At 32.8% G+C, this 72,089-nt stretch overlaps 1 protein-coding gene and 1 long non-coding RNA gene across 6 annotated transcripts; one reads left to right on the top strand and one right to left on the bottom strand.

The window, feature by feature from the left end:
- Positions 1–211: 211 nt before the first annotated feature.
- LOC127711246 (uncharacterized) lies at positions 212–7,519 on the bottom strand. Of its 4 annotated transcripts, XR_007986614.1 has the most exons (5): positions 7,171–7,519; positions 6,150–6,287; positions 5,229–5,443; positions 4,938–5,052; positions 2,619–3,163 (listed from the first exon to the last, which is right to left on the bottom strand). It is a non-coding gene; the product is annotated as an uncharacterized LOC127711246 (long non-coding RNA). The 4 variants fall into 4 exon arrangements; XR_007986615.1 differs by lacking the exons at positions 6,150–6,287; positions 7,171–7,519 and adding an exon at positions 212–264 and having other exon boundaries at positions 2,926–3,163; positions 5,229–5,498; XR_007986613.1 differs by lacking the exons at positions 6,150–6,287; positions 7,171–7,519 and adding an exon at positions 907–1,030 and having other exon boundaries at positions 2,812–3,163; positions 5,229–5,498.
- A 6,181-nt stretch (positions 7,520–13,700) lies between these two features.
- On the top strand, positions 13,701–71,060 carry LOC127712673 (ubiquitin carboxyl-terminal hydrolase 32-like). 2 transcript variants are annotated; one of them, XM_052219263.1, is made up of 34 exons: positions 13,701–13,848; positions 15,715–15,842; positions 16,482–16,587; positions 18,510–18,628; positions 18,955–19,114; positions 23,260–23,391; positions 24,675–24,782; positions 25,273–25,388; positions 26,022–26,096; positions 27,905–27,988; positions 30,288–30,349; positions 31,881–31,986; positions 34,463–34,870; positions 36,148–36,288; positions 36,843–36,972; positions 38,337–38,506; positions 39,809–39,887; positions 40,345–40,425; positions 41,026–41,164; positions 41,721–41,826; positions 43,061–43,164; positions 44,014–44,083; positions 45,485–45,659; positions 46,528–46,679; positions 58,885–59,047; positions 60,081–60,283; positions 60,846–61,036; positions 62,214–62,300; positions 63,336–63,456; positions 63,978–64,169; positions 65,271–65,511; positions 67,000–67,100; positions 69,074–69,166; positions 70,170–71,060. In XM_052219263.1, exons 1-34 carry the CDS (start codon positions 13,791–13,793, stop codon positions 70,338–70,340), a joined length of 4,572 nt encoding a protein of 1,523 aa, XP_052075223.1. In that variant the 5' UTR covers positions 13,701–13,790; the 3' UTR covers positions 70,341–71,060. The 2 variants fall into 2 exon arrangements, with proteins under 2 accessions (XP_052075223.1, XP_052075222.1); XM_052219262.1 differs by having other exon boundaries at positions 36,843–36,993.
- The last annotated feature ends 1,029 nt before the right edge of the window (positions 71,061–72,089 follow it).

Here is a 72,089-nt window from a genome sequence, read left to right as displayed (position 1 = left end):
GAATAGGCCATTCCCCCTGTTTTTAACAAGTATTTTTCAAATTTTGAGCTCTAGTTTCAGATTTTTGGACATAGCGCCCTTCGATACCTTACGCAAGAGATGCGCCTGTTTCTCCTCTACAAGACCTATATAGTTATACCCCGTGACACCCCTCATTTTTTTTCCCTAGAAGCCATGGAATAGGCCAACCCCTGTTTTTAACTAATTTTTCTTTCAAATTTTGAGCTCTAGTTTCAGATTTTTGAACATAGCGCCCTTCGATACCTTGCGCAAAAGATGCGCCTGTTTCTCCTCTACAAGACCTATATAGTCATACACCGTGACACCCCTCATTATTTTTCTGTAGAAGCCATGGAATAGGCCAAACCCCTGTTTATAATATTTTTTTTCAAATTTTGAGCTCTAGTTTCAGATTTTTGAACATAGCGCCCTTCGTTACCTTGCGGAAAAGATGCGCTTGTTTCTCTTCTACAAGACCTATATAGTCATACCCCGTGACACCCCTCATTATTTTTCTCTAGAAGCCATGGAATAGGCCATTCCCCCTGTTTTTAACAATTTTTTTCAAATTTTGAGCTCTTGTTTCATATTTTTGATCATAGCGCCCTTCGATACCTTGCGCAAAAGATGCGCCTGTTTCTCCTCTACAAGACCTATATAGTCAAACCACGTGACACCCCTCATTATTTTTCTCTAGAAGCCATGGAATAGGCCAACCCCCCTGTTTTTAACAATTTTTTTTCAAATTTTAAGCTCTAGTTTCAGATTTTCGAACATAGCGCCCTTCGATACCTTACGCAAAAGATGCGCCTGTTTCTCCTCTACAAGACCTATATAGTCATACCCCGTGACACCCCTCATCATTTTTATCTAGAAGCCATGGAATAGGCCAACCCCCGGTTTTTCACTATTTTTTTTCAAATTTTGAGCTCTAGTTTCAGATTTTTGAACATAGCTCCTTTCGATACCTTGCGCAAAAGATGGGCCTGTTTCTCTTCTACAAGACCTATATAGTCATACCCCGTGACACCTCTCATTATTTTTCTCTAGAAGCCATGAAATAGGCCAACCCCCTGTTTTTAACAATTTTTTTTCAAATTTTGAGCTCTAGTTTCAGATTTTTGAACATATTGCCTTTCGATACCTTGCGCAAAAGATGCGCCTGTTTCTCTTCTTTAAGACCTATATAGTCATACCCCGTGACACTCCTCATTATTTTTCTCTAGAAGCCATGGAATAGGCCAACCCCCCTGTTTTTAACATTTTTTTTTCAAATTTTGAGCTCTAGTTTCAGATTTTTGGACATAGCGCCCTTCGATACCTTGCGCAAAAGATGCGCCTTTTTCTCCTCTACAAGACCCATATAGTCATACCCCGTGACACCCCTCATTATTTTTCTCTAGAAGCCATGGAATAAGCCAACCCCCCCCCCCCCCCCTGATTTTAACAATTTTTTTTTCAAATTTTGAGCTCTAGTTTCAGATTTTTGAACATAGCGCCCTTCGATACCTTACGCAAAAGATGCGTCTGTTTCTGCTCTACAAGACCTATATAGTCATACCCCGTGACACCCCTCATTATTTTTCTCTAGAAGCCATGGAATAGGCCATTCCCCCTGTTTTTAACATTTTTTTTTCAAATTTTGAGCTCTAGTTTCAGATTTTTGGACATAGCGCCCTTCGATGCCTTGCGCAAGAGATGCGCCTGTTTCTCCTCTACAAGACCTATATAGTCATACCCCGTGACACCCCTCATTATTTTTCCCTAGAAGCCATGGAATAGGCCAACCCCCTGTTTTTAACTATTTTTTTTTTCAAATTTTGAGCTCTAGTTTCAGATTTTTGAACATAGCGCCCCTCGATACCTTGCGCATAAGATGTGCCTGTTTCTGCTCTACAAGACCTATATAGTCATACACCGTGACACCCCTCTTTATTTTTCTGTAGAAGCCATGGAATAGGCCAACCCCCCTGTTTTTAACACTTTTTTTTTCAAATTTTGCGCTCTAGTTTCAGATTTTTGAACATAGGGCTCTTCGATACCTTACGCAAAAGATGCGCCTGTTTCTCCTCTACAAGACCTATATAGTCATACCCCGTGACACCCCTCATTATTTTTCTCTAGAAGCCATGGAATAGGCCATTCCCCCTGTTTTTAACAAGTATTTTTCAAATTTTGAGCTCTAGTTTCAGATTTTTGGACATAGCGCCCTTCGATACCTTACGCAAGAGATGCGCCTGTTTCTCCTCTACAAGACCTATATAGTTATACCCCGTGACACCCCTCATTTTTTTCCCCCTAGAAGCCATGGAATAGGCCAACCCCTGTTTTTAACTAATTTTTCTTTCAAATTTTGAGCTCTAGTTTCAGATTTTTGAACATAGCGCCCCTCGATACCTTGCGCAAAAGATGCGCCTGTTTCTCCTCTACAAGACCTATATAGTCATACACCGTGACACCCCTCATTATTTTTCTGTAGAAGCCATGGAATAGGCCAAACCCCTGTTTATAATATTTTTTTTTCAAATTTTGAGCTCTACTTTCAGATTTTTGAACATAGCGCCCTTCGTTACCTTGCGGAAAAGATGCGCTTGTTTCTCTTCTACAAGACCTATATAGTTATACCCCGTGACATCCCTCATTATTTTTCTCTAGAAGCCATGGAATAGGCCATTCCCCCTGTTTTTAACAATTTTTTTCAAATTTTGAGCTCTTGTTTCATATTTTTTATCATAGCGCCCTTCGATACTTTGCGCAAAAGATGCGCCTGTTTCTCCTCTACAAGACCTATATAGTCATACCACGTGACACCCCTCATTATTTTTCTCTAGAAGCCATGGAATAGGCCAACCCCCCTGTTTTAACAATTTTTTTTCAAATTTTAAGCTCTAGTTTCAGATTTTCGAACATAGCGCCCTTCGATACCTTACGCAAAAGATGCGCCTGTTTCTCCTCTACAAGACCTATATAGTCATACCCCGTGACACCCCTCATTATTTTTCTCTAGAAGCCATGGAATAGGCCAACCCCCTGTTTTTAACTATTTTTTTTCAAATTTTGAGCTCTAGTTTCAGATTTTTGAACATAGCTCCTTTCGATACCTTGCGCAAAAGATGGGCCTGTTTCTCTTCTACAAGACCTATATAGTCATACCCCGTGACACCTCTCATTATTTTTCTCTAGAAGCCATGAAATAGGCCAACCCCCTGTTTTTAACAATTTTTTTTCAAATTTTGAGCTCTAGTTTCAGATTTTTGAACATAGCGCCTTTCGATACCTTGCGCAAAAAATGCGCCTGTTTCTCTTCTTTAAGACCTATATAGTCATACCCCGTGACACTCCTCATTATTTTTCTCTAGAAGCCATGGAATAGGCCAACCCCCCTGTTTTTAACATTTTTTTTTCAAATTTTGAGCTCTAGTTTCAGATTTTTGGACATAGCGCCCTTCGATACCTTGCGCAAAAGATGCGCCTTTTTCTCCTCTACAAGACCCATATAGTCATACCCCGTGAGACCCCTCATTATTTTTCTCTAGAAGCCATGGAATAAGCCAACCCCCCCCCCCTGATTTTAACAATTTTTTTTTCAAATTTTGAGCTCTAGTTTCAGATTTTTGAACATAGCGCCCTTCGATGCCTTACGCAAAAGATGCGCCTGTTTCTGCTCTACAAGACCTATATAGTCATACCCCGTGAAACCCCTCATTATTTTTCTCTAGAAGCCATGGAATAGGCCATTCCCCCTGTTTTTAACTATTTTTTTTTTCAAATTTTGAGCTCTAGTTTCAGATTTTTTAACATAGCGCCCCTCGATACCTTGCGCATAAGATGCGCCTGTTTCTCCTCTACAAGACCTATATAGTCATACACCGTGACACCCCTCTTTATTTTTCTGTAGAAGCCATGGAATAGGCCAACCCCCCTGTTTTTAACAATTTTTTTTTCAAATTTTGCGCTCTAGTTTCAGATTTTTGAACATAGCGCCCTTCGATACCTTACGCAAAAGATGCGCCTTTTTCTCCTCTACAAGACCTATATAGTCTTACCCCGTGACACCCCTCATTATTTTTCTCTAGAAGCCATGGAATAGGCCATTCCCCCTGTTTTTAACAAGTATTTTTCAAATTTTGAGCTCTAGTTTCAGATTTTTGGACATAGCGCCCTTCGATACCTTACGCAAGAGATGCGCCTGTTTCTCCTCTACAAGACCTATATAGTTATACCCCGTGACACCCCTCATTTTTTCCCCTAGAAGCCATGGAATAGGCCAACCCCTGTTTTTAACTAATTTTTCTTTCAAATTTTGAGCTCTAGTTTCAGATTTTTGAACATAGCGCCCCTCGATATCTTGCGCAAAAGATGCGCCTGTTTCTCCTCTACAAGACCTATATAGTCATACACCTGACACCCCTCATTATTTTTCTGTAGAAACCATGGAATAGGCCAAACCCCTGTTTATAATATTTTTTTTTCAAATTTTGAGCTCTAGTTTCAGATTTTTGAACATAGCGCCCTTCGTTACCTTGCGGAAAAGATGCGCTTGTTTCTCTTCTACAAGACCTATATAGTCATACCCCGTGACACCCCTCATTATTTTTCTCTAGAAGCCATGGAATAGGCCATTCCCCCTGTTTTTAACAATTTTTTTCAAATTTTGAGCTCTTGTTTCATATTTTTGATCATAGCGCCCTTCGATACCTTGCGCAAAAGATGCGCCTGTTTCTTCTCTACAAGACCTATATAGTCATACCACGTGACACCCCTCATTATTTTTCTCTAGAAGCCATGGAATAGGCCAACCCCCCTGTTTTTAACAATTTTTTTTCAAATTTTAAGCTGTAGTTTCAGATTTTCGAACATAGCGCCCTTCGATACCTTACGCTAAAGATGCGCCTGTTTCTCCTCTACAAGACCTATATAGTCATACTCCGTGACACCCCTCATTATTTTTCTCTAGAAGCCATGGAATAGGCCAACCCCCCTGTTTTTAACACTTTTTTTTCAAATTTTGAGCTCTAGTTTCAGATTTTTGAACATAGCGCCCTTCGATACCTTGCGCAAAAGATGGGCCTGTTTCTCTTCTACAAGACCTATATAGTCATACCCCGTGACACCTCTAATTATTTTTCCCTAGAAGCCATGAAATAGGCCAACCCCCTGTTTTTAACAATTTTTTTTCAAATTTTGAGCTCTAGTTTCAGATTTTTGAACATAGCGCCTTTCGATACCTTGCGCAAAAGATGCGCCTGTTTCTCTTCTTTAAGACCTATATAGTCATACCCCGTGACACTCCTCATTATTTTTCTCTAGAAGCCATGGAATAGGCCAACCCCCCTGTTTTTAACACTTTTTTTTCAAATTTTGAGCTCTAGTTTCAGATTTTTGAACATAGCGCCCTTCGATACCTTGCGCAAAAGATGCGCCTGTTTCTCTTCTACAAGACCTATATAGTCATACCCCGTGACACCCCTCATTATTTTTCTCTAGAAGCCATGGAATAGGCCTACACCCCTGTTTTTAATAAAAATAATTTCAAATTTTGAGCTCTACTTTCAGATTTTTTAACATAGCGCCATTCAATACCTTGCCCAAGGATGCGCCTGTTTCTCCACTATAAGACCTATATAGTCATACCCCGTGACACCCCTCATTATTTTTCGGTAGAAGCCATGGAATAGGCCAACCCCCCTGTTTTTAACAATTTTTTTCAAATTTTGGACTCTAGTTTCAGATTTTTGAACATAGCGCCCTTCGATACCTTGCGCAAGAGATGCGCCTGTTTCTCTTCTACAAGACCTAGATTGTCATACCCCGTGATACCACTTATTATTTTTCGGTAGAAGCCATGGAATAGGCCAAACCCCCTGTTTTTAACATTTTTTTTCAAATTTTGAGCTCTAGTTTCAGATTTTTGAACATAGCGCCCTTCGATACCTTGCGCAAAAGATGCGCCTGTTTCTCTTCTACAAGACCTATATAGTCATACCCCGTGACACCCCTCATTACTTTTCTCTAGAAGCCATGGAATAGGCCTACACCCCTGTTTTTAATAAAAATAATTTCAAATTTTGAGCTCTACTTTCAGATTTTTTAACATAGCGCCATTCAATACCTTGCCCAAGGATGCGCCTGTTTCTCCACTATAAGACCTATATAGTCATACCCCGTGACACCCCTCATTATTTTTCTCTAGAAGCCATGGAATAGGCCAACCCCCCTGTTTTTAACAATTTTTTTCAAATTTTGGACTCTAGTTTCAGATTTTTGAACATAGCGCCCTTCGATACCTTGCGCAATAGATGCGCCTGTTTCTCTTCTACAAGACCTAGATTGTCATACCCCGTGATACCACTTATTATTTTTCGGTAGAAGCCATGGAATAGGCCAAACCCCCTGTTTTTAACATTTTTTTTCAAATTTTGAGCTCTAGTTTCAGATTTTTTAACATAGCGCCCTTCGATACCTTGCGCAAAAGATGCGCCTGTTTCTCTTCTACAAGACCTATATAGTCATACCCCGTGACACCCCTCATTATTTTTCTCTAGAAGCCATGGAATAGGCCTACACCCCTGTTTTTAATAAAAATAATTTCAAATTTTGAGCTCTACTTTCAGATTTTTTAACATAGCGCCATTCAATACCTTGCCCAAGGATGCGCCTGTTTCTCCACTATAAGACCTATATAGTCATACCCCGTGACACCCCTCATTATTTTTCTCTAGAAGCCATGGAATAGGCCAACCCCCCTGTTTTTAACAATTTTTTTCAAATTTTGGACTCTAGTTTCAGATTTTTGAACATAGCGCCCTTCGATACCTTGCGCAAGAGATGCGCCTGTTTCTCTTCTACAAGACCTAGATTGTCATACCCCGTGATACCACTTATTATTTTTCTGTAGAAGCCATGGAATAGGCCAAACCCCCTGTTTTTAACATTTTTTTTCAAATTTTGAGCTCTAGTTTCAGATTTTTTAACATAGCGCCCTTCGATACCTTGCGCAAAAGATGCGACTGTTTCTCTTCTACAAGACCTATATAGTCATACCCCGTGACACCCCTCATTATTTTTCCCTAGAAGCCATGGAATAGGCCAACCCCCTGTTTTTAACAATTGTTTTCTTCAAATTTTGAGCTCTAGTTTCAGATTTTTTAACATAGCGCCCCTCGATACCTTGCGCAAAAGATGCGCCTGTTTCTCCTCTACAAGACCTATATAGTCATACCCCGCGACACCCCTCTTTATTTTTCTGTAGAAGCCATGGAATAGGCCAACCCCCCTGTTTTTAACAAATTTTTTTTCAAATTTTGCGCTCTAGTTTCAGATTCTTGAACATAGCGCCCTTCGATACCTTGCGCAAAAGATGCGCCTGTTTCTCCTCTACAAGACCTATATAGTCATACCCCGTGACACCCCTCATTATTTTTCTCTAGAAGCCATGGAATAGGCCATTCCCCCTGTTTTTAACAATTTTTTTTCAAATTTTGCGCTCTAGTTTCAGATTTTTGAACATAGCGCCCTTGGATACCTTGCGCAAAAGATGCGCCTTTTTCTCCTCTACAAGACCTAGTCATACCCAGTGACACCCCTCATTATTTTTCTCAAGAAGCCATGGAATAGGCCAACCCCCATTTCTGCAAATGTGTATCTTAGTTCAATTAAACAATGACATCAAAGGTGCTGTATTTTACAGGGAAGGACTACTTTTACATACGTTCTAAATGGAAGTGGTGGTTTTACACCTACAAATAATCCGTTGACAGATGCAGATTTACTGTGGTACTGAAAGTATGCTTAAAAAGAGATGTGATTTGTTTTATCAATGGATGGGATAAATACCATTTCATGATAGAGTTGAAATTGAAATATTTGGACGGAATTTCTGCCTGTTTAAATATATTTCATTTAACGGCCGTTGCTGTCTTATTCATTTTTTCGGTTTTTAGATATATCGCCTTATTGTTCGCTGGCTTATTGTTCGCTAGTTATTGTTCGCTAGCTTCAGCCTGGTATTTTGCATGCACATTTCCGAAAATATGACTAAAACTATGCTTATAACTTGTTTATGTCATCTATGTTATCTTACCATGCACTGTATGTTTAAAATTGTGTTGTTTTCATGACTTTTGTATGTGTGTATATATATTTTGTTATTCAGTCGATTTGAAAAGCTCACTATAGAGCTTGTGTTTATGTATAGTTTATTGAATATCGATCTTTAATAAAACTTTGAATTGAATTGAATTGAATTGAATTGAATTGAAACGAATCGAATCGAAGCGAATCAAATCGAATTGAATTGAATTGCACATGGAGCTGTCATGCATACAGTGCATTTTTAAAAGTAAGGATTGAACTACTTGTTGAGAATGTCCCTTGAGTAAAGTATGATAAATTCAGGGGAAATTAGTCCACATTCAAATTCAGAAGATACTTTGATAAATGGAACGTGCACTGAAAAAGTAAATATTCGCAACACCATGGTTAAAAAAGACGAAACGACATGCAAACAACAGTTTACAAATCAACAGACTGAAAGACTGAGTCGTTTGAACATTACAAAAAAGGTCGGAGAAAAACATGAAGTGTTTTGTGAATGTTTCAGTTTATCGTATTCAATTGACATGAAGATTGACATAGAATGACCATTGTCGTATACATAAGTCAACCAAACGCTCAGCAGATCGTCTTTTATTGTGAATATTTGTTTTGAACTATGTACACTTTCTTGTTTTAATCATTATTCCGTATTTTCTTTTATTTCCAAAAGAAAAACACGTTTTATTTCAATTTAGAAAATCATGACATTTTGAAGAAACAAAATGTGAACATAATTTTCATTCAGATGATATAAGATTAAAGGTTAAAGCAACAAATATGACAGCTTTAGTTTTTTTTTTAAGGTGTAAAACTTGACAAATACAGACCTGTCGTAACTCGATTACCCGTATTCTCTCTGAAAATATTGCAAACTGCATGTTATTAAATTATAAAATCCCTTTAAAGCTTTTTGTACACAATTTAAGAAACAGATATAGTGACATATATCATGAAATCCTAGATTAAATGAAATTTTAGGAAGTTAGTTAAATTATCACCACGACTATTGAATTTTAATTTAAATGCCAGGAATTAAATTAAATGGTAAGCACAAATTGTAGGACATATTTGCAATAAATAATCTGAAAGTCCAAATGGCGGGGAAAAACCCAACCGATTTTGTTTGAGTGCATTTTTTTCTTTCACATATGGTCGGACTATAGTTTTCCAGTTTTAGCAGAAGATCATGGATAAACAGGCAAAGGCTTTTCTGATATCCATCAACCTGTCTGTCAGGTATTGATCCTTGTCTGGTGCTTTTCCGTTCCTCTGGGATTCTTAGTAATCATGCAGCAATTCAAAACAATTAATTATTTTTATAACGTCTCACATTTTGCACAAAAATATATATATGTCGATTGGCAGCAAAAACCGGTAAAATGTTTTAAGAGTTGGTTTTCGATGGTTGTTTTACACATGATATCAAAGGAAGGACCAGTGGCGGATCCAGAAATTTTCATAAAAGGGGGGGGGGGGGGGCACTGACTGTTAAAAGAGTGGGCCCTCTCCAGTCATGCTTCAGTGATTCCCTAAATAATCAACCAAATTTTTCTCACAAAAGGGGGGAGGGCGAGCCCCCTGCCCCCCTAAATCCGCCTCTGATGACACAGACTACAATTGAGGGTATGGATGGGGGTCCTTCATTTCTTTATTCTTTAATTTTTTTCGCTCATTATTCTTTATCTTTAAAAATAATGGCTATTCTGTAATTAATTGATAACTGTATTCTGGACATTGTTCTTTTCTGTACATGTATATTTTTACCCAATTCTTTAATTTTTGTAGTTATTCTTTATAATTTAGCACCCCATTATTCTCCATTCTTTATTTTTTTTTTGCCCATTTTCCTCTATTCTTTTTTTCAGTATACTACTATTTCCACTGGAACACATATTACAGAATTTGTTCCTTACGGAATAAATGGTATAGAATATTTGTTCCAGTTAATAGGAACTGATATAATGGCATTGTTTATAACAAAGTTTCCTGGGAAACTTCTGTTAGGCAGAACAAATATACGTTGAGATATATATGTCGGTACACTATACTTTCGATGTGATTGTCGATCACAAGACCTTACAGCGTATTCCCGTCGCATTTCCATTGCCGGGGTTATTTGGTCCTGTACCATAAATCATGGTTCATTGACTTTGAATGTTTTGCATAGTTTGCATGTTTAAATATTGCCATTTAGATTCAATATTTGCATTATACTGTCAAAATTACAATTAAAAAGGCGAGACATATCTCTGTGTCAACAGTTCATTCAATAAAGTATTTTCTATAAAAGATTTTTATATCTTTTTGTGTATGTTTTCTGAAAACTGTGGTATAGCATTTCTTTTTAAACAGAGCACGAATTAGTTGTTTATTCGTGTAAATTTCATTTGGTTCGAACTCAACCTCAGAATTGAAACTGGTAGTGATCACTGCATGTATAGATAGTATGGAACATTCGGTCACTGAGGCCCCTAGTGAACTTCAGTTCTGGTGGAAGTTCGTGTTGCTCGAGACATGCAAATGTTTAGTTTTCTCTTGATAGTGTTGTGCGGGTTGTTGTTTGTATTTTAGTTATTTGTTTTCTTTTGGTCGTTGTGTTGTCCGTCTTTATTCTCTGTAGTTCATCTCATAGGTATTTCTCCTTTCATTTTTACTTCTATTTCTTTTTTCCAGAAAACTTGAGTGTGTCACGTTGCCTATAAGGAAATACAATCGCACAAATAAGACACATTGTACTTTATAAATGGACAGTTATAGTTAATTTATCAATATCAGTTGACTCGGCTTTCATATTAATTTGGTTGAATACTATTGTACGGCAAATCGATTATTTGAAGCGGGACTGCAAAAATGGCATATCAGACCCAATCAGGGTCAAATAGTATAATAACAAGTATGTTTCTGTCCCACTGAATATGATAAAAATATTGAAAACTTGATCCTTACAAGGTACTAATAATCAAATACAAGGTATATTACAACTAATTATTTTATAGCTTGCTATGCTGTATGATTTTTGCTCATTGTTGAAGATCGTACTGTGACCTATGGTTGCTAAATTCTACGTCTTTGGTCTTTGGTGAAGAGTTTTCCCATTGGCAATATCATACCACATCCTCTTTTTTTTTGAAAACTGAAATTACCAACTTTGGGATACAGAAGATCATGTGGAGATATGATTGAACTTTAAACAATAACACGAGGTCCACAGTTCCCTTTGGACCCGAGGTCTACATTTAAAGAACCCTGCATGATACCTACCTCCAGAGTTGGGACCCTCTTAGTGGACCCCGGATCACAATATACCGTGGGATATCTGGATATCCCTGGCAACAGATTTTTACCAGTAAAGATATTAAAATTCTGATTTGTGCTTGATTTTAATTAGTATATATCAGAATTCTATTTTCTACTATTTGCTTAAATATCACAGTAAATCATTGTCAGTAAAGACCGACGAGAACTAAAAAGTTTTTCATCTGTTGACTAAATATCCATTACCGAGGTGATTATACTAATACACCGAACCTCCCGTTAGTATGCAGTAATATCTAAACTTATCGGAAACCCTTATGACTATTTTGATAAATTTATAATCTGTAATTTATACTAAATCTTATCACTGAGATTGAAAGTTTAATTACGAAACTTTTTTTATATATGTGGATATTTAAAGCGATTTGTAAGCGATTACACGTCAGTGATACATCTCCTAGAGTATGTGTCACAAGTTTAAAACAAAATCCAAAATACCTGTTTATTTGCATGATGTACGAGAACACGCTGTCGGAATTTTAAATTTTGATTACATTTCTTTCTTTTCAAATGCCCTCAACTTGAAATAAAGGCAGCATACGAAATTTATAAGCGATCATTTAGAATCTGAAATCTTACTTGAAAGTTATGCCAGATAGTAGATTTAATCTGGGTCCAATCAAATATGATCATATTCACAGCAGAGACATATGATACAATTTCTGCATGTCATAGAACGTCTCGTCCTCTTCTAAAATAGTTCATCGGAAGATACCAAGACCTTGTTGGTAAATCTTCCGTATCAACTTCACAAATAATACAAGATGGTATTCACTCTTGAAGTATAGATTCTAGGTACTGCATGACGTTGTTTATCGTCTTAATTACGTGTTATAGTGTGGGTTTTTTTTTTATTTGTGTTTGTATAATTTTAACCTTTACTGTTTACGGTTCATTTTTGGTAATATACTTTTGGCGTGGCTCGGTATTTATTCATCTCGCCATTGTGTTATTGTGCTGTGGTCATTTTTTGTATTCTTATCTTTCATTTTTGCTCAGTTATGTGCTTTGTCTATAGAGTGTCTATATATATGCCATTTTGTTTTTCCGAGTAGTTTGTTTTTATAGAGATTAAGACGATTATAACACAACTTGATGTAACTTTTATTATGTTGACTGCTCAGGTACCCCAATTTTTTACATTTTTACCTATTATAAAAATAAGGGGATGAAGTATGACTGCCAATGAGATAACTATTCAACAAACTTCAAATAAAGTGGATGTAAGTAATTTAAGGCAACCGTACGGCTTCAACAATGAGAAAAACCCATACCGTTTAGTCGGCTATAAAAGACCCAGTCTTTTTTGTTATGTCTTGTTTGTTTTGCTCACACATTATTGTCAATATAATGGAATTCTATGCGACTGTCATACAAGTGAGAGGTTATTAATAAGCTACCTATAAAACCAGGTTTAATCCACCATTTTCTACATAAGGAAATGCATGTACCAAGGCAGGAATATGGGCAGTTGTTTTTCATTCGTTTGAGCTTTTGATTTTGCCATTTAATAAGGGAGAATTTCCGTTTTGAATTTTCCTTGGAGTTTTTTGTTGTTGTTATTTTTCACACACTATATATTGTATTTATAGTCCCAAATTTAATTCAAAGTTTTTGTGGATGTTTAAAAAAAAGAGTAAAATAGCAAAAATACCGATCTCCAAGGAAAATTCAAAACGGAAAGTCATTTATCAAATCATGACAAGAGGGTAGGAATGCCCTTAACCGTCAGGCGTCAAACGGTCATTTTCGGCTACCGTTAGCGTCAAATTGGTTAAAATTTTACCGTGATTCGTCAAAATATCCGGCTTATCGTGATTCGTCAGAGGTCTCAAATAATTATCGTTATTGTTATTTTTGGAAAAAATTTAACGTGATTCGTCAAAATCAGTCGATTTTTTTATCGTCTAAAAGAAAGTGTACATTTTATCGTCATGCACCAAAAATTACCGTTAAAGTCATTTGGCAAGATTTTTTACCGTTATTCGTCATGAAGATACCCCCATTACGACCTCATGACAAATGGCAAAATCAAAAGCTCAAACACATCAAACGAATGGACAACAACTGAAGTAGATCTTTTGATATATTTGTGATCGTTTGTGAGTATGTCACATGAATGAAAGTTTATTAATCCTAAATTAAAAGAGTTCAAATGACACCAAACTTTATATAAGAAGTTATTTGGCTACTGATTTTCAAAACTCCGCGGGAAAATACTTATTTCAACCATTGGGCACCTGTCCGATCCCTTCTTTTTCTCGCGAGACTTGTGTCAACATCGCGTGATGTAATATGGATGACGATCGGCTGAATTTTGACACTTTTGACAGTTTAGAGTGACTGTTTTGGATCTTTGATAAATTATAAACGTTAGAATGGGAGGAAAAGAATCAAAATTATCTTATATTCCTTATGAGGAAGCTGTCAGACGATGTAAGAAAACAGTTTTATTGAAAACACACCTTATGAATATTGCAAATTTATGTTGACATTTTTTCGTCTGTAAAATTATTACATCCTGTTGATCCAGAAACACTTGTAGTTGCAATCATATACTTGTCAACATACTTATACTCAAAATGCAGTATTAAAAATGAAATGAGTGTGAAAATATTTTACATGTTAACATGAATTTGCGTTATTTGTCGTGAATGAAAGAAGTTTCCTCCCTGTAATTTGGGATTCAGAAAGAATTACTGAGCTGTTTTATTCTAAGATGTTTGCACAATTGGGAAGAATCTCTGTCTAATCTTTTTAAATTGTATTAAACCTTTTTGTCTGTCACCTGTATACTCTGAAAGTATAAAACATTCTCAATATAATTTCCTTGCAAAGGCTTCATATTCTATTTATATGTTGTATGCTTTATGCCATTAATTTATGGGTTACATTGTATCCCCTGAAATCCTCGCATCCCCTGTAATCTTTTGGTTTTGAACTTAAATCCCAAAACAGATGAAATTTATAATAATTTAGGGTTAAGTTTTAAATTGATTCAATTGCATTTTAACAGACAGCACAAATAGACTGATTTTTATTTCATTTAAACAAGTTCCTTGTGTAACAAGATGGCAGCTGTACTTATGCAAAAGAAAGATAACTTATCTTAGATCATATCAGGGAAAAAAGATTAGCAGGAGCCCAGTAACCAATGCTACTAAAATTTGTGTTGGGCCCTTAAATTTTTTTATTAAAATGCCAATAGTGCTTATGTTAATTTTCACATTGTGGCAGGTTGGGCCCCTAGTTGGAAAATGTTAGTCTTATTCATTGTATATCAAAGCACTGAAGTGCTGTTGAAATATTAAAGATTTGTAGATTTATTTTGAAATAGTTATATATGTAATTGTGTACATGTTCCAGCAGTACTTTCAATCAGAGTTCGCGAAATCTTTTTTCCCCTGGTGGTCTTTTGGGAAAATCTGCTGGTCCTCACTATTATTTCTATTGCAAAATATCAAAATTTTAGTGGTCAAATTCTTCGGACCACCACTTTTCAGGAACTCTGTTCAATGCTGTTATAAAGATACTGTGATTATTTCTGTATTTTGCACATATTTGGTCAATGCATGAAATCCAAGAACATGATAAAGCCGGTTATTATGACGGATTTTCAAAATGAAATGAACATGGGGTATACATATGATAAGAACTGAATATAATAGGGCTAACATCTCATAACCGAGTCCATGGGTAATTTTGAGGTTCTGAACAGACATATACAATGAATATGCCAACAGACATGTACATTGTATGTACATGCCAACAGACATATACATTGTATATGCCTTGTATATAGCGGAAGGTATGATCAGTGTATTCCTTAGAACTTTTTTTTAAACATGTTAAAGGAAAGCTGGGAATAACTTCTAGTGTTGTGTTTTTTAAATTTAAAGCATGGTGATAATGGAATAATTAGAAAATCTATGATTTAAAAAGATTGGGGGGAACAGTCTTGCTACATGGAAAACATTAGTACAATCAACCATGCTGTTACACATATCTATCCAAACATGTACCTGAAATAATACAGAAATACATTTATTGGCTCTTGGTATATTCTGGTTGTGCCTAGAGGCCAATATTAAAGGAACTTGAAGGAAATATTTGTTAATCATCTAATTGAAGATATCGGATACTGGATATTTTTAGTTTTTTTGGGGTTTCCAATTTGCCAGAGTCTACTGTTACCAGTTTGTATTTCATGAGTATGCAAAACTTCTTACAGTAAGTTAAACATGAGTGTTAAAATTTTGACTGTTTCTTCAGTAAATTGACAAACAAAATTTTTTTTTTCAGTACGAGACTTAGAACAAAAACGTCTGAAAGATGCTTTTAAGAGGTCATCGACTTTTGGTGGTTTAATGACCGAAGCAATGTTCTTAAGAGAAGTACTAGGAGATGGTGTACCAGCCCCGGTTTCAAAAGTAAGTAGCTTTATTATGCAATTTAATGTAAAGTCAAGCTTATGTTTTTTGTTGGTCCATAGATTGATTTATGACTGGAATGTTTTTAATGGAAAAATCAGTTTCATATATCTGGTATCCTAATTCAGAGCTTTAAATTTTATGTTTGTAAAATTGAATAACTCAATCCTATAATTAATTATACATAGAAATTTTGTAACTCAATCTTATAATTAATAATACATAGAATTTTCATTCTTTAAACAATACTTGTCTGTCCTTATAAATTAGGTTCTTTATATTCAGTATTCCCAAAATTATATTTAGTATGTACATGCCATTCTAGTATATTTTTGGTTACAAGTACTCTACACAAATGGGCAAAAGTTTTAATCTAATCTTTAGAAGTTGAAGTAGCCCAGGGAAAAATTTTGCAGAAGGAAGACTTCTCGACATTACTACTTTTTTTCCCTACATCATCATGAAACTGTGTTAAAACATAGGTATTGATCATGTTGATCAGCATCAAGTTTCTTATATTTACAGATTAGAACCGTTTGACGGGAATAACATGTATAAAATAAATATGTTATTAATTTCGCAGCCTATATCTACAGGCTTTGGTGACTCAGTATTATATAAATTTGTTGACTTTTACAGCTAATATTTAAAGGCTTTGGCGGCTCATCTAAGGGACTTAATTACAAGGATTTAATCAGTGGACTTGTAGTTCTGACCAAGGGAACCAAAGAAGAGAGAATTAAATGTAAGTAGACAGTTTTTACCCTGAGAATTTAATTTTTACACTGCAAGAATTATTTTTGGACATGGACTCTTTATAACCACACAGTTAGCTCAAACCTGTGTTTCCATTTACATGCCTTAAAGATGATACGAAAAAAAAAATATATATATATGAGAAATAAATATATAATCTGTATATCATATTTGGTTTTTTGTCGAGCCTGCGACTTTTGTCGCAGAAAGCTCGACATAGGGATAGCGATCCGGCTACGGCGGCGGCGGCGGCGGCGTTAGCTAACTTCTTAAAAGCTTTATATTTTAGAAGATGGAAGACCTGGATGCTTCATACTTTGTATATGGATGCCTCATGTTACGAAGTTTCCGTCAGTCACATGTCCAATGTCCTTGACCTCATTTTCATGGTTCAGTGACTACTTGAAAAAAAAGTTCAGATTTTTTGTAATGTTAAATTCTCTCTTATTATAAGTAATAGGATAACTATATTTGGTATGTGCGTACCTTGCAAGGTCCTCATGCCCGTCAGACAGTTTTCACTTGACCTCGACCTCATTTCATGGATCAGTGAACAAGGTTAAGTTTTCGTGGTCAAGTCCATATCTCAGATACTATAAGCAATAGGTCTAGTATATTCGGTGTATGGAAGGACTGTAAGGTGTACATGTCCAACTGGCAGGTGTCATCTGACCTTGACCTCATTTTCATGGTTCAGTGGTTATAGTTAAGTTTTTGTGTTTTGGTCTGTTTTTCTTATACTGTATGCAATAGGTCTACTATATTTGGTGTATGGAATGATTGTAAGGTGTACATGTCTAGCTGGCAGGTGTCATCTGACCTTGACCTCATTTTCATGGTTCAGTGGTCAAAGTTAAGTTTTTGAGTTTTGGTCTTTCTTTCTAATACTGCATGCAATAGGTCAGCTATATTTGGTGTATGGAATGATTGTAAGGTGTACATGTCTAGCTGGCAGGTGTCATCTTACCTTGACCTCATTTTCATGGTTCAGTGGTCAAAGTTAAGTTTTTGAGTTTTGGTCTTTTTTTCTAATACTATATGCAATAGTTCAACTATATTTGGTGTATGGAAATATTTTATGATCTATATGTCAGTCACGCAGGTTTTATTTGACCTTGACCTCATTTTCAAGGTTCATTGCTCAGTGTTAAGTTTTTGTGTTTTCGTCTGTTTTTCTTAAACTATAAGCAATAGGTCAACTATATTTGTTGTATGGAAGAATTGTTAGCTGTACATGCCTGCCTAGCATGGTTCATCTGACCTTGACCTCATTTTCATGGTTCATTGGTCAATGTTTAGTTTACTTGGTTAATGTTAAGTTTATGTGACAGTTGTAATAAAGCTTTATATTTAGGACTATCAACATAATATCAATGATTAGTAAAGAAGGCGAGACATTTCAGCGTGTGCACTCTTGTGTTCATTATTTTGTACATAAATTATGCCATTAGTTTTCTCGTTTGAATTGTTTTACATTTATCATTTCGGGGCCTTTTGTAGCTGACTATGTGGTATGGGTTTAACTCATTGTTGAAGGCCGTACGGTGACCTATAGTTGTTAATTTCTGTGTCATTTGGTCTCTTGTGGAGAGGTGTCTCATTGGCAATCATACCACATCTTATTTTTATTTGATGATGCAAAAGTCATTTTGACCATAAATTGATTTTAAGGCGACTGAACAAAATTGTATAATAATATAGATGTTAAAAAAACCTTTATTTTTCTGTTTATAATTCTAAGTTAATGCTTTTTTTACCCATAAGCAAAACAACTGTAAGTGAAAGTACAAAAATAAGGAACTTGTCATCGAACTGAATTTCAAATTCATTTTTTGTTAGTTTGAAAAAATTAGACATGTTTATAAGGTTTTTGCTGTAATAATGTAATAATATATTGATAACTTTTTCCAGTGATTTTTGGAATGTATGCTGATGACAGTTATACTTTGGTCCAGAAGGATGAGATGGATCGACGTATCATTGAAACAGAGGGTCAGGTCTCTCACGCTGTGTCAGAATTATTCTTAGATGTATGTATTTACTTGTATATTATACCTCCACTCTAGAAATGGGGGATATATTGCAATCACCTAGTCCTTCCATTTGTCAGTCTGTTCATCCCTCCACCCTTCTAAACAGCATGACCTTACATTTGGTCAACAGCTTCACTGTTATGAGTTGTAAATTGTGAGCACTTTTAGATATTTCAGATTCCTAATTCCTGTTTAAAAAATTTTTTTTTTTCAAGGAATCATCAATATACGTTTTTTTAAGGAAGTAATAAACAGTTGTTGAAAAATAGATTTGTAATGGAAGATAATCAATGTTTCAAATAATACTCTTTTTCTGATTTCAGAGAGACCAAGTTACCTTTGAACAGTTCAGATTATGGATTTTTCAGCACCCTGGTGCAACAATTATTACAAAATGGCTTCTGATGGAAGACATTACAATCAGTTTGTCAAATGATACAGACACACCCACATTCTACCAGACACTTGCTGGTGTAACTCACTGTAAGTCCCACATTATGGTTATATAAATAGTATATCGGGAAATTTTTGTATTTTTTTGCGGAAGACATTTTACCAGGAAATTAACTTGAAACAAATATTTCACTGCCCATTAAATGCATTGAACAAAGCTTTGAAACACAGAAAATCACCAGCAAACATCACTATCTACCATGTCTATTCATGAAAATAATTTCTCAATACATTAAAATATTTCTAATTCAGTGTATTTGTATACATACAGTACTAATGTGCTATTTCATCTATGTAATTACTACTTTTACGGCAATATCATATGCAAAATTCAGATGTGTTATTTCCATAATTTGTATTTGAGCTGAGCTATGACATCAATTGATTTAAAGACTACTTGTCTGGTGAATCTTTCTTATTATGATGTTTGCTGTTAAGAATTGATGTCCAAAAGAATTAGATTTTTTTGCTATCGCTGACAGGGTTCTCACTAAGGCGAGTCCATGAGTCCTGGACTCATGAAAATCTGTCTGGACTCACCATTTTCAAAACTAGTGAGTCCAAAGATGCATCAAGATTGTAAAATTTTGTATAAACTAAACACACATATCATCATTTTATAGCAAAAGTTTAAAAGTAATCTGAATTAACGTCATTTCATTGCTCTATTAGGTCATGAAGGCTAAAATAATAAATCATATTGCAATAAAATATCTTCTTCTTACTGTTGGACTCACCATGGCCAAAAATGACGAGTCCCGGGACTCGCCTTCAGAAATCCATAGTGAGAACCCTGCTCTGAGGATCATGAGGATTGTAACCAGTGTGTGTGATTGATGAGTTAGATAACCATTGAAATGATGTAAATGGTATGTCCAAAAAAAAGTGTTGATAGTTTACACTACTTATGATTGATAGTAAAAATGCAAAGAGTTCAGCTTAATTCTATTTGATGAATTAATAAGGATATACTACTTGTGACAAATACTAGGATATCATGATATATTTGATGCTAAGGATGACAAAAAAAACCCATTTATATACCTAACTGTAAAAGGTATTACTGTTGTCTCCTTTATCTTACCGTATATATTTTCAAGGTAAAATGAAAAGCTCAATAAAGATTGCAAATTGTAAGCTGCGAGGATTACGGCTAATTAATAATATTATTTTAGAGTTTTGTTTATTTTTTATTTTAAGAATTATTTATTATACGACCACAAAATTTTTGTTTTCGTATTATGTTATGGCGATGTCTGTGTTGTCATCCGAAGACATTTTGGTTAGCAGACTTGAGTATATAAGTGTATGGATCTCTATGAAATTTTAGCACAAGTTTTCATACCACAATAGGAAGGTTGGGATTGATTTTGGGGATTATTGTCCTAGCTGTTTTGTAATTAGGGGCCAAAAAGGGACCAAAAACAAGCATTTTTCTGGTTCATAGACAATAACTTGGTTCACAGACAATAACTTGAGTATATAAGTGTATGGATCTCTATGAAATTTTAGCACAAGTTTTCATACCACAATAGGAAGGTTGGGATTGATTTTGGGGGTTATTGTCGTAGCTGTTAAGTAAAAAGGGGCCAAAAACAAGCATTTTTCTTGTTTGAGAACAATAACTTGTGTATAAGTGTATGGATCTCTATGAAATTTTACCACAAGATTCCATACCTCAAAAGGAAGGTTGGGATTGATATTGGGGGGTTATGACCCTAAATGTTTAGGAAAAAGGGGCCAAAAACAATACTTTTCTAATACTTTGTATAAATTGGTTATTTCTTGAACAATTTCAATGGGGTTTAATTCAAAGTCTGTAATTCTTGTGGTTCTTTAATATGCTGAATCTAACCGTTTTTTTTAGATTTTCGATTTTGGGCCTGGTTTTTAAATTGGTCCACATTGAGGTTGTGAGGGTCCAAAATAAAAATTTGTTTGATTTCATAAAAGAATGAATTATTTGGGTTCTTTGATATGCCGAATCTAACTGTATTTAGATATTTGATTTTGGACCAGGTTTTCAAATTGGTCTACATTAATGTCTAAAGTATCCAAAATTAATTGAGTTTGATTTTAACAAAAGTTGAATTATTGGGGTTCTTTGATATGCTGAATCTAAGCATGTATTTGGATTTTTGATTTTTGGGCCCAGTTTTCAAGTTGGTCCAAATCGGGGTTCAAAATTAAACTTTGTTTGATTTCAACAGGGGTTCTTTGATATGCTGAATCTAATCATGTATTCAGATTTTGGATTTTGGGCCCCATTATCAAATTGGTCCATATTGAGCATGTTGAGGTCCAAAGGGTCCAAAATTAAACTTGATTTGATTTCATCAAAAATAGAATTATTGGGGTTCTTTGATATGCTGAATCTAACCATGTATTTATATTTTGGATATTGGACCATATAAGGTATATGTCCAATTTCAAATTTTTATGTTCCAAGACCACATTCATTCTGTGTCAGAAACTTGTGCTATGTCAAATATTTAAGCACAATCCAAATTCAGAGATGTATTGCACAATTAATAGAAATTGAAAGTAGAATCATAGTTAAAAAAAGATCAGCATCATATTCTAATTTTAGAAATTATGTATGAATATTATACTGTGGATTCATTTATTTTCGTGGGTACCAATTTTTTGTGGATTGCGGAAAACTTGCATTTAAGTGGATACCTGATTTCGTGGTTTCGCCAAAGTCTGCATACAACCTGATAAAAATTTGTATTTCGTTGAACATTTAAATTCGTGGTTTACCTGTACCAACGAAACCCACGAAAATTAATATATAACGAATAATAATGAATCCACAGTAGTTTGAATAATTTTAGAAATTATGTATAAATATTATAGTTTGAAATTTACTGTTCATTATTAGATACTTTGAAAAATAAAGGTAAATTTTATAGATTTTTAAAAGATATTGTATTAACCCTTTCACCAATAGCTGCCCTGACAGAAGTTACTATGAGACGATGGTTTCCCTGGCTATTGTGACACAAGTGGGAGAACTTCATATTAAATATCAATAAAAACTTATCTGTAGTTATTTATGTTTTTATTTTATTCACTTACACCATGGACACAGTTTTGTTTATGTTTTAATAAATTTTTTGTCAGAAAAAAATCATATCTGCGAATTTTCAGCATTGAAATACAGAAAATTCACGAAATTCGTCTTTTGGACCCAAAATCGTAAATTTTTAACACAAAAGTTTGAAAATTTTTACGAGGTTGCATGGTAGTACAAATTCCTTACACTGAATGATGTCCATTCCAAGTGTTTCTGTAGATAAATTGGCATTTTATGTTAAATAAAAAAGTATTCTAGTCTGGCTTCAGTTCTTCCAAATTATTTAAAAAGAATTGTTCCCTTATTTCAAATTCAAGTATAATCCATAAATTTCAGTTAATTTTGACATGGTTTTCAACAAAGGGAAGCCCCTTGTTTATACTTTCTCATAAACAAAGAATGATAACTTATGTTCGCAATGTTTTTCAGCGAGAAATATAAAAGAGGTATGTCGATCCCAGTAAACGGGGACTAAACTGGGATTTGTCTGCGAAAGGGTTAATGATGATATGATATTTTGTAAATTTATAAAAAAAAAAATTTTGGAAATTTTTTGAAGGACTTTGTGGTAGGTTTGTTTGTTATTCTGTTCAAATTAATTTGCAGAATGCTATATATAATTTTTTTTTTTATGAAACGACCCCCTTTAAAAAATAAAAAAAAAAAAATAATCTTGTCCATCGATAAATAAATAAATTAAATTCTTGATGTACTTGGATATGCTGAATCTAACTGTGTATCTAGATTTTGGATATTGAACCATAATAGGTAAAAGTACATTTTCAAATTTTTCAGTTCTTTGACCACATTCATTCTGTGTCAGAAACCTATGCTGTGTCAAATATTTAATCACAATTCAAATTCAGAGCTGTATCAAGCTTGAATGTAGTGTCCATACTTGCCCCAACTGTTCATGGTTCAACGTCTGCGGTCGTATCCAGCTGCTTCCAGCAGAGCATTTAATTTTTTATTGAGTTTTATTTATTTTGTTTATTGTCAGAGTTTTGTTTATTTTTCATTGCCAGAGTTTTTACAATTTATTATTGTAAGAATTTGTATGTTTACCACTTTACAATGTATAACATGTATATTTCAGTGGAAGAAACTGACATCAGTGAACTAGAGAAGCGATACTGGATGTTGAAATCCCAGTCCAAGACGGGGAAGTTTGATCTGGAAACATTTCAGAGTATGGTGTGTCCACCTATACCACAGGATATATCAGAAGGTTTGTAGTCTGTCAACATTAGTTCTGTTGTGTGTAACAGTGTTGAAGAATTTAGCATATCTGACATTCTTTCAATTGTAAAAGTTTGGAATATCTTGAACATAAAAGGCACAAATCGAAATGCAAACAAATAAAAATCTTTTGGCCATTAAAACAAATAATATAAAATATTTGTAGCATGAATACTAACATGTTATTCGTTGGCAGCTTGAATATAACTATATAGAAATTTGGAGCACGAATACCACCATATTAAACATTGGACCATGAGTACAACCAGATAAAACATTTGTAGCATGAAGACCAGACAGATTTTGGAACATGAATAAAACCATGTAAAACATTTTGTACATTAATTCATATTTATAAAAAATACAAGCAATAAATATATTTTGAGTATCAATATAGATGTATAAAATAGTTGAATCATGAATACTAAAGAATAAAGACAAAAAATTAAAACCTGTCACACCACAAAAACACAATGTATGAACTGTTTATTTGCAAAACTGACTTGACCATAAAATATATTTACCCAATTCTTACCGACAACTATATTGGTTAACAGACCTACTTTATCATGTTTATAATTATGAGAAATTTAGTAACAAAGCAGTAGCAGTGCAATAGGCTAGATTTAGATTAAACTAGACATTCCATGTTGTTATTTAAATTAGGTCACTATGACTCAGATGTTGTTGATGCAGTAACAATAAGTTTCTGTTTGCTTCAAATGTAGGAAAGAAAATTATGCTGTAGTTGCTCACTATAGTTTAATTGTATGTTATTTCAGAATAATTTCAAGTTTTTGATGAGAACTCTGCCCGCTGCAGTTATATTGTATGTGTTTTCATAATTATGAAAGCTTTTGATGAGAACTGTGCATACTGTCATGAATGTTACGTTTAATTGTATGTGATTTCATGATTATTTAAAGCTTTTGAAGAGAACTGTGCCCACTGTAGGTTAATTGTATGTGTTTTCTGGATTTATTGAAGCTTTTGATGGGAATTGTGCCCAAGGAAGTATAATTGTATATGATTCGGGATTATTTAAAGCTTTTGATGAGTACTGTGCCCACTGTGGTTAAATTGTATGTGATTTCAGGATTATTTACAGCACCCACTATGATTAAATTGTAAAGATTTTAGGATTAATTAAAGCGCCCACTATAGTTCGATTGTATGTGTTTCAGGATTATTTAAAGCACTCACTATGGTTTAATTGTATGTGTTTCAGGATTATTTAAAGCACTCACTATATTTTAATTGTATGTGTTTCAGGATTATTTAAAGCTTTTGATGAGAACTGTGATAACCACATAGACTTTAAGGAAATGGCTTGTGGAATATCTGCTTGTTGTAGAGGACCTAGCATGGAAAGACAGAAATGTAAGTTTACTCAATCATTTCCATTTACTATTATATTTTAATTAACATATAAAAGTGTGATGTGTTAAGATGATGTTAAGTTTTCGTATTCACTTGAAACTTTCGAGTTGAATTTGTAATGAAATATATCCTTTTGTTTAAATTTTATTGAAACATTTTCAAAATCACTTTTAAGTCATATACATGTATAAATATAAATTTTCGTGAGTATAAGGAGATTGTCAGATGACATTGTAGGATGGAAGTTTTGCAGTACACTTAATACATCAATGAAACAACCCAACAACACATATAAGACAAGACATGTAGATGGTATCATACAGTCTTCAACAATTGACTGGTGTGTATACAGTACATGTATGTCAAGCATTAAGTACCTGTGAATCTCTTACATACATGTTAATGTTTAGAATAATCTCCGCCATCTGTACTGTCAATCACATACATGTACAACACACCAATGTATTAGAATTTGTGTTATTTTTTTCAGTTTGTTTTAAAGTATTTTGTAAAAAGAAAGATGGAAAGTTGAGCAAAGAAGATTTGATACAGATGCTGACAGCCATGTTAGCTGTACGGTCAGAGAATAGAGCAAGCCATGAATTAGTAAGTACGATAGTCATGGTCAGTACCATAGACATAGTCAGTACCATAGACATGGTCAGTGTAACTGAGTTATGATATACTCTTTATCCACCTATCTTGTAGTTATGTTCTATTCAAGAAAATCAATGTACATTGTAATAAAAAGAGGGATAAAGAAGTTATTGTTTTATGGTCTTATTTCAGTTTTGAAAATCAACTTTTTTGAGAATTTTTTAATAGATCATAATTACAAAAAGTTATATCTTTACAGCTTTCTGGTTAAAGACAAAGACTGGGTTTTATACCTTAGGATTTTGGTCTTTTTTGCTTTCACCTTGTCTGTTTATCCAACAAATTTTTATGCCCCACCTAGGGGCATTATGTTTTTCGGTCTGTGCGTTCGTCCGTCCGTCCGTCTGTCTGTCCTGCTTCAGGTTAAAGTTTTTGGTCAAGGTAGTTTTTGATGAAGTTGAAGTCCAATTAACTTGAAACTTAGTACACATGTTCCCTATGATATGATCTTTCAAATTTTTATGCCAAATTAGAGTTTTTACCCAAATTTCACGATCCACTGAACATAGAAAATGATAGTGCGAGTGGGGCATCCACATACTATGGACACATTTTTGTTAAACAAATATTATTAATTTACAGGAATCTGATGTGTTCCATAATTTATATCCAGAAACAGTTGCAATGGAAATTTTAGCATGCCACGATGCTGATAAGGTAAATAATTTGTTCTTGTATAAACATGTTAAGCTTTAAACAATTTATGTTTAGAAAAATCAACAAAAACCTGTCTAAGCAAAACCCTGTGTAAATGTCAACCCTGTCAAAACAGATCTTTTGTATTAGGGACAGTGTTCCAGCTTGAATCTCAGGGCAGAAGGGTGCTAGTTGTCTGAAAGGGCAATTTAGCGTTATAACCCAGATTTTAAGGGCAATGTTGGACAGTGTATAAATTACCTTGAATATTGCTAAGCTCAGCTGGAGAACATTAGTTGTATTTAAATCATATTAAGAAATTAATGTGTTCTTGATGTTGGTTCCAGTAAGAATTTTTTTTTATCAAATTATCATACCATGAAGCAAAGCATATCATTTTGATGTTAATCTAAGCAAACTTGTACATTTAGTAAGGAAAATAATCCTCAGAAATTTCTATTTTTTATAACTTATACCAAAATAGGCAAGTAGTTTTGAAAGATGGAGTTATACATGCAAAATTGAATGTTTAATGTAATTAAATTATCTACATTTAAATTACTTGTTCCAACATATAGTATATATGTTATTGAGAATTATTTATTATCATGTGAATTGTTACAAAAAAGTATTTTTAAGTGCACACCAAAGTGCTCCTCAGTAAGGAGTTTTATAAATATAACAGGTGAGACAGGAGATGATCATATTATATTGATGCAATAATATATTGCAGAAGGTATAAACAGTTACTTTTTTCTCCATCATTTTTAAAAATAAATTTTGTTTTCTATGTCAGGAGGGTTATAAAATACAAGAAGTATAACAGGAAGTGAATCTTGTTATGTTCAATGTACAAATTTCTTTGATTCTTCTTTAAATTTCATACTCATGGTTATGAAACAAAACATTTTTTACCAATAAAGTCAAAACTATGTATGCCTTTAAAATTGTTTAAGATTTTATTGCCTACTGAAATACATTTTTTCAGGTGTACATGCTGAACATAAACATTACAAATGGATAACATGTGGACATTTCATTCTGTATTAAATATCTAGTATTTGTTCAATTATCTTAAATCCACTAATTAGCAGTAAACAATCATTAACAAAGGTGATAAAACTGCCAAAGCATTAGGTTTTTAACTTAATCCCATTGTCAGTTAATTAGTGTTACACAATCAGGTAACAATTTTACCGGAAACGCCGGTAGGCATGAAATTTTATTTTTTTGAAAAGGCAGAGGGGGCATTCTTTTACTTTGGAGGGCAGAAGGGCAGGGGTAAGGGCACCAAGGGCGGGCCGCCCTTCTATTTAGGGCAGGCGGGAACACTGCCCAGGGTAAACATTGAGTATTCTTTCTGCTTTTAATGTTTGTAAACCAAAATGTATAGAAATCCAGTAAAATCAGAATAAAAACTTGATTGTCTCAAAGATATTAGGTATAGACAGATCTCAATGCAGTTGATTTTGAAGTGACATATTTACATTAGTAGAAGTGTGATTTTGTAGCCAATGAAAAAGTTAATAACAAATTGATTCTTGTCACATATATTTGAAAACTAACTATAGATGATAGTTAAGGCAATGTGTATAAAGACAACTGTTCAGCCATTGCATTTAATATACAACTAACATATTTCCGTCCACAATGGACAAGTACAATAGTACGGACGTTATGTTCCCGCGACAATCTCAACAATAACAGCCTAACAGGGGAATTGTGTTGCATATGCAATATCTTCAGAATGCTTGTTTTATCTGCTTATTGTACATAATAAATAAAATTTTATTTAATGTATTTATTCTTTTTTTATATTAACGCTTTAGGATGACAGTATTACACAAGAAGAATATTTAGTATGGACTGTTAACAACACTTTGGCTGATGACTTTCTTAATCTTCTAAGTCAGGTAGGAATTATACAAACAGTAGAAAAATCCCTAAACTTTCTGGTCCGGGGACACAGTTATCACCCTTTGATTTTCGTTGTCTACAAATAGAGTCTCTAGTGTGGACAGTGTATAACTTGCAATTTTTTTTCATACACCTTCCAAATTTATTTCTATATATTTTATGCATAAAATAGTAAGTAAGGGATGAAATTACATGTAAAAATATTTGGGGCATGAATTTTTAGGTAAAGTGAAAAGGTCAAAAATTTGTTTGTCTGAAGCTGTCAACCTGAATTACAGACCCCCTTAACATAAAATTATCCATATTTTGAGTTAGAGCCGATAGACTTTTTTATATAATTTGTCCCAAAAGTAGTATACTACACTGTAAAAATCTTTTTTGGATAGAGCAGGTGCGATTTTTATAATTTGCATTTTTTATCTTAAAGAAATGCACTACGAAATAACTGTTCTCGGGCCTTCTACACATGAAAAAATATACTATAAATTCAGAAGTTTTAGCATGCATTTATTATTGAGATGGTTGAACAATGGACAAAATTTAGTGATTGATTATTACCATTTAAGGATATGCTGCCTACAAACAATGCTATCAAAATTTAAAAAAGAAAGTAATTATTTTTGGCAAAACTTTATCCGATCGTGATATTTGCAAAAACAGTGTAAAAATTCTGAATTTATAGTAATTAGGTGTGGGAAATGTAGCAAAAGTTTGTGAACTAAATAAATTTGGTTATTCTATTGTTAACCTAAAAATATTGTGTACCTGATGTTTCCTCGTCCTCCCTAGATTTGATTTCCAAAAGATACGGTGTGAAATATAATTTTTGGGTAAAGATTGCAATCAAAACCCTATGGTACTGACTTGATATCTAAATCTTCCAAGGTTCAACACTACTTTTGAGATACACAAAACATAGTGCATTGATCATAACATTCTATACATCCATTCCATGAACATTTTCAGGAATTTATCAATGAAATAAACACTCAGACATTAATTTTGCAAGGTGCAAGAATCTAATGTCTGTTCTAAAAATATCAAAAGTCATCTTTAAAAATTGAAGTTATCTTCCTTTGTCCAGAACTGTTGTTGAATCAACTACAACCAATGCTAAAATACTATGCAATATTTAATTTGACTTCCCACTGATAAATTAAAGCAATCTTTACCCTTCAGTGCTAACAAGCACCTTGATTAATGTTGGTCAAAAGCAAAACACTGACAGCATTTATTTGTTACAAATTTTGCAAAAAGAACATTGAAATATCACATTCGGTCCAAAGTAGAATTCTATTTTTTTTTAGCGATACCTTTTCTAAAAGTTTTGACATTATGAAGCAAATAAAAATTTGGTGAATTCTGACACATATATATATATATATATATATATATATATATATATATATATATATTATAGAGTCTATAAGAATCTACCAACCAATCTTTTAGACTCATATATATATATATATATATATATATATATATATCTTAAAAAATTGTGTCTCATTTTCTGTTTTTTTTAATAAGGGGGTAAACATGACAATAACTTCTGGGCATTATAGGGTTAGGATATATAAAAATACAGTTGTCAAACAGATAATATATCATAAATCACACAAAATGATATGATTCATATACATGTAAATCTATTTTAAAGCTTTTGGATTCTTAAGCTGTCTAAGTTTGAATTTATTGCACAATGTTTTTATAAATTAACTGACAAAAATGAAAACCATTCGAAAAATTGTAACTGTTTTTTGCAATCTTTCTTTTAACATCATAAAAACAATGACAAGTTATGAAATACTGTGGATTAATTATATTTGCCACCATTTACTGTGTAAATGATATAGGGTTTAATATTGGGGATTCATTTATTTTGACTGGATACAAATTTTTGTGGATTGAGGGAAATTTTATTTTCAGGGAAATTTGATTTGGTGACTTTGCCAAAGTCTGCATATATACCAATAGAAAATGTTTACTTCCTTGAAAATACCTATACTAACAAAATCCTAGAAAATTGGTACCCGACAAATAATAATGAATCAACAATATTACATGCATATTGGTGAATATTGTCTCAAATAGATTTTTATACTACACAAGCTTGCAAGTACGATATAAATTCAACAAGGGATAATATTCACCATCATTCATGCTTGAAAAACTGAATAAAACATATTTTTGCCACTATTGAGGTCACTAATTTGAAGCTTTATAGTGTAATATAATTTTGTTACATTCTGTATGAAATATGTTGTTACTATACAATTTACCCAAATTTTGCAGATTTGTCATATTGTGTTAGGACTGAAACCTCAGTCGACTGAAGAAGAAGGCAACATAGTAAAGTAAGTTTAAGAATACAGTGCAAGAATTATTCTTTATTCTAGAAATGATTATTTTTTTACTTGTGACAGTAACTCACATGTATAAATTCAGTTTTTCTGGAAATCAACATTGTTTACTTGCCAGTGACTCACATGTATAAACTCAGCTATTCTAGAAAGTTAACATTGATTTTCTTATCACCTTCTTTTTGGAAAATGACATTGTTGACTTGCTGAAGGCAAATATTCAGTGACTCAGTATATCTGTACAGTGTAGAATAAGAATAAAATTTTTGATGAGTCAAGTGGAATTTAATATATATATATATATATAGATTCTACCACTGCATCGAGTGTGATAAGATATTTATCCACTCGAGACAGTTAAATTTTCAAATTTAAAATGCGAGGCACGCCGAGCGTTTTAAATATTTAAAATTTAACTGTCGAGAGTGGATAAATATCGTATTACACGAGATTTGGTGGTGGAATCTGTTTCTCTAATGATTTTCAAACAATACGCAGGCAAATGTATTCCTTCTTTTCGAATGATCTGCAAAATGATGTGTTCCTTCTATGTGACGTCATCAGGCATGGTCGCCTTTTTTCATGTCGACACAATAGGAAATTCAGAGGAAAGCAAGAAAATTCGACGTCATAATCGGATTTTAATAAATGAAGAACTGAGATCAAACGAACCACACGTTGATTAAATTTTTTTATACAATGGGTGCAGAAAGGGATAAATTGACGAAGAATTAGAGAAATATATTTACCTAATTCTTAGCTGATTTATACTTTCCTCAAACAGTTAATTATCTTTTTTATGAACAACTCTTGTTGATCTCAGTTCTTCATTGGTAAAAATTCTATTATGAAGTCAAATATTCATACTTTTATCTTATTACATAATTGTGACATCATGAGAAAGTGTGACCATTCCTTTTATCTGATTTTGCTATTGTAACAGCACAAAAATTGGGGACCACCCCTGATCACATCTACAAAGAGAACATGGTCTTTTGCAGATCATTGAAAAAGAAAGAACATATCGTCTAAAAATCATTAGAGAAATAGATTCAACCACTGTATATTTTAAGACATTTATCCACTCTCAACTTCCAAATTTTGAAATAGAAAATTTAACTCTCTATAGAGGAGAAATAATATATCACACTTGATGCAGTGGTAGAATCTAGATTAGAATAACAGTGCCAAAATAATGTTAATTCTTATATTTTATTACCAGTTATAAATTTTGATTGGAAAGTTTGAATTTTTGTAAGAAGTGTTCTTCACTGATATTTCATAAAAAACATCCTGGGAAACAGGGAAACTTGAAATACCATATTGATTCTAAAAATTATAGCATTGCATCCATAACACAACCTATAAGAAAATCAATTCAGATAGCATCACATTAAAAAATATAGCATCACATTCAAAAAATATAGCATCACATTAAAAAAATATAGCATCAAATTTGAATTTTTGTAAGAAGTGAAAGCTTAAAAAGGAATGTTTATGTCTGATTTATATTTTGTTTTGACAGCCAGTGGTTGAGTAGAGAGTCAAGGAAAGCATTCCAAGTAGGACAGATTTGGTATCTAATTTCTATGCAATGGTGGAATTGTTGGAATGAATATGTCAGTTTTAAGGTAAGATCATAAACTGAAAGGACATAAAGGAAGCAACAGTCAATCAATCATAAACTGAGAATGTCATTTTGTTAAATAATAATATTTACTCAAGAAATTTTAACATTTTTATTTTCATGACTGGCAAATAATGAAATGGGTCAAATAGATTTAATGTTCATCTGTCTGTATGTCCTAAGCAAAGCATTGCTTTTTGATCCATTTCTCAGGAAACTTTGATATTATATCAGTCATATCTAAATGGATACATTCAAAACTCATATATCTTGGAGTCTTCTTGTATAAAACAAAGGTGTTCAGCAACTTTTGGTCAGTTTGATTAATATTTTTCTCAGGTTGAAAAAAAGATTCAAAACTTGATAGAGCATATTATACCAGGGCTTCCAAAACGGTCATATATTCCGGACTTGACCGAAACTTTCATAAAAAGACCGGCTGCTCTCAGCCTCAAACGGTCAAATAGAATTGGTGGGCCACATTCTGTTATTCAAGGCATTTTCATGAAACGGTCATTTCAATTTTTACCAACTATCGATCGATAAAAATGTCCGTTTGGGGCTTTGGGCATGTCAGTTTGGGCATTTTAGTTTATAATTGTGGCAATCTATTTCACAAAGATATTTCGGTCATAATTGGGTTTAATAAAACAGAAGCAGCATATTTCAGATACTTTGAAGTGTCTCAGTTAGTCTAATCCTCTGGGTACATAAATGTACGGCTTGGTCTTTAGCTTGTGTACATCAATAAAAAGTAGAAAAAACACGTTTTCTTTTATTTAAATAACAACAAGCTGTCAAACAATTATCCCTTCAATAAGTTATATTGAAGCCATAAATCATTCACTGATTACAGGTTTGTTACCTTTGATGAGGTGTCCTTAGCTTATCTTTATCAATAGAATTAATGATGCATAACAATGTACATAAAGGTAATCCGGTAAACGAGGTCAAACATGTAAGTGTGTATGGAACAACATCCTATTTAATTACGCTTTATAGATATTATTTTAAATGAGCATTCAGTTTTAAAAGTATCCTGATATTTAAAAGTTATTCTTCAAATAAGGATATTTATAAATGAATAAGTATGATATATATTATTTTATTTAACACTGTACATCGTGTTAAATACTGGGGTACTCTCAAGGGGAAAATTTACTAAAATATATAGGAAAAACCAATGGACAAATTTCAGTCAATAAATGATTTGACTAAGTTAAATGGTGCCGTGATCACTTCTAAATTATATCAAGAGAACAATGCCTGCTCCGAATTTATTCAGACAATTTCCGATGTTATAGAGAAAGAGGTGATGTCCGACGTAAAGTTAAGTCCCGCCGTGGGAATTATGATCGACTAAGGTGTAGTCTAGGTATTGACGCTTTAGATCAACTTATGAGGATAAGCTTAGTAGGTGTAGATGTTAAAAACTTTGACCCTGTTCCTGCTATCCGCAAATGGCAATCCGTTCGTAACCGCCATGTTTATCAGAACAATGCATTTAGCAAGCTCATGAATGTAAAATCTTTAATTAGACTAAATGAACTCTAATCTTGTGCTGTGATCTGTGCTTCTTTTCAATGTGCTCATTGTAATATTTATTGCGTGTGTTTGTCAGCATTGTGCTCTTCTGACATTTTATTGTTGTTATATGCTTACATAAAATATCATGTTGTTATTCATTAAATTATTTATCAACTGAGTATGTTTTTATTTATTCCTTATTTTCTAAATCAGGTTGGGAAATTGTACAAAGAAAAATGTTATCACTGTTCAGTAGATTTTACACGGTTTAAAACAATATCCTTCATCGGGCCTCCTCAATGTTATCTATAAATACCGCATCAGTTGTAAAAGTCACGTGGTCAGGTAATCAATACACAAAAAGAAAAGTATCACGTGTATTGATGATCAAGTTGTACTGCAATTAAAGCCAACATCAACAGTTTCAAATAAGATGGCCTTAATTTACAAAGTGTTAAGTACTCACAGAGAGAAGATAGATTATATAAACAGAAACAAAAACATGAGAACAGTCAGGTACTGAAGCTGATTGATGCAATGATGGTTACTGTATTACGATACACAGAAAAATGACACAATACCGAGGATAATATTTTATTTATTTTTAGAATGAAGAAAACAAAACAGTTATAAATAATTTTATTGCATATAACAGTACTAATTATTTAGACACATATATCAATTTATGCATCCTCTCAGTTACATTTAAGTATCCAGCTGATCATTGACCGTCAAAAATATTTCTTTGAAAAATGTCCGGCTGTCGTCAGGAAATTTTGGAAGCCCTGTATTATACCCTGACTAACATAGTGGATTTTATATTGCAGTTACCTTGTCTGTTAGTTTGTCTGTCTTCCATCTGTCTGCCTGTGTATGTATGCCTGTTCATCTGTGCTGAAAGAAGTGTTAATCAATCAATTAAAAGGATATAAATAAATGATTTTATTTTGTAGAACGTCACAGAAATCAATGGAGACATTAATGGTACAGCATCTATAAATGATAAAGTTATCAATGAGGAAACACAACATAGAATAACTAAAAATAAACATCCTGGGAAAGCCATACCATGGGAGGATGACAGTGTTATTATGGTCAATGCCAAGACATCCAGTTACAACATGTCTCAGTCCTACAGTGGAGCTAGTCTAACACATAACCACTCTAACAATGCAATCAAGGCACAAAATTGTGCAAGTCCTCTGAAAACATGCCTTAATACACCAGACCAGGCTTTAGTGAACCGCAGTCCAAGCCCATCGCCAAAGTTTAGGAAGAAAACTCTACAGATGAACAATTCTCTTCCTTTAAAACCTGCTGCAGTAGACAATAGTCCTTTGTTGGTATCTAGTCAATCTAAAGTAAGTATAATGGACCAATGAAAATTATTATCTCCCTTTAAAACCTGCTGCAGTAGACAATAGTCCTTTGTTGGTATCTAGTCAGTCTAAAGTAAGAAGGTTGAACAGTGAAAATGGTTTCATTTTGTAATACCCTAGATGGGAAGCATGTTCAGAAAGATTTAATAATAAGGGTTATCAATAGTTAAAAAGATGTAATCATCTTCATGATGTCCTGATGTCAGAAGTTTAATCCATGCAGTGTTCTCCCCTGATGTTTCATAAAACATCCTGGGAAACAGGGAAACTTGAAATACCATCTTGTTTCTAAAAATTATAGCATCACATCCATAACACAACCTATAAGAAAATCAATTCAGATGGCATCACATTAAAAAAATATAACATCACATTACCATGATGCTAAAAGGCCCTGGGGAGAACACTGTGCAGCCATGTGGTTCATAAGTGTTTCTCGTTTCTCGTTGTTTATATAGATTAGACCGTTGGTTTTCCCGTTTGAATGGTTTTACACAAGTAATTTTTGTGGCCCTTAATAGCTTACTGTTCGGTGTGAGCCTTAGCTCCGTGTTGAAGACCGTACTTTGACCTATAATGGTTTACTTTTTTAAATTTTGACTTGGATGGAGAGTTGTCTCATTGGCACTCATACCACATCTTCTTATATCTATGTAAGAATGTATTAGCACTCAACTGTGTGTAACTCCATGTTTAATATAGAATTTTATGATAATACATGATAACAGGGAAAACATTACACATATTAATATTTCCTTTAAATGACAAATTTAATAAATATCTATTTAAGGAATGACTAATATTTTTTCTGTCTATGAAGAAATAACATAAAAAATGTGGTGCACACTGAATAACCCGCATAGCGGGTTATTTTAAAGTGTGCACCACATTTTTTATGTTATTTCGAATAGACAGAAAAAATATTACAGTCATTTCTTATAATTTAATTCTAAATTCCATTTTAAACCGGAGTAAACCATGAAAAAACGTTGATGATGTCACGGTCACATGACAAAATTATGTCTATGAGCTGATAAACAAAACAACGTCAGCCAATCAGAAGATGCGTTACATCCAAAATTAAATTATATTATTTTGCAGGTATTGTGAAAAAGGTTTATTCTCTTATTTCACTGATATTTTTAAACAAGTATACCAAGTAGCTTTTGAACAGTTGAAACAGGTGTCTTGAAAACTAAACAAAGTATGAGTTTACCTTCTTAATATATTTTATAATTATGAATTTTTGTAATTTGTAGGTGATCTCATTAACAAATGAAGGTGGTAGATTAAAAAGAGATATAATGTTAGTCAGAGGGAAAGATTTTGAGATAGTTCCTGAGGCTATATGGAGAGCCCTGTCTACATGGTATGGGGCCAATACAGCACTACCAAGAACTGTAAGTCATTGAAAACTCGAAAGACTAAACAATCAAGCATCAGTAACCTAATTATGTATACTTTCTGAAAGGTTATGTCCATCAATTACCTACATAAGTAATATGTTTACTCATTAGAAAACATTTAGTTTAATCTGTAACTTATTAAGTCAACCCTTAAAAAAACAGGCATATGCAGAGACAAAGTCATCTCTATATAGTAAAATTTGTTTGTGTAGGACAGTTGAATTACTTTAACTGGACCTTATTAAAGCCTTGACATGACCTGAAGTAATTTTTTTCTAAAATGCAGTAAAGAATAAAAACTTATTAAGACTGGAAAAGAGTACATAGTCTATCGTTACATTATTTTTACTCAATTGTGCTTGTGTTTATGGATTTTAAGATGAAGATGTTTGACATATATATCCAGTTTAAAAAAAAAAAAATTTAATTCAGAGAAAACTTCATAAGTTTATAACCTATGATAATATTTTTTCATATATTTGTTTGACAAAAAAAGTTGTTTGAAATATTTTTAATTAGAAATAAACGGAAGCCTTCATATATTATAGGTGATATCTTCATCTACAAATGATGGGCAACCAGAATTGGAACTGTATCCCATTACTGTCAAGTTATTACGGCACCAGTTTGTAACCAATAGACCTGTTCCCATGACAACTTTTACAGGAATGATGTCAGGTATTGGTGGAATGGCTCTGTGTAAGATATTCACCTTCTAAATAACACTAGGCTACAATATTTAGTTTGCTAGCCTTTGCTTTAAATGAATGCTTCATTTTATCCTAATTAAGTAATCTGATTTATTATCACGTCTTGGAAGGCCTAGCACAGTTTATTTTTTAACAGCTCTTTGTTAGATAATGTACACCTGTCCAGACAATAGCGTTATGCTCAAGATAGCTTTTTAATCTGTCACCCTTATTTTAATGATCAGACTGGTAAATTCAAAACACACATTAGATAATTATACCAGTCCGTCCTTCTGTCCCATGAATACTTTTCGTCACATCTTTCTCAGGAACTACATTACAAGGATTTATGAAATTTGGTTTCAGGGTTTATATAAGTCAGCTATACCGTAGGCTGCGTTTTCAGATTCATCACTCAGCAACTTCCTGTTTATCGTCAAGTATTTGGGCGGGGGTATCATCAGTGAGCAGCAGCTCACAGTTTCACTTGTTTTTTTCTGAAATAAGTTTACACATTTATAATGAACACACAATATTCCATTTATCTAATAGCACAGTCACAAAAATATTTTTTCAAGTGACTTTCCCTAAGATTTACATGGCTTTCAACTATTTATTAGAATTATTGTTTAAAAAAACATGCTTTTTCTAAAATTTGGAAAAATAAATGGAATTGATCGGCTGCTAGAAAATAAGTTAACACTTGATTTTTTTTTGGAAGGGAACTGCTTTTATATTTTAGTAAAGCTTGCTATACATGATTTATTATAAAATTAAATTGATTAATATAGAAACCATATATATAGTCTTAAGTCATAATTTGTTGTTGTAAAGTGCAGATCCTTGATTGAATAATGTCCATTTAGGAGAAGAAATCTTCTATTGATTTTGAGATTATTAAGTCTAAGGTCATATGGTCACAGTAACTCTGAAATACTAATATTTAAAACATTTAGGTTTCAAAATAATAACTTTTTACTCATGCTTTAAGTTTTAACTTTTTATAATGGATAATTTCCTTGGAGAGAAAAAAACAGCTATTCTGATTTCAGTATTTGATTTTGAGGTCACTGAGTCGAAAAAACAAGCTCATTTTGTGGAAAAATGGTTTTGAATACTGTCTCGTGAATCCTGCACTCAGTATTTATTATAATGTATAATATGGTAATTACTGGAAATTCCCTTTGCAAAAATTTTATTACTCATCATTTAATGCAACTTTTGTGGTACTTGGGGTATTTTTTTTATTCTATTTCAGACTTTGGACTAACATTAGAGTATCCATCCAAAGTACCTGCGCCGTACAACTTTTTAAAAAAATAATTAACTTTTTCAATGTTGTTTTTTTATCAGCAATGTCAAACATGGTTGCAAGCAATACACAGACACCAAGGCGTTATGTAGCATACACAGCCACATTCAGTCGGCAACACACAGTACAGCAGATCTATGAGTTCCTGTGTACAAAGCTCCGATTTTCCAGAGAAGACACAAGACTATGGAAGATAGGTTCTAAAGAAGATGTAAGCAAAACAGCTTTTTAAAGTTTTCATTGTATTAAAATAAACATTCAAGATTTAACATGTATTATACCCGCTGATTGAGTTGGTTGTAAACTGCAATGACTTGTCCATAAATAATTTTTAAAAATCATTTACAGCTCTTTTTTAAAGTCTGAGCAATATGTAATGAAATCATGAATGATTTGATATTTATCTCAAACTTTCATAAAGTTGAAATTTTTAGGTTTTTTTTTATACCTACCAGTGTGTTGCTTCTTGTTTGGTAATACTTTAAATTTTGATTATACCACTAAGCCTGGAATTTTTCGTTAATGTCTGTTAGAAGTGGGAATGTACATTGCATGACCTCATGTTCAAGTTTTCCTTTTTTGTTTCATTCATCTCTGGCAGAGTGGTCTAAGTAGTTACTACTGTAATCACTAGCCAGTCAACACTGAGGTTGTGAGTTCGAACTCCACTCGTGCCGATGCACTTGACTCCAATCTTAATTGACTAGGATTGTCAGTTTTCCTATCGAAGGTCGGTGGTTTTCTCTGGGCACTCCGGCTTCCTTCTCCAATAAAAACTGGCCGCCACGAAATAGCCCAAAAGCTGTGTTTAAAAGTGGCGTTAAAACACCAACAATCAATCAATCAATCATTCATCTCTGTATCATTAATCATTAAATAAACATGTAGCAGATACAGTATTCAATCAGAATTTAATTTCATATAAGATGAAGAAACAATCTGGTAAAAATACAGACCCTGTGTTCATTCTTTGCTTACAAGGATCTTTCAACACTCAGTTCTACTCTTTGTTCTGGTAATTATTTACATCAATCAATGAAATTTCTGCATTCGAATTTTTGAAGGTATGTTTTATTACAACAAAACCAGAGGATGCCAAAAGGTCTTGTAAGACCAAAAGTCGAACACATTGTTTTCGGATCCTTGTAATCAATCAGATTAGTAAATGAGATAAAAGAACGTAAAGCGTTAAAGATAAAAAAAGAAGAAGGATAAAACCAAAACGAGGTCACCTTTTCAGAAAGTAACAAATATGAATACACAATTTTGACAAAACTGTAAATAAATAAAGCAATTCCATTAAAGTTACCAAGTAGCGAGGACTAAGATTTGATATAAGATTATTGGTTTGGGATATCAGGATCATTCAATGTAAGAATCATATTATAATTTTCTAATAATTTGGGTACATGTGAGAAATTCAGGAATTCATCCCTCCCTAGATACATTTTATCAAAATGGCAATAAGACCGAATTAAGTACAATAAAAAAAAATTATAACTTTTTTTTATAGTGTATGACATTACTAGAGGATGAAAATCAAACTTTAGAAGATTGTAGTGTTGAAGAAAATCAACAAATGTTAATTGAAAGTAAGTAAAAATATATTCATATTCCTTTTTCGAATTAGAATATAGACTTGAATATAACATCTTTTTTAATTCAAAGAATTTTCTTTTGGTGAGAAGCGCAACTTTGAGCTTTCCTGATTAAGATAAATCAAGAAAAGTGCTTTGTATGCATATAATTTATAAAGTATTGTTTTCATATTATTCATTGTGATGATTTAAAAAGAAAGGGACAATGTATTTTTCTTGATCTATTTGTGACATGTCAGTTTATTGTTGAAGAGTATGGCCTTGTCCCCACAAGTTTTTTCTACATACATTACTGACACTGAAGTTGTCAAATGTTTTAAAGCTGGAGTTAAAACTCCATTCAATTAGTTGTTGATGACTAAGGAAAACACAAGACTTTTTTTTAATGCATTATTAAACCTTGATTTTGTATAAATAGAACATAATGGTTTATTACACATTTATTTTACAGTAAGGAATAAGGATTTGACATGGCCTGAAGAAATGTCTCAGTTGGCTAAAAATAAAACACTCAGGAAGGAGGCAGGCGCAGGTAAATGAATAGATAAACAGTAAAAGTGAAGATAGTAAGAAAGTTATGCCATTTATTGATGTTACCTTTAGAATAGGCCATACGAAATAAATCACAAGTTATTTAGGCTAATTTTAAGTACTCTTATGTAGGTATTTTTCAGACCAGCTTAAAAATTATATGTGGAAATGAGACTGAAGTAAAGGTGATCTTTTGCTGTTATGTTTGTTGTATAACACTGTCTGATTCTTATAAATAGCCAAAGTTTAATCTGTCTGTATTCTGCACAGGTATTGCTTCCAATAAAATGTTAAGAGTTAGTATATCAATAAGGAATTTGGAGGTTAAATGTTAGTTGGAAGAACAAAAAATTAGTGGAAAAATTTTGTGCTGATACCTTTGAAAAAAAAAGATGAACCAAAGTTTTAATGCAATACAATATATTTTGAATTGTTTTTGATAATTTCCAACAAGAATGTACCAAATAAATAATATATCAATTGGTTTTACAGTAAATTTATAATAACGATTATTATAATTGTCTGTAACATGCATGGAATATTTGATACTGGACATTAAGCAACCAACAATCAATCAATAATAATGATGAATATATTTCAGGGCCAACACACAAAGGTGCTACAGGTTTAAACAATCTGGGGAATACATGTTTTATGAATGCTGCAGTACAGTGTGTGTCTAACACATGGCCACTTACTCAATATTTCATTGGAGGACTGTATCGATTTGAATTAAATAGGTCAGTAGATACAAATTGCACAGAAACTTGTTGATACTGCAGTGGTTGATTCAGGGGGACGGGGTGCAGAGGGAGTATGCTCTGCTCCTTTTGATTGGAAAAAATATTGTTTTTCACTCAAAATCCTCAATAAAAAAAAATTGATGTAAGTATTTTTACCATTTAGAACATTTACATACCCCTTTTCCTTGGCCCCTTGTGTAAGCTGTAAAACTAAACATTTTCTAGCAAGACATACAGTTATTCAATCTGATTAACATATACTTGGTAATAAATGAAAAATCTACAATCCCAAAGGCCATGATAGTTATGCCTCTTCCAAAAAAGAAAGAATGTAAACAAGATGAAATTAAGTAGAAGATAATTGATTATTATATTTAATGAAAGAAAATGTGAATTAAAGTTTTCTAAAAATCTTTTGAATTATAATTTCTTACAGTGGAAGATAGAAAATAATTCTGTTCAATTTAAAAATTAATATTGTAAAAGGGGAATTGGGAATATCTTATTTGTACTAATTTTGATGATATGAATATATATAACATTTTGTTTTTAGATCCAATCCTTTAGGCATGAGAGGCCATATTGCTCAGAGATATGGAGAACTAGTCAAAGATTTATGGAGTGGAACATCAAAAACTTTAGCCCCTCTTAGATTAAGGGTAAGTACTATGGTTTCAGTATATCACATGGTCTCCATGGTCTAGTAGAAGCGTGTTTGCCTCGAATGCGGGATATTGTGGGTTTGAATCCAGCTTGGTCAAACCAAAGACTTTGAAATTGGTATTTGCTGCTTCTCTGCTAAGCATTAAGGAGTAAGAGCAAAGATTGGTCTTCATGGAGTCAGAATAATATGTCAGGGTAGATAGACATGTCTTCCTGATGACTGTAACCTTGTGAACTAGCACGTTAAAAATCTAGCTCAGAGTGTCGGGCTAGTATAAAGCAGGGTCAATATTCATATTATGTTAACATGTTCTCGTCCCGAATATTGTAAATTCAGAAATTATTGCGAAAAATTGTGACTGGGTGAATATCGCAATGATAAGAACCCGCATTCTGATATCTGTATGCAGATTTTCCTGAAATCGCAATAATTAATCTCACATGTTTGTCCTTTTTCTTCTCCGACTCAGAGCCAACATCTTGATGCATTACAACAATCAATGGCATCTTGATGGCAAAAAGTTAAGTAAGATTCTAATAATTCACTCACATTTTTACAAATATTTCTGGACCAGGATTTTGCCGTTATTTTGAAGATAAATTGTAATGAGAAAGGTGTAAGTTCGGTAATGGCCATATTTGGCCCCGAATATGAAGTCCATTGTAAAAGACACATAGAAAGTGATATAGAACTATTTTTTTACAGCTTTTTCTTATAAAGCGTCGAGATTTACAACCCAAATAGGTCGTATGTAGAGATTTTGGTGAAATTTGATAAAAACGACTGGAAATCAACTAAATTTAGGCCTAGGAAACAGAGGGCATGCTTCCACAAACTAAATATTCAAGTCAGATATGTAAAATGTTGTAAGAAAATTATGTTCAAAGATCTTTTTTGTCGATGTATGCACTCTATGTTTCCAATCCAAAAAATTAATTGAAATTTACCGGTTTTCGTTGAAATTTCATGGAACATCAAAATGTGTGCTATTTGTGAACCCTATTGCATAAATTTTCAGCAAATAGACGTGTTTCCTACCTAGCCATTGTTTTAGCTATGATTCATTTTGATATCTATCAATTAATCCTAATTTGAAATTTTATCTTGAAATAGAGGCCATTTTAGGGCTTATCTAACTTTTCCTTTGTTCATGAAAAATACCTATACAAACCAGACTGCAAACATTTGATATTTAAATGATTAGACCTATAATATTTTCTCTTTTTCAGTGGACTATAGGGAAGTATGCTCCTAGATTTAATGGATTCCAACAGCATGACTCTCAAGAATTACTTAGTTTTCTTTTAGATGGCCTTCATGAAGATCTGAATAGGTAATAAGATTATTGGATTTTTAGAATTTAGAACTTACAATATTTATTAAGTGTTGTTAGAATATTTATTGCTCCAATTTAGTGTCCTTGAATATTTATTGCTTCAATTAAATGTCCTCGACTGCCAACCTGTCATTAACGCACAAATGTTGCAATATAATTTATAAACACAGTTACACAATGAAGCTATAAACTGTTTAGACATACCTATATATATAGACATATTTACACTTGTATGCAAATTTGTCTGCCATTACTTAAAACCACACAAATTCCTGCAAAATATTGCATCATCATTTAAAATATTTGAGGTCATAATCAAAAAGTGAATGTTGCAGGCGACAGAAGGTTATTTGGAGAAAGATCTAGCTTCATTTGAGGCAATTCAACTGTATACCCAAAAGGTTAAATTGGACTATTGATTTATTAAATCACATATAAACTGCATGCATAGAACCATAAAACAAGTGACAATAACAATAATATGTAAGGTCTACAACAATTATGTCCGTACAGCCTCTGATGTGTAATTAATATCTGTTCTTTGATGAATATCTGGAAATGTCACAACACTGGAATATTTTTATGTCCCACCTAAGATAGTAGGAGTGCATTATGTTTTCTGGTCTGTATGTCTGTATTGACTGTCTTTCCTTTCTTCCATCCCACATGAAGTTAAAGTTTTTGGTCAGAGTACTTTATCATGTGTGGTCACATCAGTTTGAAATTTCAACTTTTGTCAGTCATGAATAAACAACTCTTACATTATTTTCTAAATAATTCAAAACTGCTGGGAAACTTTTAATGAAAAATATGATTGGTTTATTATTTGGTATTTTTTATTTTCAGAGTCCATGACAAACCGTATGTAGAACTAAAGGATAGTGATGGTCGACCTGATGATGTTGTTGCTCAAGAGGTAAGAGCCATTTCAAACTTGATTAATTATAGCTTTTATCATCAAAGTTGTATTGGGTTGAAATCATCCTGATGTCACTTTTTTTTTAAAACATTTCCACTTGGCATGCAGATTTTTTTTACCATGAGCCATCAGATGCATTAAGCAATGACTGTAAGGTTAATATCCTTACTCTGCATCTGTTGAACAAACTGGTCGTTTTCAAGTCAAAACATGTCCATTTGTAAACAGAACATTAATTTGTTATTATGATTCTGTATTTATATCCCTAAATATTCTGTTTTGAGTACATTTGTGGCAACTGAAGTTGTAATATTCTGTCATTAATTGGGAAGAAAAAACAGCAATATTCACTAACATCATTTAACAGGAAATGTTTGAATCTTCCTCTCTCTAAATGGTATGCTTAGTGTATTTTTTGTTCAATTGTTTATTCAGTCCTGGATGAAACAAATAATCTGGTGGTTTTTTTTAAAAGGGGATGGCAGCGGCGTTGTCAATAATGTATTAGTTTGTGATTAGGTCAGTTTTGTGGGGAACCATTAGTGGTAGGTCAATGATATTGGGTATGCAGTTGTATAAGCGTTTGCACATCTCATTTCCATGGAGATTATTTGGCTCTGTCCCCCTCAGTCGTGGTCTATTGACTTTGAAAATTTTGCGTAGTTTACATGTATTAGTTTGTGATAAGGTCAGTTTATGGGGAACCACTAGTGGTAGGTCAATAATATTTGTTATGCAGTTATATAAGAATTGGAACTTCTCATTTCGATGGTGATTATTTGGCTCCGCCCCTTTAGTCATGGTCTAATGACTTTTGAACTTTTGCTTAGTTGACATGTATTAGTTTGTGATAAGGTCAGTTTATAGTGAAACACTAGTGGCAGGTCAATGATATTTTGTATTCAGTTGTATAAGCATTGGCACATCTCATTTCCATGGAATTGTTTGGCCCTGCCTCCTTAGTCGGGGTCTATTGACTTTGAAACTTTTGCTTATTTTACATGTATTAGTTTGTGATTAGGTCAGTTATTGAGGAACCACTAGTGGTAGGTCAATGATATTTGGTATGCATATGTAGTAGCATTGGCACACCTCATTTCCATGGAGATTGTTTTGCACTGTACCTTATAGTCATGATTTATTGACTTTGAACACTGTTGAATATTTTGCATAACTTACATGTTAAAATATTGCTATTTTAATTTCAAAATTTGCATTTTACTATCAAAATAACAAAAAGGTGAGACATATCTCTTTGTTAATAGTTTATTTTGCTTACATTTCAATATTGTTAACGTGTTCTCATTTTTAATATGATTGTTATACTTGCCACTGGATGCTTATTTTCTAACAGTCAATCTGATCATCATATATACATATAATATTTTAAAATTCCAGGCATGGGAAAATCATCTTCTAAGAAACCAGTCAATTATTGTTGATTTATTCCATGGTCAGCTGAAGTCACAGGTCAAGTGTCAAGAATGTGGTCATACTAGTGTACGATTTGACCCCTTTAACTATTTATCTTTACCATTACCAATGGATAGTTGTATACACCTTGAATTAACTGGTAAGTGTAGATTTATCACAGTTAAACCCCTGCTCTAAAGGGAAAAGGGGGGGGGGGAAGAATTAGCTGTTTGTTTCTCCATGTGTCTGTCCATTACCAATGAATAGTTGTATACACCTAGAATTAACTGGTGTGTATAGAGTTATGTCATTAGTTAAACTCCTGCTGTGAGGGGAGGGGGTTGGGTATACTGGTTTCACTGTCTGTTAGTCCATGTGTCTGTCCAATGGAATATTCTTCACATTTTTTTCTGGAGCTACAATTCAGATCTCCCTGAAATTTGGTAAAAAGCTTCATGTATTGGAAGTATTCAAAGTGAGTGCTGGAAAATTTCTTTTAAACAAAGTAATAAAAATAAAAATGAATTAAATAGGATGTGTTATTCAACCCATCAATACAATGCATGTAAAAAAAAAATGCATTATATTCTTTATTGTGTTAGATCTAGTTATCTGTACTGTAAAAAGTTGGTGCAACTGTAGTGGTATTGTCTTCTTTATTGGGAAGAAAGAGCTGATTAACGAACAAACAAATGGCATTAACTAAATAAAAGATTTGAAAGATAGAATGAGAAAATGAACTAAAATAAACAGAATATACACTTTAAAACATTTATTAATTGATGTTTATTTGATTGATTGATTGATTGATTGGTGTTTAATACCAATTTCAACACTATTGTTGTATTTTGTGTTTTAGTTTTTATTGGTGGAGGGATGTTAATATTTGATTTCTGCTGCCAAAATTAAATTGGTTCTTCTTGAGCAAGAACCGCCACCTTTATCTATCTAGACCATAGGTCTTAATGGTAAACACACAAAACAATCCTCCACAGTGATTTACAAGATGTTTTTGTTTTTATTTACAGTGATAAGATTAGATGGTTCTGTACCTGTGAAATATGGATTACGTCTCAACATGGATGAGAAGTACAGAGCACTAAAGAAGGAATTAGAAAACCTAACAAGCATCGCTAGTAACCAGATTTTATTTGTGGAAGTCAACGGTCCCATAGTCAAAGTAAGTCAAACTTGATCAGCATACCTATAGCTAGTTACCAGATTTTATATGTGGAAGTCAATGGCTCCATAGTCAAAGTATGTCAAACCTAATTGTACATGTCTGTATGGTAGGGTTCATCTGACCTTGACCTCATTTTCATGGTTAATTGGTCAATGTGAAATTTTCTTAGTTTAGTCTGTTTCTCAGATACTGTAGGCAATAAGTCAACTATTTATGGTGTATGGAATGATTATAAGGTGTGCATGTATGACTGACAGGGCTTATTTGACCTTGACATTATTTTCATTGTTAATTGGTCAATGTGAAGATTTTCGTGGTGAAGTCTGTATCTCAGTTACTGTAAGCAATGGGTCAACTATATCTGGTGTATGGAATGATTGTAATGTGCACAAGTCTGTCTGGCAGGTCTCATTTCATGGTTCATTGGTCAATGCTAATATTTGAAGTTAGGTCTATTTCTTTAAGCAATAGGTTAAATATTTTTGGTGTATGTAATGATTGTGAGGTGTACATTTCTGAAGGAGGGATGGATATACTGTTTTACCTGGTCGGTCCACCCCATTATTTTTACATAACATTTTTAGCAGGAACTACAAATAATAACTTAAAATAACTCCTAAAATTTGTTATCAGGCTTCAAATCAGCATGCTTTATTACCCTGCTCCAAAGAAGGCATGGTATACTGTTTTACCCCTTCCTGTCTGTCCTATATGTACTTCCGTCCCATTAAATTTTCAATCACATTTTTTTGAGAAACTACAAATAATTGCTTCCTTAAATTTGTTATCAGACTTCATTTCAGCATGTATTACCATGTCATATATTTTCAGATTTATTTTTCTTCAATTTCCTGTTTATCGAATACTAAAAGCAGAGGTATCATTAGTGAGCAATAGCTCACAGTTCTAATTGTTGATATTGTTAAGTTTATTAGATACTTGTAAAACCTTAATCTTAAAAGATTTTCAGCATAAAACCACTAATGATCAGTAAAGCAGGTGAGACATTTTAGCATGTCCACTCTTGCCTAATATATTTAAGATGTAAAATATCATCACCCTCTGTATTCCTGGCCATGTAAATTAAGCCCTAATAACCTTCCCATTGATAGAGATCAATATTTACTTGTTATTTCTATTGATTAAAAATTATTAAATTATTGTAGTCTGTATTTTTGTCGAGCCTGCGACTTTTGTCGCAAAAGCGAGACATAGCGATCCTACATTCTGTCGGCGTCGTTGTCGTCATCGATGGTGTCCACAAATATTCACTCTGTTGTTAAAGTTTTTCAAATTTTAATAACTTTCTTAAACTATCCTGGATTTCTACCAAATTTGGACAGAAGCTTGTATATGATCATAAGATAGTATCCAGAAGTAAACTTTGTAAAAAAAAAAATCCCGTTTATCTGTATTTTACTCATAAATGGACTTTGTTTTTCTGCCAGTTAACATTACATTCACTCTGTGGTTCAAGTTTTTCAAATTTTAATAACTTTCTTAAACTATCCTGGATTTGTACCATACTTGGACAGAAGCTTGTTTATGATCATAAGATAGTATTCAAAAGTAAATTTTGTTAAAAAAAAATCCTGTTTATCCGTATTTTACTTATAAATGGACTTAGTTTTTCTGCCAGTTAACATTACATTCACTCTGTCATGTCTGTGGTTAAAGTTAGTTAACATTACATTCACTCTGGTTAAAGTTAGTTAACATTACATTCACTCTGTGGTTAAAGTTTTTCAAATTTTAATAACTTTCTTAAACTATCCTGGATTTGTACCATACTTGGACAGAAGCTTGTTTATGATCATAAGATAGTATTCAAAAGTAAATTTTGTTAAAAAAAAATCCTGTTTATCCGTATTTTACTTATAAATGGACTTAGTTTTTCTTCCAGTTAATATTACATTCACTCTGTGGTTAAAGTTTTCAAAATTTTGATAACTTTCTTAAACTATCCTGGATTTGTACCAAACTTGGACAGGAGCTTGTTTATGATCAAAAGCTAGTATCTAGAAGGAAATTTTGTAAAAAAAAATTCCTGTTTTTCTGTATATAACTTATAAATGGACTTAGTTTTTCTTCCAGTGAACATTACATACAGTCTGCAGTTAAAGTTTTTAAAACATTTATTAGATTCATAAACCATCCTGGATTCTTACCAAACTTGAACAGAAGCTTCTTACATTCAGAATATAGTATCTAGAGAAAAATTTTTAATAATTATTTCCCCATTTTTGTTGAGCCTGCGACTAGCAGCAAAAGTAGGCGAGACACTGGGTTCCGTGGAACCCTTACAAATTTTTATACGAACGCAAAAAATTTTTGTGGTCGTATATTGGTATGACGTTGGCGTCGTCGTCGTAGTCGTCCGAAGACACATTGGTTATCGTACTCTAACTTTAGTTTAAGTGAATGGAACTCTATGAAATTTTACTATGAGGTTCAATAGCACAAAAGGAAGGTTGGGATTGATTTTGGGGGTTATGGTACCAACAGTTAAGGAATTAGGGGCCAAAAATAAGCATTTTTGTAACTTCCAGACATAACTTGTGTGTTAGTGTATGGATCTCTCTGACATTGTACCACAAGGTTTCATATCACAAAGGGAATGCTGGGATTGATTTTGGGGGTAATTGCTTCAAAATTTTAGGAATTAGGGGTATAAAGGGCAAAAAACAAGCATTTTTCTAGTTTCATGACAATAACTTGTGTGCAAGTGTATGGATCTTTCTGAAATTGTACTATAAGGTTCCATATCACAAAGGGAAAGCTGGAATTGATTTTGGGGGTAATTGCCTCAAAATTTTCGGAATTAGGGGCAAAAAAAGGGGCAAAAAACAAGCATTTTTCTAGTTTCATGACAATAACTTGTGTGTAAGTGTATGGATCTTTCTGAAATTGTACTACAAGGTGCCATATCACAAAGGGAAAGCTGGAATTGAGTTTTGGGGTAATTGGCCAAAATGTTTAGGAATAAGGGACCAAAAAGGGGCCAAAAATAAGCATTTTTCTAGTTTCCAGACAATAACTTGTGTTCAAGTGTATGGATCTCTCTGAAATTGTACTGCAAGGTACCATACCACAAAGGGAAGGCTGGGATTGAGTTTGGGGGTGATGAATCACAAGGGGGATTTTTTTCCCCTTTTTTTCCTTTTTTTTTTCTTTAAAATTTTCCATTTTAAATTGGTTATTTCTGATTTATATATAAAAGCAAATAATAATGATATGGTTTGAATAGGTAAATTAAAAATTTTTAAGTTCTAAGACCACATTCATTCTGTGTCAGAAACCTATGCTGTGTCAAATATTTAATCACAATCCAAATTCAGTGCTGTATCAAGCTTTAATGTTGTGTCCACACTTGCCCCAACTGTTCAGGGTTTGACCTCTGCGGTCGTATCAAGCTGCGCCCAGCGAAGCATTTTATTTATTATATATTATTGACATCATTAGAACTCTCAATGTACAACAGTTTACCTAAAGCAGCAACAATCCATCTTTTTTAAGGTTAGGAGATGTTTTTATACGACCGCAAAAAAATTTTGTGGTCGTATATTGGTATGACGTTGTCGTCGTCGTCGTCGTCGTCGTCGTCGTCGTCCGAAGACACATTAGTTATCGCACTCTAACTTTAGTTTAAGTGAATGGATCTCAATAAAATTTTACCATAAGGTTCAATACCACAAAAGGAAGGTGGGGATTGATTTTGGGGGTTATAATACTAACAGTTAAGGGATTAGGGGCCAAAAAGGGGCCAAAAATAAGCATTTTTGTAACTTCCAGACATAACTTGTGTGTAAGTGTATTGATCTCTCTGACATTGTACCACAAGGTTCCATATCACAAAGGGAATGCTGGGATTGATTTTGGGGGTAATTGCCTCCAAATTTTAGGAATAAGGGGCCAAAAAGGGGCAAAAAACAAGCATTTTTCTAGTTTCATGACAATAACTTGTGTGTAAGTGTATAGATCTTTATGAAATTGTACTACAAGGTTCCATATCACAAAGGGAAAGCTGGAATTGAGTTTGGGGGTAATAGCCCAAAACGTTTAGGAATAAGGGGCCAAAAAGGGGCCAAAAATAAGTATTTTTCTAGTTTCCAGACAATAACTTGTGTTCAAGTGTATGGATCTCTCTGAAATTGTACTGCAAGGTACCATACCACAAAGGGAAGGCTGGGATGGATTTTGGGGGTATGTCCCTCAAAATTTTAGTAATTAGGGGCCATAAAAGGGCATAAAAACAAGCATTTTTCTAGTTTCAGGACAATAACTTGTGTGTAAGTGTATGGATCTTTATGAAATTGTACTGCAAGGTTCCATATCACAAAGGAAAAGCTTGGTTTGAGTTTGGGGGTAATTGCCCTAAACGTTCAGGAATTTGGGGCCAAAAAACAAGCATTTTTCTAGTTTCATGACAATAACTTGTGTGTAAGTGTATAGATCTTTATGAAATTGTACTACAAGGTTCCATATCACAAAGGGAAAGCTGGAATTGAGTTTGGGGGTAATTGCCCAAAACGTTTAGGAATAAGGGGCCAAAAAGGGGCCAAAAATAAGCATTTTTCTAGTTTCCAGACAATAACTTGTGTTCAAGTGTATGGATCTCTCTGAAATTGTACTGCAAGGTACCATACCACAAAGGGAAGGCTGGGATTGATTTTGGGGGTAAGTCCCTCAAAATTTTAGTAATTAGGGGCCATAAAAGGGCATAAAAACAAGCATTTTTCTAGGTTCAGGACAATAACTTGTGTGTAAGTGTATGGATCTTTATGAAATTGTACTGCAAGGTTCCATATCACAAAGGGAAAGCTTGGTTTGAGTTTGGGGGTAATTGCCCTAAACGTTTAGGAATTTGGGGCCAAAAAGGGGCCAAAAAACAAGCATTTTTCTAGTTTCCAGACAATAACTTGTGTTCAAGGGTATGGATCTCTCCGAAATTGTACTGCAAGGTACCATACCACAAAGGGAAAGCTGGGATTGAGTTTGGGGGTGATGAATCATAAGGGGGTTCAAAAAATTTAGGGGGGGGATTTTTTTTCCCTTTTTTTGCTTTAAACTTTTCCATTTTAAATTGGTTATTTCTGATTTATATATAAAAGCAAATAATAATGATATGGTTTGAATAGGTAAAATAAAAATTTTTAAGTTCTTAGACCACTTTCATTCTGTGTCAGAAACCTATGCTGTGTCAAATATTTAATTACAATCCAAATTCAGTGCTGTATCAAGCTTGAATGTTGTGTCCATACTTGCCCCAACTGTTCAGGGTTCGACCTCTGCGGTCGTATCAAGCTGCGCCCCAGCAGAGCATTTTATTTTTTCTAGGGTCCAAACAGTTTATGACTTTAATCAGAAGCTATTCTTTTCAATAACATAACAGGAACAAGAAGTCTTTTTTGAAATGCAATGTTGAATTTATTTCCCCCTAAATTCAAATGGAAGGATACTAATGATTTTTATTTCAAGAAATTTGGAATCAAACAATTTTTACCAATAAAAAAGATCCACAAATTTTTACTAAAAAAAAATGTAAATGGTGCCTTAATGCTATAGAAATTGACAGAAAAAAAATTTGCTGGCTTCCTCCACCAATAAAATCTGACCGCCATGATATAGCCAATAGTGCCGAAAGTGGCATTAAGCACTAAATAATCAATCTAATTATTCAATGTCATGGTTGTCACACTGTTGTTTGTTGATTGGTAATATTTCCTAAGGACCTCATTCATACCCCTTTTCTCATGCCTCTTTTTAATCCATTATTAAGAAAAAAGAATCAATTATAGGCATTAATGGAAATATAGATTTGTTGGTCTTGCACTCTTGCTGATTTAAGATTTTGAATATCTGATGACATACATGTATATGTTTAGATAAATGTGTGTTTCAAATAAGGTCATTTCTAAATCAAATCACGATTTTCAAAAACATGACTATTATGTTTGCTTGTTTAGCATTTAACATTTGACACAAAGGAAATGGAAGTTTATTAATAGAAATATTGATGTCAAATCCATCCAAGAATTGTATTGATATTAGATTCATGTAAATTAAGTAGCATATTGTCTGTTGTATTCCTGCTAATAGATGGTCAGCCCTGTTAGTGATAAGTGATAGTTAAAGCCTAGCTTATTTTGACATGCTTTTATGGGGAAAATGGTGCCCTGCATAGTTGATCTGACAAGATCATTCTGCAAGCTTGAAATTGAACAAGCAAAATATCTGTATTCTTATGTACATTGTTCAATTCTACCTACAAAAATATGCCAATTTTGTTATTCATCACATTTTTTGGTCCCCCTAGATATAGAAATTATTCTAATTAACATATTATTCCAACATACTTATGTAGAGTTTATGCATATTTTAAAAATAAAGTCATCTTGAAACAAATACTTCACAAAATGATAACAATTAAAATCAAGCATATAAAAGACCAAAAAGATGATTTAAAAGTGAATCTGTATGGCCTTCAGTAATGAACAAACAAGAAGACGTTCAAATAAGATAAAATGGCCGTAAGAAATAAAATCACAGCTGTCAATAGACCTTTGATAAAATTTAGCTGGAGGTTTGTGTTATTGATCAACTGACTAAAAGAAATGTTCACAGGTGAAAGGTATATTGTACTGTTTACTAATGATTTAAAAAAAGACTGACCAAGAGTCAGACCTGTCTTTGCAAATTGAAAAACTACAGAAATATTTTAAAAGTAACCAATTGTGGTCAAATTATCAGAAATACTGTAAACCAGCCATTTTCATGAGCCATTCATATACCAGACTTTCTCAAGTACAAAAATAATGCTTATATGAATTGTCTAAAATTGTTCAAACTTGAAGCTTCTCTCATCTATGAGTATATCAAGAAAGTAAGAAAATCATGAAAGTAAATTGCCCTGAAGATGGTTAGAAAATGCTAAAAATGAAGAGGTATTGGTGAAAAATTAATTTGAATTGCTCATTGTTGAAAATTGTATGGTAATCTATAGCTGTTAACTTCTACGTAATTTGGTCTCTGGTGGAGAGTTGTATCATTGGCAATCATACCACATATTCTTATTTTTATATGTTTTAGAATAGTATCTTCAGGAAGAAAAAAAATAAACTGTATAGTATCGATATCCTTTTTTAATTTTTATTGAAATGAAAGTAAACCCTACATTATGAAATGAAAGTAGGGTTAACATTTAACAGAATTTCTTACACTGTACAAATTTCAATACAAGTTCAAGTTTTAATACATTTGCAATACAGTCTTCTTGCCTCTTCACGGAACTTGGCATTCATGAAAGAATAGATGATTGGATTAGCAGCATTGTTTACAAAATAGATGTACGTCAGGTATTTGTTGCTTTCAAGGACTTCATTGGTCTCCAGAAAGGTTGGCAGGAAGGAGAAAATGTACACGAGAGTTACAATGAAAAGAACTTGTGTCGTTTTAACATGGACGGATCGTTTACGTATGTCCGACAAAGTTTTGATATTAGGGCTACTCGATTTAGCCTCCATTTGTTGTTTGGAGTTACGGGTCGTGAGAGTTTTCGTATCAGTTTCTGAAGGTGGTGATTTAATAATTTTGGTGTTGACTCCCGAGGTTGAGGGTTGATTGCTTTTGATTCCTGAGGTTGATGGCTGATTATTTTGTAGATTTTCTGATTGCTCTGATATTGATGAGACTGTTGAAATATGTAATATCTTTGTTACTGATGTTCTATGGTTACTCATGGTGGATTCGATATGTATTTTCCCATGCAGTGTTCCCGCAGTGTTTCGCCTTTCAGGAAAAATTTTGGGTCTTCGGTTTATCCACATTCTAGACCGCTGAATGACTTTTTTTAATATGAGAAGATACAGAATAAAAATAATAACAATCATGGTTCCAAATAAAGTTGTGACAAAGTACCAGTAATGATACTGACCGTTTATACCTATGAATTGTTCAGTTTTCACACAGTACTCCCAGTTATAGTAAGTACCATCATCTTCCGGGACATAAACACTTATGAAAAGTAAGGGTGGTACCCCTAAACCCATTCCGAGTAACATAATCACTAATATGACCATTTTTGTCACAAAGGGGGTCATGATTTCCTTTGTACTCATGCAGATCAGGAAAAATCTATCGAACGCTATAGCAATAAGGATAAGGGCTGACACAGGAATCATAAGAGAACGCATAAACTCTATGACTTTACACAAAACATCGTAATAATATTTCATCATCCATTCTCTGGCGACAATGCCGGGTATGACTATTGTACAGACCATGAAATCTATGATGGCGAGGGTCAACATGAAATACGTAGAACTTTTCTTGATTCGGTTTCTGATGAAAACCATTATAACTATTATGTTGCCAATTGCTCCAATAAAACTGATAAAGCCGAGCATCAGTGACATGTTGAACAGTTCATTGTAGTTGTCGTGGCGATATCTCTTGACCATGATGCAGTCCAACGTCTCACAAGAGTTCTCATCCATCCCGAAATAATGATATGAATGGTGTTGATGGTGTGTTTGATTTGGTTTAGAACTTGTCCAATTCATGGGGAAAGTGATATTTGTCCCGTTCATCGTGTTGCTGTTATATCATGTATATAAAGGAACTTGATGATGATTTGGTGTACGATTTAGATTTGATGTCCAGTTTTACATACTGAAGGAAACAGTCTACTTTGACACAAACTTGATACTTGATACTTTTCCATTGAAAATTGAACTGCTTGTTGTCATGTCTAAAGATGGTTTCTAAATAATGGAACTATTTCTACTTCTTTCTGGATAATTGTCTTTCACTTCTAGATAGCTTGAATTAGAGAATGTGTTTACAGTATCTGTGTAAGAAAAAATAAATATTATATGACATGTTTTAATTACATGTTAAATTTATCAAAAATTTCAATTAAAACCACTAAAAGTTACATTATTGCTAGGAAAAGTCTCTTATTAAGTGAACTGGAAACTTTCAATTCTGTATTTAGTTAAGGATACAAGAGGATATCACAACAAAAAAATTAGAGAAAAATATATTGTAAATTCAGAAATTATTGCGTGCATTTATTATTGTGATTTTTCAAGAATGGACAAAAATGCGAGTTTTATTATTGCGATTTCGAAAAAAAGTGCATTCAGGTCTATATTTCGGTTATCAGAATGCGAGTTCTTATTATTGCGATACTCACCCAGTCTGATTATTTGCATTAATAAAAACCTTGCAATAATTTCTGAATTTAAAGTAGGTAATTAATAAATAAACAATTTTTAAATAGTTACATCAAATGGTTAATATTACAGACATATTCAGGACTACAAGAAATTAAAACATTGGGTTAATTTAAAGGAATATATAATTGAAACGATGGTATATTTTTGTCAATATGCCCTAATAAATGAAAGCAGACTTTACTTTTATAGCTCATAAGTAAAAAATATTACAATTAAATTTGCTGGGATATAGCCTTTTTTTGTGCTGTGGCGGAATAAAGCAAACCCCAATCAATCATCAAATCAATTACAAATAAATGTCAGTTTCCATTTCTTGACCTTTTATTCAAAGCATGGTATTTTATTGGAAACATAGATGTTCAGTTTTCTAAATATATCATTTAAATATAATACTTCTAAAAAAAAGTCAAATTCATAGATGAATAGAATTGATATTACAATTTATTGTAAATTAATATAAAAAGAAGGAAAACTATTGCAATTTCAACACTTCATTTTAAACATATTTACCTGAAAATCATATTATTTCACACTTATCCAATTTTTTATTATGCAGAACCAACAAAATGGTAACAGCCTTTACAAGTTGTTTTTATATGACAAATCACTCCTGATATTTAAACAGATATTATAAACACTACAGAAACCATATGGTATTGTGGAACTGTGTATTACCCAATATCAACCTTAATCTCCAGTTTCCGACAATTGACTTTCACTAAACATGCCATTAAGTCTTTAATACTGATATCATGATGAAGAATAAGTCTATTTAATGGCACTTAAACAATGTTAAACCAATGTTGTCTTCTAGCTGTTCTTAAATCTGACATATTTATACAAGAATAAATAAAGTTTCTACAATTCTGTATTAAGAATGACATGTGGGTAAATATTACAATATGTTACAGAAAAGGCACCTGGAAAGGTGGTAAGCTAATGTGATCTTTCAAGTCTGTTGGTTATTATTTGAAAGCTGATGCCAAAATAGACACTGGCCTGCTAACATTTACATGATTTAGTATTAGTGGAATTCTGCTAAAACATAAAAATATTAGTGGAATTCATTAAGTTAGATTTGAAGTAACTATATCTCGTGAAGGTCTAGTACATTCTATAGAATATAGGAATTTTAAAATGTCTTTCGGAATTCATCAAAGTACAAAAAAATTATATTTTGTTATAACATTATTATGGATTTGAAGTACAATGTACTATTAAGATGTTGCCTGTGAAGTCTTACACAAGAACATCATCTCAATTTTTCATCTTACATTTCAGAGAAATTATTTACTTCTATAATACAAAATCTCACTCAAATTGAATGATCAAATTTTGTCTGAGTTTTAAATGATATTTAAATTAGTATTTGGATTCCTTTTAACATATAGCAGAAATATGAAAGAAAAAATATTTTCTAACATACCATTTAGATACTTTTGAAAAGAGTTTACATGGAAATTTAGTTTTTGAAATACTGTGGAAGTTATTTCCTTCATGAGTACATCACTTTTCAAGGTTTGTGAAAAAAACGAAATTGTATAGTTTTGAATTTGTTGCTTTAAGATTAAAATATGTATCTTGTTGATGACTAATTTTCTTTGTTGGGGTGAACCACAAAGATCCCCCCCCCCCACCTGAATATCAAATGGTTGTCACCTTAGTTGTAAGATTAATGTTCCTATTACGGTAATGACTTATATGTGAAAATTTTAAGAAGACTTTATTTTCCATATTGACTTTCAATTCATTATGATTTCAGGGATTGTTTAGTGATTTGACTCTTGCTTTTTATAAGCATCTGTCCCATTTCAAATAATTCCTGTTTTTCGATAAAATTTTTCAGAGAGATTTTTAAGCAATTTGCCTGTAATTTTCCGTCAGGCATAACTGTTTCTCATTTCTTTTACCCTATCTCATGTCTATATGTACATGTATGTTAATGTTGATTGTTTACTTGTCAGAAATTTATCAATAACCATCTGTAAGTGTATACATTGTGTAGTACTACATACCTGTGTGTTTTAAACAAGCCTCTTCATATTTATTGATAATACTGATAAATTTAATCCTGAATTTTTTTTTTATCAAAGTTGAATGACTTGGGAGTTCACTGTTATATATGTTTTGGCACTTCTATGGTTTGAAGAAATTTCCTTTGTTTTTAGATTGTTCAACTTGTGGGTTCATAAAACCTAATAGGTTAAAATTCTTTTTAAATTTCAATACTTCATTTGCTGCCCTTTGAATCATGTTAAAATTTATTTGGGTAGGACCAGGGAACAAAATTTTTTAGTGGTTTAAATGTAAAATATGTTTCATTAAGTCCTTATATACTTCAATTTAAAAATTTTGTCTTGCCTTGACAAATTCACAGAGGCAATACCTAATTAGGTGTGCTGTTTCTCACATCAGCCCCATCAACAAATGTTTAAGTTTGTGATTAGGTCTGGCTTACCACTTATGGTAAATTAATGATATTTGGTAGGCAAGTGTATTACCATTGGCACATGTACACCGTTGGAGATTTTTGGTCCAAACCTTCATTCATGGTCCATTTAGTTTGATTCTTATATGCAAAGTTTACATGTTACAAAGGAGAGACATATCTCTGTGTCAATTATTGATAGTGATTGAACTACTGGTTCAAGAGAATAGTTTTTAAATACAGTGAAATCTGTTTTAAGAGACCACTTAAAGGAGAGATAAAAAGTGTTCTAAAAAGACAGGTAGTCTTTTAATGTAGATTAATTCTGTAGGAAATGCACTACAGAGGGATCTAAAATTTATGGTCTTATAACACAGCTTTTTGCCTAATACATGTACAGGTGGTCTCTTAATCAGGTTTAACTGTAGTTTCTATTCCTCTATGACTTATACAGACGATTTGATCAAATAAGGACGATTTTAGATGTCTGATTCTGTTGCCTTTTATTTAAAAACTTTTATTTATTTTATTTCAGACATTACCTCAGGATGGTCAGAAGGTACGGACTTTACTTGGTGGAACGTTATATGCATATGAGTTACCTCCCCCTGAAGACATCAAACCACTGTCATTTGAGGAAGAAAAAGGGTCAAAGGGAAGTTTAGGCCTTAGTGATATACAGAGAGGACTAGCAGCAAGTAAGTTTAAGGCTTGATTAAGAAAATTTAACCTATAGCCTCCTTTTGGGACAACGCCATGCTCTCTACACATTATACGTTCTTGTCCTGAACATGCATGACATATTTGCCACTGGACATTAAGCAAACAACAATCAAGCAATCTACATATTACAAAGAAATAATTAACAGCAATCAGAAATACAAAAAAAACTTTGTTTAAGCATAACACATGGTCAATATGCCCTTGTTGTACCTTATGATTAATCTTTTATTGCAGAACCACACCTTGAATAATGGGTTAGCATTGGGTATAGATTAATTGGCATGTTTAATTGCTTGTACAGTAGCTGTGCATTAATACTTTGTTTAAATATGATCTATAGTTGTCAAATGACTTGCATTTGCCGCTATACAAACAAAACAGTAAAGAAATAGGTGTTCTTTTAAAAATTTAAATATGTAATGTATCATGTTGACCAATACCCACTTGCAGCACATGATTCGTGAGTTATTTGTTCAAGTTTTTATGTTCGTTTACAGACAAATAGATATTCAGTATTTGAAATTCTGGTAAATTTTAGAAAGAAAATGTTTTTACATACCTTTTCCCATTCTAGTGTAAATTCAGAAATTATTGCATGCATTTATTATTGTGTATTTTGAAGAATGGACAAAAATGTGAGATTAATTATTGCGATTTCAGGAAAAGCCCCATACAGATATATGTATCAGATATCAGAATGCAAGCCTATAGAAAATTTGTAATTTGTTGAACATTTGAATTTGTGATTCACATGTAGTGAAGAATCATAATATGTGATCTACTGTGGATTCATTTATTTTCAGTGGTATCAATTTTCGTGGATTGAGGAAAACTTGCATTTTCGTGGATATTTGATTTCGTGGTTTTGCCAGTCTCTGCATACAAAGCCTATAGAAAATTTTTAACTAGTTGAACATTTAAATTCGTGGTTCACCTGTATCTATGAAAATTGGTATCCAACGAATAATAATGAATCCACAGTAAATTAATTATTTTTTTCATAAACAGGAAAAATTCCTCAAGAGAATGGTAGTATAGAGAATGGTCAGAAGTGCTCAGAAAATGGTTCCAGTTCTAATAGTAGTACTCCAACACATTCCAGAAACCCCAGTGATCTGACAACCATGGGCAGCTTAGCTAGTCCTGATTCTATGTCAAAATCTGTTGGGGATGTCTTCAATGGTTTTGTTATTGCAGTCCACCGGAAAATGGTATGAATTAATGATGTGTATATAAATAAGAAGATGTGGTATGAGTGCCAATGAGACAACTCTCCATCCAAGTCACAATGTATAAATAAGAAGATGTGGTATGAGTGCCAATGAGACAACTCTCCATCCAAGCCACAATGTGTAAAAAGTTAACAATTATAAGTCAAAGTACAGCCTTCAACACTGAGCCCTGAACAGCAAGCTATAAAGGGCCCCAAAATTACTAGTGTAAAACTAGTAGGTTTTATATGGCCTTGCCACCAAGGTCTAGTAACTAGAGCATATCATTCATATTTTATGTTGTTACAACAAAATGGCTACTGTGTTTTTATGATTTAGTCATTGGACACATATTATTATCATCTGTAATTGATAAACACGATATTTCACCTGAAATCTTGCTCTATTACTGTTCAACAATTAAGAAGAACAATTAGATTTCACATTTTTGCCAAAGGTCAAGGATTCGCTAAAAGAAATCAGAAAGCCTCAGTTTCCTAATTAACATTTACTTCACATTAAAATACCAAACTAATGGAGATATTTTTTCTTGCTTTTGCAGACATTAATGGATGTGTATTTTCTATCAGTACAAAAGACTAGGCCATGTTTATTTGGTACACCAATCATTCTACCGTGTGTGGACACCACAACCAATCAGTGTGTATACCAGTTCGTATGGACCCAGGTCTCCAGACTTGTCAGCCCTCTACCTCCCTCAGAAGCCAAAACTACCAACCATGCACAAGATTGGTAAGTAAGGCTAAATATGGACCCAGGTCTCCAGACTTGTCAGCCCTCTACCTCCCTCAGAAGCCAAAACTACAAACCATGCACAAGATTGGTAAGTAAGGCTAAATATGGACCTAAGACTCTAGACATGTCAGCCCTCTACCTCCCTCAGAAGCCAAAACTACCAACCATGCACAAGATTGGTAAGTAAGGCTAAATATGAACCCAGGTCTCCAGACTTGTCAGCCCTCTACCTCCCTCAGAAGCCAAAACTACAAACCATGCACAAGATTGATAAGTAAGGCTAAATATGGACCTAAGACTCTAGACATGTCAGCCCTCTACCTCCCTCAGAAGCCAAAACTACCAACCATGCACAAGATTGGTAAGTAAGGCTAAATATGGACCCAGGTCTCCAGAATTGTCAGCCCTCTACCTCCCTCAGAAGCCAAAACTACCAACCATGCACAAGATTGGTTAGTAAGACTAAATATGGACCTAAGACTCCAGACTTATCAGCCCTCTACCTCCCTCAGGAGCCAAAACTACAAACCATGCACAAGATTGGTAAGTAAGGCTAAATATGGACCAAGGGATCCAGACTTGTCAGCCCTCTACCTCCCTCAGGAGCCAAAACTACAAACCATGCACAAGATTGGTAAGTAAGGCCGAATTTGGACCTAAGACACCAGATTAAATCCTATAGAAACCAAAAGTTTCAACCATGCACAGAAAGTTTTCAACGATAAACAAATATAATATGGTATGCTCTAAATTGCCTTTGGTCTATAAAAGTTGTGAATAAATTGAACAGAAACCATTAAAGATATGCAGCTAACACCCAATTCTCTAAATAACTAAAAATATTAAAGATATGGTGTAGGACAACTACTGAAACTGTTCCTGACTTGGGACAGCACATGACAATGTGGTAGGGTTAAAATATTTTATTGAGATCTCAACCCTTCCTCCTTTTTTCTGATTGTGTCTGAATAAAGGGTCAGTAGAAGGTAAAAGAATATTGTCTTTGAAATAACTGGTATTATATGACAAGTGTTATTTTGATCATAAAATGAAACTGTTCTGAGTTCAGAAATTGTCCATATACTATATGGGTAGTTATAAGTATAAAAACATATTTACATAAAGATATTTGTAATGTTTAAGTTATATTAATAAACCATATTTTTTGTTTCAGTGATGATAGTCTTGGTTATGAGTACCCATTTACATTAAAAGTTGTACAAAAAGATGGTTTAACATGTGCATGGTGTCCTTGGCACAGGTATGTATGATGTGTATAAAAAAGTCACCAGGTCAACATGATAATCTTGTTTAGAGGTCACAATAGAAAGATGCAAGACCCTTGATTTTTTTGTGTCAGAAGGTCAAAAGTTCAAACTAGCAACACTAATGAATATATAGAAATTTTGGGTAAAAAAATTTCTGGAAAATATCTTTATAATATCATAAATCATATATTTATCATTCTTTTTGTGAATAGTATGATTGTGGTGATAAAAGATTTGTATTAATTTTGTTTTCATTGGTCAAAGGTCAAGGTCACAGCAGCAATTAATAAATTGGAATATGAGCATATGTTTAATTTTCAGATAATACTTTTTGAACCATACATCAAGTAACAAAAGTTGTGGACAATTGTTGCTTCTGGACAATATCTTTTGAGGCATTAATCAAATGTTTACCAAACCTGCATGCATAATGCTTTTTAAGGAGAGAAAGAAAGCTATTGCATTTGAGGTCAATAAGTTGAAGGTCAAGATCACAGCAGCTATTAATAGACTGACATTTTGTGGAAATTTGGGTTTTGAGGGAAAATTAAATAAGTTATTGAAAATTGAATGTAGTTAAACATTAAACATGTTAAAGTGAGCGATTACTTATCATTTCACATACATAGTATTCATTTTTATTAGAGGGATGCCAACTTTCATGGATTTCCAAGAAAGACCACAAATTTAAATTCTCAATGAAGTACAAATTTTCTATAGGCTTGTATGCAGACTTTGGCAAAACCATGTAACCATATATCCATGAAAATGCAAATTCCTCAAATCAAAAAATTCATGGCAACAAAAAAGAATCCAGAGTAAATTCTCAGCAGACTTTACAGTCTTCATCACCAACACAAAAAACTAGTTACTCTACTAAAAATCCATAAAGATTGCAACTTGTGCATTGTGCTTCAATAATTTTGTATATGTCCAGTAGGTCACGTAGGTGGACTACTAATGTCTGACTGTAAAACAGATTTTTAACAGTTTTTAGATATAATCTAGGTATAATTTTTGTATCTTAGGTTTTGTCGAGGATGTAAGTTAAGCTGTAATAGTGACAGTTTTAACTTTGGTTCGTCTTTCATTGCTATTGATTGGGATCCCACAGCATTACACCTCAGGTATCAGACTTCTCTAGAACGTGTAAGTAAATAAAATCTTTGAATAGCTCACTTTCTTAAACATAAACAGTGATAAACTGCTTATCACTTGTCTGCCGTCCATTAAACAATATGCATAACATTTCTTATCACTTACTGTCAAAAGAAATTTGTATAGAATGCACTGTCAATCAGACAGGTTATTGGAGACAACTTTTTATATATCTTAAAGTTTACTGTCTTTCAGCTAACATGCAGAAAAAAATTAGGGTAGGAAGGTATGCAAAATACAAATTTTTTTAAAAGGTTTTTGACTGGTTAAAACAGGGAAAACAGTCTTGACTTTAAAAGTGCTTGTTCAAAAATGACCAAAGAACTTTAGGGTAGGTATTGTAAGTGGAAACACAAGTATTTTTTTATTAGGCCTAAGAATTTTTTGGGTTGAAATATGAAACCCATTCTTATGTCTAAACTTGGAATTCCAAAATAATTAGAAAGACTTGTTAGCTGTTAATTAAAAAAGCATCTTTAACAAAGAGCATTAATTCATATCGTATTCTTCAGTTGTGTGAAGAACATGAAAGTGTAGAAGATAGTCGGAGGAAACAGAAGGAACCAATTAACCTGGATACCTGTCTACAGGCCTTCACTAAAGAGGAGGAGTTAGGAGAGGATGAATTGTACTATTGCTCAAAATGTAAAAAACATTGTCTGGCTTCTAAAAAACTGGATATCTGGAGACTACCACCAATACTTGTAAGTTTTCATTTAATTAAAGCCATGTTAGAAGGAGGTGAAATAGAGTACTTAATGTTAGACTCATTTAATTATACCCAACTCCGAAGGAGACGGGGAATGGGCTATTTCTCGTTTGAATTGTTTTACATTTGTCATTTCTGGGCCTTATTCAGTGATCTAAAGTTGTTGTGTCATTTGGTCTCTGGTGGATTGTTGTCTCATTGGCAATCATGCCACATCTTCTTATTTTTATATACTGCTTTATTTATGTCTTTACGTTCCTTCTCATTTTTGTTGCATTTTTCTTATAAACTAGAAATAAGAGCTCCCTGAAATTTGATAACAAGCTTTATGTTAGCATGTTATACATTTTGTACCATGTGATTGGTTTTCACATCATCAACTTCCTGTTTATCAAACACTTATAGCAGGGTTATCATTGTGCAGTTTGTTTCATTCAGAACAATCTTGATTTTAGACCTGTATTAACTTTATTCAGAGCAGACTTCTTGTACGGGAAGTATTTTATTCTAGGAATATGCATTTTGATTTTTCCTGTTTCATATTCCTCTTCTTTAATGTGTAAGTTTCAATTACATCTTTATCAGGTAGAACTTTATTATTCAAAAATAAAACAAACTGCTTTAATGTTATTCCTTATAAATAAGCTGTTTTATATCTATTTTCTTAAATTTTGCTTTGATCTTTTTGGGTGATAATTTTCCATTAGACAATGTAAACATGATGATGTTGTAAGCTAAGGTCATTGATTTAGGATAGGAAAGTAATTTAGGATAGGAAAGTAGTGATAAACATATTATCTCTCAACTCATTTGCAAAGAAACTCCCTCACGTTTTCAAAACAATAGATAATCTAATTTTTACAGCCAAAACTATGCAATATTTATTAGTGAAAAAGTGTAGTCATTAATATAAAGTATTTTAAATTCCTCTTGAATGAAATTTATTAAGTTTAATGAAAGACCAGATTATTTTTATCAAAAATATTTTTTTCTAATTTTATTTTGCATGTGACTTTTCCCCCATAGTTTTCACATGACTTTTATTTTGTCTTTTATAATAGTAATAGAAAGAAATGCTTTTATCAATTTTTTTCAGATTATCAATTTAAAAAGATTCCAATTCCTGAATGGCCGATGGGTGAAGTCACATAAAATCGTTAATTTCCCATATGAGGACTTTGATCCATCAAGATATGTTGTGCCCAGATCAAGTGAAAAACATAAAAACATTTATGATGCAAATTGTAACCAATCAAAAGACACTTTACAAAATGGTGATTCTATTGTGCCAAATGGTAATATTCCAACCTTATGTGATAAAGACAAATCAGATTCAGGTAGGTGTTTGAAATATGATATGAGCCTATGATTGACAAGCATATTGTTTTCCCATCTATGCATCGATTTATTCTTCAGTCACCGATCAAGTTTTGGTTTATCCTAAATTGGCAATCAAATCAACTTGAAACTTTGTTCATATGTTCATTATGATGTAAACTTTAAAAAGTGTATGCCAAATAAAATTTTGATTCATAATTTGCAGTTCATGGACATGGATGTCATATGGACACATATTCTTTTATATATCTGCACATACCAACTTCGTATGTTTTAAGTTTATGACTTGGAATATTCATTGAGTTGACAAGAATATATCACACTATGATAGAACAAAGTTTGTAGATTTTTTTGGGGGGAATTCATTTAATTATTGCCCAAAGTATCAGCACAGAATAAGTCACTGGTGGAGATCAAAGGATTTCATTCATAGGCCGGGGAGGCCTCTATAGCCAAGTGGTGAGATGTGAAATAATCTTAATTGGCAAGGCTTTTTCTTAGTTTTCTTAAAGAAGGTTGGTAGTTTTCTCTAGATATGGCAGCTTCCACCTCCAATAAAATCTGGCATCCATGATATAGTGAAAGTCTCTGAAATTGGCCTCAAATATCAAAAACCAAACATTCATAAAAGATTTGGCACCAGAATTCTTGCAAAGTGGAATGAGGCTTATAATTTTGCATTTATGAAGGAATAATTTATGTTAAATTAGTTTTTAAAAGCCCACCACACCTTTTCCCATCCTTTTTAAGATGATTTAGAAAATAATAAAGGTGATTTCAGTGTTAGTTATCTTAGTGCCATAAATGTTCATATGAACAACTTCATTTAAAACTTACAGCAGAATGCATCGAGTGTGTAGGTAAAGTAACATTTTTGGTTAGCTTGCTTGCTAGCTGAACCGTGAAGTCATTATTAGGTTAGGTAAACTACTCTCCTTTAAGAGTAGACTAGTCCGACAGATAACCAATCTATCTGTCTGTAGGACTAGACTACTCGGAAAGAAGGGTAGTATACCTAAAATAATAATGACTTCACGGTTCAGCTAGCAAGCAAGCTAACCAAAAATTATACCTTTACCTACACACTCGATGCATTCTGCTGTAACAAAATATTTTTACAGTCTCAAGTGAATAATGTTTTGTTCATTTCATCACAATTAAAAAGTTACTGTCAATTCTGAAATTAATGTGGGCATTTATTTTTGCCAATCCTTGGCCTCTGACAAAAATGTCATTGTCAAAGTTTTTTGAAGGAAACTCACTCCTGAAATTGGGAGGGAAGTGTTTATTATTGCATACCTGATACTGTCACCTTTTTCACATTGATAAAGACATTGCAATAATTTCTGAATTTGCACTAGTTTGCACTCAGACCATTGTATTTTCAAAATGTGTTTTTTCTTCAGAGTATGATCTTAGTTCATGATATGATGAATACTTAAAAGTTGTTTGAATGATTTGTTTATGATAAGTCTCTGTTTTTTTAGAGAAACAAATTAGCACAGATGACTGCAAAAGTTGTAACAACAACCGAAGTATAGATGAACTAGATTACACAGATGTACGATACCACCTCAACTCTATGTCAGTAAGTAATATAAACAAAATGTATCAATGAATTAGATTACTAAGAAATACAAAACTATGGATTCATCATTATTCATGGGATATCAATTTTTGTGGATTTTGTGGGTTTAGGTAATCCATGAATTTAAATTTTCAACAAAGTAAAAAGATTTTAAAGGCTCGCACGAAAACTTAAAAAAAAAAAAAATCAAATCAAATATCCACGAAAATACAATTTGTCATGAACCCACAGTACCACCCCATTTTGATATTGGTAAGTAAAAAATGTTTTAAAATAAATGCAAAGTTGATCAGCAAAGTAAGATCTACAAATATGTCAACATGATGGAAATAGTAAGTCTACCTTATTACTGGAATGATTGCTCTTGAAAGATGAGTTTTACCCAATATTTGTGATTTTGTCAGAAACTATAGGAGATAGAAATGTAAAAAGCCAAATGGATCAGCAAAATAAATTCATTCAATAAGCCATCATAGCAGAAATCAGTTGACTCCTTTTACAAGTTATTTTCTGTCAGTAATGATTTTTCCTTTTTTCGCATTTTTGTTGATAACTACAGGATCAAAGTCTTTAACATCTACACCTACTAAGCTTATCCTCATAAGTTGATCTAAAGCGTCAATACCTAGACTACACCTTAGTCGATCATAATTCCCACGGCGGGACTTAACTTTACGTCGGACATCACCTCTTTCTCTATAACATCGGAAATTGTCTGAATAAATTCGGAGCAGGCATTGTTCTCTTGATATAATTTAGAAGTGATCACGGCACCATTTAACTTAGTTAAATCATTTATTGACTGAAATTTGTCCATTGGTTTTTCCTATATATTTTAGTAAATTTTCCCCTTGAGAGTACCCCAGTATTTAACACGATGTACAGTGTTAAATAAAATAATATATATCATACTTATTCATTTATAAATATCCTTATTTGAAGAATAACTTTTAAATATCAGGATACTTTTAAAACTGAATGCTCATTTAAAATAATATCTATAAAGCGTAATTAAATAGGATGTTGTTCCATACACGCTTACATGTTTGACCTCGTTTACCGGATTACCTTTATGTACATTGTTATGCATCATTAATTCTATTGATAAAGATAAGCTAAGGACACCTCATCAAAGGTAACAAACCTGTAATCAGTGAATGATTTATGGCTTCAATATAACTTATTGAAGGGATAATTGTTTGACAGCTTGTTGTTATTTAAATAAAAGAAAACGTGTTTTTTCTACTTTTTATTGATGTACACAAGCTAAAGACCAAGCCGTACATTTATGTACCCAGAGGATTAGACTAACTGAGACACTTCAAAGTATCTGAAATATGCTGCTTCTGTTTTATTAAACCCAATTATGACCGAAATATCTTTGTGAAATAGATTGCCACAATTATAAACTAAAATGCCCAAACGGACATGCCCAAAGCCCCAAACGGACAATTTTATCGATCGATAGTTGGTAAAAATTGAAATGACCGTTTCATGAAAATGCCTTGAATAACAAAATGTGGCACACCAATTCTATTTGACCGTTTGAGGCTGAGAGCAGCCGGTCTTTTTATGAAAGTTTCGGTCAAGTCCGGAATATATGACCGTTTTGGAAGCCCTGAGACAGAGTGAAATTTCAGTAAAAAACAATATGATAAAAAAAAGATCTGCAAAAGGAAAAATGACTGAAATCTTCAATTGAATCCTTATAGAAGTTATTGCTATTAAATGATGATTTTCAACTAATTTTAAAGTTTTTACCTAATATTTAATAACTAAAGCAATGAACCGCAAAAATGATCAGCAACAAAAGATCTACAAATAAGTCAATAAGTTAATATGATTGAAATTGTCAATCTACTCCTTACAGGAATTATTTCAAGGTTCTCAATGATTTGATTTGATGAAAAATTACCTGACTTGTTTACAGTGAGATGAAAATAACCATGAATGTTTTTTTTTTAATTTAACAGTGCCACACAGGAATTCTTGGTGGAGGACATTATGTATGCTATGCTAAAAATCCAAACAACAAATGGTATTTGTACAATGACAGTAGTTGTAAGGTGAGAATTATATTGGAAATATATTATATGTTATTCAGGTCTCAGACAGGGTATATAATGTGACATTCCCGGCTTAGAGTTTATATTCCCTGATCTTAAGGATCTATTCTTCTGACGTTTCAGTCTCGTTGAAATCTCGTTCTGGAATTATTTCCAAAACGTGATACAAGTGGAAAATATCAATGAATTTAAAACATATGATAATCAAAATTAACTCTGTGAAAAAATTGTGTATTTACAATAAGTAGTTTTTGAGTAATAAAATTTTCAAATTTTATAACCAATCAAGTCTGTCTCATTAGCCAAAATGTTGAGAAAATGGGTGAGGGGTACAAGAAATGATTTTGCAAGACACATGTACAACCCATATCAATTTTTTCTTTTCAAATTTCTTAGATATGTATTTTTTCAATTATTTATAACAAAGAAGTTGAAATAATATGCTTTTTGTTCTAAAAAAAAGAGAAAAATCCCAAATTTACAAAATTGACAACATGGTAAATTTGACCCAAAAAAGCAACAAAATTTTATAAAACTTTCTTATATTAACACCTACCCATAGTTTTTGTCTCGCCTTGATGGAAGCAGGAAGAAGAATAGCAATAAAAACACTCTTGTTAATACACTTAGAATGTGCATGGACTTGCATTATTATACTCATCTCTAGAAGTTTATGCAATCACCTTATTTGTTCATCCTTTTTGTCTCTATATAAAAATAAGAAAGATGTGGTATGATTGCCCATGAGACAACTCTCTATCAGAGACCAAATGACGTAGAATGTCACCTTCTTCTTGTCCCACTGTAGAAATATCTATTCATTTTGAATCTCAATTCAAAAGTCACCTGTCTTATATGGTCACTTTTCTTTGGTCGTTGAGTGGCTTTGATATACAGGTTTGACTGTAAGATTCTTTGTATACATTCAAACTGTTAAGATCTATATATATGTTAACATTTAATTACCATGGCACTTAATAATTTATCAGTTTCTTTTTTCCAGGAGATATCTAATGACCAAGTGGACACCAATTCTGCTTACATATTGTTTTATGAACAACAGAACGTAGAATTCAGTAAATTTATGCCAGATTTGGAAGGAAAGGAACCAGATTTGTCAGAAATTGAAGATGAATTTGAATCTGATTTTAAGAAAGCTTGTGTTATACAATAATTGAACAAATTGGAAACCTTAAAGTTCATTCCAAACAACTTTTTGAATACTTTTATTTAACTACTGCTCAACCATTAGGGGTTCAATTTTTTTCTTTTGGTTTACGAGTCTGAAAGTTCGAAATTTTTTCTCACAGATTCTAGCTTTGTAGTAAAGTTGAACACCATGAACATTTAAACACTGTATAACATTGACATAATATATGTACTGATACATCTTCATTTTTCGCTTCATGTTGAAAAATCTCTGTCCACATGGTTTTCATTTCATCATTTTCTTTTATATTTTGTGTGCAAATATATAGACTTGTTTGATTTTGCACAGCTAAATTTTCAAGTATAAACCTGCTTCAGAATTAAAACTGCCTTGAATATTTCCCGGTAAAAATTATGCAGCTGACATAAAGGTTTTGAAAAATTAACTGCTGATCCAAACTGAAGCTTGAAGACTTTCATAAAGCTGAATTCTTTTAAGTATGATAGTGCCTTAAGTTATTAGTATTCATTGGCATACAAAAAATGGACTTGTTACAAAGCTATGCTATAAATTCTCTTTGGTCAATTTCATAATGATAATCATTTTTATAGAATTAAGAATTTGAACTATTTCTAATGTCTGGTACACATTCTGAAATCATGAAAGATTATTTATTTGCATGAAATTCCACCCTTGTAATATTCTGGACTTGAAACAGCATATAATTGAACCCCTGACCTTTTTGACCATTTTATAAACCCTGCTAATATGAAGCACTGAATTGTACATTTTAACTACTGCAAATTAAGATATTATTGCTTGCATTTATTATTGCGATTTTTGAAGAATGGACAAAAATGTGAGAATCCTAAATTGTGTCAGTCCTTTGCAAACTTTTGGTGGTCAAAACCCTAGGACCGCCACTTTTTGAGAACTCTGAGAAAATATAAGAATGCTGTAGACTCACTATTATTCGTGTCGGTGCTAGTCTTTATGATTCTTTAGTAAAGATAAACCACAAATTTAAGTGTTGAACAAAATGCAAATCAGCTATAGTCTTAAATGCCGAATTTCTTTTAACCAAAAATCAAGGATCCTTCTCAAAATGATAAGTTTTCCTCAATCCACAAAAATTAGCCCATTGAAAAATAAATGAATCCACAGAATCTTTAAAAATGTATTATGTAGGTCTGTTAGTACTTTTTACTCCAATTAGTACTATAACTATTTTCTAATCCAATTAGTACTAACTATTTTCTGAACCATGTGTATTGTAAAAATCTGAAAACTTCAGATTCAATGAGAATAACAGAGTTTCTTTTGTACTAAGTAATTAGCACTGAATGATGTCTTAAGGTTGTTTTTGTCTTTATAATGAAAATGTTATTGTTAGACATGATAAAATTTTATTACCATGTACCATGTATTAGTAGTAAAAAAATATTGACACTTGTTATCAGTTGAAAAGAAAGACAATCTAGTCTAATTATTAATGTATTTATTGCTGTTGTTCCAGAAATAATGTCAAAAGGAGGTCAAAGGGCATCTCATATTTTATCCCACCATTTACAAATTGCATTTTATAATTCCTTTAATTTTTTAGGCTATTACTCAAAATAAGCATGCCCCATCAAATTTGATATATATGCCCTCTGACCCCCATTTATGCATTTATACCTTGGAAAATATCTATAGATTTTGTTACTGACATAGAAGCAATGAAAATGTTTTTGAATGTTGATAGTTGGTAAATATTTTGAAGTGGTCACTACT

This window comes from Mytilus californianus, unplaced genomic scaffold (genome assembly GCF_021869535.1).
Source record: "Mytilus californianus isolate M0D057914Y unplaced genomic scaffold, xbMytCali1.0.p SCAF_8, whole genome shotgun sequence".
Classification (NCBI taxonomy): domain Eukaryota; kingdom Metazoa; phylum Mollusca; class Bivalvia; order Mytilida; family Mytilidae; genus Mytilus; species Mytilus californianus.
This window is presented reverse-complemented; position numbering and strand designations above follow the sequence as displayed.

Coding starts and splice junctions, on each gene's coding strand:
- LOC127712673 (XM_052219262.1), top strand. CDS start 13,791: ATGGGAGGAAAAGAATCAAAATTATCTTATATTCCTTATGAGGAAGCT. Junction 45,660..46,527: donor TATACACCTTGAATTAACTG/GTAAGTGTAGAT, acceptor TTTTATTTACAG/TGATAAGATTAGATGGTTCT. Junction 60,284..60,845: donor TTGCAGTCCACCGGAAAATG/GTATGAATTAAT, acceptor TTGCTTTTGCAG/ACATTAATGGATGTGTATTT.